The 71,425-nt window shown below is 36.9% G+C and overlaps 8 protein-coding genes across 8 annotated transcripts; 4 read left to right on the forward strand and 4 right to left on the reverse strand.

The window, feature by feature from the left end:
- Positions 1 to 5,112: 5,112 nt before the first annotated feature.
- LOC130996659 (putative pentatricopeptide repeat-containing protein At3g11460, mitochondrial) lies at positions 5,113 to 7,068 on the forward strand. Its single transcript, XM_057921956.1, is given in 2 exon segments — positions 5,113 to 6,855; positions 6,857 to 7,068. Coding segments are annotated over 2 exon segments (1,740 nt in total). The 5' UTR covers positions 5,113 to 5,275; the 3' UTR covers positions 7,017 to 7,068.
- An 18-nt stretch (positions 7,069 to 7,086) lies between these two features.
- LOC130996660 (uncharacterized) lies at positions 7,087 to 9,964 on the reverse strand. Its single transcript, XM_057921957.1, has 8 exons — positions 9,347 to 9,964; positions 9,076 to 9,251; positions 8,598 to 8,665; positions 8,396 to 8,497; positions 8,107 to 8,262; positions 7,854 to 7,973; positions 7,453 to 7,582; positions 7,087 to 7,387 (listed from the first exon to the last, which is right to left on the reverse strand). Exons 1-8 carry the CDS (start codon positions 9,442 to 9,444, stop codon positions 7,278 to 7,280), a joined length of 960 nt encoding a protein of 319 aa, XP_057777940.1. The 5' UTR covers positions 9,445 to 9,964; the 3' UTR covers positions 7,087 to 7,277.
- LOC130998444 (NDR1/HIN1-like protein 10) lies at positions 9,576 to 11,168 on the forward strand. Its single transcript, XM_057923858.1, has 2 exons — positions 9,576 to 9,654; positions 10,144 to 11,168. The coding sequence occupies exons 1-2, from the start codon at positions 9,576 to 9,578 to the stop codon at positions 11,166 to 11,168; spliced, it is 1,104 nt and encodes a 367-aa protein (XP_057779841.1).
- A 9,614-nt stretch (positions 11,169 to 20,782) lies between these two features.
- Positions 20,783 to 22,775, forward strand: LOC130996661 (uncharacterized). Its single transcript, XM_057921958.1, has 3 exons — positions 20,783 to 21,146; positions 21,542 to 21,897; positions 21,984 to 22,775. Exons 1-3 carry the CDS (start codon positions 21,128 to 21,130, stop codon positions 22,572 to 22,574), a joined length of 966 nt encoding a protein of 321 aa, XP_057777941.1. The 5' UTR covers positions 20,783 to 21,127; the 3' UTR covers positions 22,575 to 22,775.
- Positions 22,776 to 26,036: 3,261 nt separating this feature from the next.
- On the reverse strand, positions 26,037 to 26,811 carry LOC130998445 (uncharacterized). Its single transcript, XM_057923860.1, has 2 exons — positions 26,596 to 26,811; positions 26,037 to 26,500 (listed from the first exon to the last, which is right to left on the reverse strand). The coding sequence occupies exons 1-2, from the start codon at positions 26,780 to 26,782 to the stop codon at positions 26,037 to 26,039; spliced, it is 651 nt and encodes a 216-aa protein (XP_057779843.1). The 5' UTR covers positions 26,783 to 26,811.
- Positions 26,812 to 42,417: 15,606 nt separating this feature from the next.
- Positions 42,418 to 44,824, reverse strand: LOC130996662 (rho GTPase-activating protein 5-like). The gene is made up of 5 exons (XM_057921960.1): positions 44,180 to 44,824; positions 43,596 to 43,716; positions 43,382 to 43,501; positions 43,080 to 43,310; positions 42,418 to 43,006 (listed from the first exon to the last, which is right to left on the reverse strand). The coding sequence occupies exons 1-5, from the start codon at positions 44,470 to 44,472 to the stop codon at positions 42,587 to 42,589; spliced, it is 1,185 nt and encodes a 394-aa protein (XP_057777943.1). The 5' UTR covers positions 44,473 to 44,824; the 3' UTR covers positions 42,418 to 42,586.
- Positions 44,825 to 47,333: 2,509 nt separating this feature from the next.
- Positions 47,334 to 49,587, reverse strand: LOC130996663 (probable small nuclear ribonucleoprotein G). Its single transcript, XM_057921961.1, has 4 exons — positions 49,447 to 49,587; positions 49,334 to 49,356; positions 47,660 to 47,781; positions 47,334 to 47,556 (listed from the first exon to the last, which is right to left on the reverse strand). The coding sequence occupies exons 1-4, from the start codon at positions 49,479 to 49,481 to the stop codon at positions 47,494 to 47,496; spliced, it is 243 nt and encodes an 80-aa protein (XP_057777944.1). The 5' UTR covers positions 49,482 to 49,587; the 3' UTR covers positions 47,334 to 47,493.
- A 12,050-nt stretch (positions 49,588 to 61,637) lies between these two features.
- Positions 61,638 to 62,513, forward strand: LOC130996664 (protein SMALL AUXIN UP-REGULATED RNA 12). The gene is made up of 2 exons (XM_057921962.1): positions 61,638 to 62,365; positions 62,411 to 62,513. The coding sequence occupies exon 1, from the start codon at positions 61,883 to 61,885 to the stop codon at positions 62,255 to 62,257; it is 375 nt and encodes a 124-aa protein (XP_057777945.1). The 5' UTR covers positions 61,638 to 61,882; the 3' UTR covers positions 62,258 to 62,365; positions 62,411 to 62,513.
- The last annotated feature ends 8,912 nt before the right edge of the window (positions 62,514 to 71,425 follow it).

Consider the following 71,425-nt stretch of genomic DNA (forward strand, 5'->3'; position numbering starts at 1 on the left):
AATGTATTACAATATAATGTCCTATTGCATAATTTCATTTAGTAATTGATCGACGTGTTAGCGTATGACATTAATTTCTTTTTATGTTTTAATTTTTTTTATTTAGAGTTCCCTAATTATTATGATATGTTGTCCTATAGTATATTTTTAATCGGTATCGATGTGCTCAACGTATGACATTATTCTCACAATTATAGTCATTCATTTATATTTTTTAATTTTTATTTTAGTTTTACAATTATTATGATGTTTTCATTAACTTGTACTTCTATGAAATAATCAAAGAATGTAAATAATGTATTATATTATTCTAATCATTTTTAGCTATTTCTTCACATTTTATATTTTTTTATTTAATTACTTACAATTTCCCTTTAAAATTTATTATTTCAATTTCATTGTTTTTTTCTTCTAAATTTTAAATAATAATTTATAATTTTATGATATTTATCAAAGAATGTAGTCAATGTATATGACGTTATTTTCAGAATTATTGTAATTTATATATATATATATATATATATATATATGTATTTTTTAATTTATTATTATACTTATTTTGACTATATAAGATTGATTGTATTCAACTCCGCTCTTGTTTCTTTTCTTGGTTCGTTTTTTGAGCCGAGGTTTCTTAGGGGCGATGGTTAGGGCGGAGCCTCCGAGAATAAGCCTCAACTCCGCCCTCGTTTGCTTGTTTTTTTTTTCGCGTTGTTACTACGTACGGGTACTCTTTTTTCCTTCTTAAGGTTTCTCCCCCTCGGGTTTTTCCTAAGAAGGATTTAACGAGGCCCGACTCCCTCCTTTATTTGCGCCTGTGCTCTCAAAGGTCTTTTTCGTTTCTTCTTTTGGCAATAAAATTTTATTTCAGCAGTATTCAACAATATGTTGTGTATGTGATCACTATTCGGCAAGGTGACAAAGGATTAGAATAATACATGATTAAATATAACTATAATATAAAATTGATTGATTGATTTAATTTTTGAAGTGTTTTTTATTTATAATTTTTTATTTTAAATTGTCTTCAAATTATTTTATAAAATATTTTTTTATTTTTTCAGAACTTAAATTGCATAGATGTATTTATTCAAATTATTTTTCTACTATTAAATTTCAATTTATTATTTTTTATTTTTTTACTATATATAATCGAACAATGTGTGTCATTCTTCTTAATTCTATATCTATGCATATTGATATTCGGTTATTTGGAATTCAACTTTACTAATGTGTAATGTTGTTATTTCGCTATATATACCATAATTTTATATAATAGTCGAACAATGTGACTACGAGACTCTCTATAGTGTTAGTATAGGACTGTAAATGAACTAAGCTACTCGTAAGTTATTCAAAGTTTGGTTCGATAAAAGCTTGTTCTAACTTGTTAGTATGAAGTTCGTAAGTTAAACTAGTCAAGTTTGAACAAGGTAGTATTTGGCTCGATGAGTGATTTACCATTAAAATATAATTAGATATAACTCATAGACTGGCTATATTCTTTAATTATTATTATTACATTAGAAATAGAAATGAATTACTATATAATTTTGAGAAAAATATCATAAGTTGACCGGATTGATGGATTAAATCATACTTTGAATTACTATAATTATAGTCATTTATTCATATTTTCTAACTTTTATTTTAATTTCACTATATTTTTTTGTAATAGACTATAATATTAAATAATCAAAGAATGCGGCCAACTCACAGTTATAATAAATCTTTTTTTATTTTGACACTAAAGTAATGTCATATAGTATAATTTTGCGGAGTAATCAATCGATATGCTCACCGTGTGATATTATTATAACAATTTTAGCCATTCATTTGTATTTTCTAATTGTTTTATTTCAATTTCACTAATTTCTTATAATATAAAGTACTATAACATATTTGTAAGAAGTAATTGATCGATGTGCTCAACGTACGACATTATTCTCACAATTATATTCATTTCTTTATATTATATTTTAAATTCAATATTTATAATTTCTTATAATGTATACTCCAACTTAATCAATTGATTTGGTCTCTTAATCAATTGATATTGTAAATGTAAGCCATGTGGTTGTCTCTTTTTGTCGAAAAGCAAAAGTCTTAATGGCGACTTTTTCTTGGAGGGGCCGATATTTTTGACCGACTCCCACCGGCGCCGGCGCCGCTTCCCTCAGCCGGTGAAGCATAGCAAAGTGCTCGCTGCCCACGTGCCTTCCTCCCAGCAGCAACACAGGCAGACCAACAGCGCGGCGTTGTCCTCCAGCTTGCTGCAGCGTCGTCCCGCTCACGATCCAGCAGCAACAGCAGCGCGGGCGCGGCGACCGGCCAGCAGCAGCAGCGCGGCGACCGGTGCAGGCAGACCAGCAGCAGCAGCGCGGCAAATCCAGCAGCAACAGCGCGAAGAACCCAGCGTTGACTACGTTGCGCACTACGCCCAGATCGGAGTGATTGAGCCGCTTTTACTCGATGACTCATTCGGCTGCTCGGGCCACCTCGTCGGCCGGAAATCAGGATAAGGGATTCCTAAATCTTCCCTCTGTTTCTGCGAATTTTGAACACCCTCAAGCTCGATCTTCTTCCGCTCGGTCTATATCTGCCACGGTTGGTAACAGCGAGGTGAAGAATACTGAGGCCCAGGATGCCGCTGGGAAGACATCGGCCACAAATCCTTGTGTTGCCGATGGCACGGCAGTTGATAGGAATTCTGTAAATCCTAGCGTGGCAGATAACGCTAGGATTTCTTATGCTAGTGCTACTGTTAAGCGACCTGTTAAACGGCAAGATTTAGCTGCTCATGTTTTTCATGATTTGCGTCCAACGAAGGAAGGAGATCAATTCTCTCTCAAAATTCCTAAGGCTTTATATTTAAAGGAGGTCCAAGCTTTTGAGCATGCACTAACAGGACGACTTCTGTTGGGGAAAGGCGATAAGCCACGTTCAACTATGGAGTTGAAGTCGGAACTTCAACAGATTTGGGGTATAAATTCTGACTGGCAACTGATTCCGCTGGGAAAGGGATTTTACACGCTCCGTTTTACTACAGTGACTGATAAAGCTACGGCAAAGGCGAAGGTGATCTGGGAGCTGTCAAAGGGTCTTCTTCGGCTCCGAGAGTGGACTCGCAACTTTGATCCGTTCAAAGAAAACTCTCCCTTGGCGAATGTTTGGGTTCGAATTCTTTATCTTCCTATCGAGTATTGGAATCCACAAGTTCTCTCTGGAATTGGACGTTACTTGGGCCATCCTCTAAAGATCGATGGTGCTTCGGCAGGTAGAGATTTTGGACATTTCGCTCGTATTCTTGTTGAAATAGATATGTCTCACCCTCTTCCTAATACTCTTCTTATTGATATGGAGGATTTTTCTTTTCATATTGAGTTTGTTTTCGAAAATCTCCCTCTTTATTGTGGTCGTTGCAAGATTACGGGACACTCCCCCGATAGATGCCGCAAGTCGAAGTTTGGGGGGATGGGTGAGCAGAATGACACTGTGAATGACAAGGCTAAGCTTACGCAAGTTCACAATGGGCCACATTGGCAGGCGGCGATTACCTCGAATGAACAGGCTGCAAACCCGGCGCAGTCAGAGTTTGGGCAGCAGAAGGCTGCCCCTTTGAAGAAGCAACAACAGGTTGCTCATGCTAAACCTGCTGCGGCTTGGTCAAAGGTCGCCGAACAGGCGGTAAAAAAACAAATTGTTGTTCCGGTTCTTCAGAAAGAGGCTGTCGAGACGCGAAATGCATTTCAGGCTCTGGACTTGGAGAATAATGCGGAGAATTGTTTGGAAACGGGCGTGGATCCTATTTCTGGACCGTCTTTCGGGGTTCATTTATCTGAGCTGGATTTGTTGGACAAAATACTGGTTCCGATTCAGGGGGATAAAGATGTGATTAAAGATAGTGACTTGGTCATTAACGAGGAGGACTCGGATGTGGAGGAAACTTTGGAGATGGAGGCTCCGGATGGCACGGGTTTGAACACACCGCTTATTGATGACACAACTTTTGCTCTCGAACGTGACCAAACTTTGGACAAAAGCGGGGGTGTTTCGCATGAAGGTAACAAGGATTTGTCAACTCTTGGCCCGGACAATATTACTAGTCGCATTAGTCGGTTAGAGGAGCAGGTTAGTCAGGGAATGCAATTACTCTCGGACAAGACGACCAAGCGGGGACGTGGCCGCCCAAAGGGCACGGGAAAGGGCATGGGAAGTGAGCCGATGCAAGCAGTTCCGGAAGGTAGCATAAAAGGTCGCCTCCGGAATGCGGAGGATATGAGCTACAAGCCGAGGAACTTTGTGGTTGATTATAGCAATAGTGATAGCATGAATGCAATGAATAATATAGTTCATAGACGTTGGTCAGATGAGATGGACGACTATCCTGATTTATGGGATCGCTAGTGTCTTCAGGTTTCATTGTTTAACGATCTCTTTTCGAGTTTCGTGCCCTTAGTCTGCGTTTTGTGCTCTCAAGGGATTTTTTTACTTTTTCTTTTATAAAAAACCTCAATTTAATAATTGTAAATGTAAGCCATTATTATCACAAATCTAATCAACGATTATAGGTATCATATTGACAATAACTTGTACACATATAAGTGAATGAGTAAATTTAAGCATATCATAAACTAAATTAAAAATAAATGTTACAATAAATTATTTTGGGATTTTAATAACAGTGAAAACAAAATAATTAAATTAATGACAAAAATAATAAACTACATAAAAAACATGATGGGAAAATAATAAATCACATAAACAATAATAAACCACATAAGTTGAATGAGTGATGCGTATATATTGCAGTGCATATAATCCATAATTAGTTGAATGGATAGATAAGATGAAGATTACTATATTGTAATAATATAATTTTATAATCAACATTAGTTATATTAATTTATAGAAATAAAATCTTTTAATACTAAGGAAAGAGTATAAACTCAATATTATTTCCTTAATTACTGTAAAGGGTAACTATGTAAAATGTAAACTTCAATTAAAATGAATTAATTACTCAATATTTGGAAATATTGAAAAATGACAAAAATATCCAATTATGTACGCACATATTATGTGTATTTAGCATTTTCCTATATTATTTCATATTCAAATGCATAGTAAGGTTAGGACTTTCAAATCGTTAGATCTTATGAAATAACAGTACGAATCTAGAGGCAATGATTAGGAATGGGAAAACTCGTCTAAAATTTTGCAAGTAACAAAAAGTTTTTAAGTGTGCGAAAAACTCCGAAAACGACGTCACTCAATGAGTAGGCAGAGCTTGCCTTTATGCTTCAAGACAGCGCGTCCTCTGCAGCCCACTGAGACCTCCTTCTCCGCCGCCGTCGGGACCGGTGGCAAATGGAACACGCAACTGCGAGAACTCTCAAAGAATAGGCAATACAACCAAGCCCTGATTCTCTACCGCCAAATGCTGCGCTCCGGCGCCACCCCCAACGCCTTCACCTTCCCCTTCGTTCTCAAGTCCTCAGCCTCGCTGTCCGTCCATCTCTCCGGGAAACAGCTCCACTGCCACGTCGTCAAAGCCGGATGCCTGCCTGAGCCCTTCGTCCAAACGGCTCTCATGTCCATGTACTGTAAGTTCCGCTTGTTTGACAATGCGCACAAGGTGTTCGATGAAATTCCTGAGTCAGCCAGACTAACTGTTTGCTACAATGCTTTACTGTCTGGATTGATTCAGAGAGGACTCTCACACGGATTGCTTGTGTTCCACGAAATGAGGGCTAAAGGCGTGCCCTTGCACGCAGTCACCATCTTGGGGCTGGTTCCCGGCTGCACTATTCCGCTGCACTTGAATTTGGGGAGCTCATTGCATTGCTTGGTTATGAAACACGGCTTCACCTCACATCTCGATGTTGCAAACTGCTTCTTGTCTATGTACGCACGGTGTGATTCGATTGAGTCTGCAAGGAGGCTGTTTGATGAGATACCTGAGAGGAATTTGATCACTTGGAATGCGATGATATCCGGTTACTCGCAGAGTGGACTCTGCACCCAGGTTTTGGACCTTTTCCGCGATATGCAGTGCTCTGGAATTTACCCGGATGAGGTGACGCTTGTTGGTGTACTATCTTCTTGTGCCAACCTTGGCGAGCAGAGAATTGGCCGTGAGGTGGAAGAGATGATAAAGCTTCGTGGATACGGATCAAATCCATTTGTGAGGAATTCGTTGATCAGCATGTATGCTAGGTGCGGTGATCTGGTGAGGGCGCGTGCGAATTTTGATGCCATGGCCAAGAAGACTGTGGTGTCGTGGACAGCCATCATAGTTGGCTATGGGATGCATGGGCAAGGAGAGGTTGCTGTGGAGCTGTTTGATCAGATGATCGAGGAAGGCATTCGGCCGGATAAGCTCGTGTTTGTATGCGTTCTGAACGCGTGTAGTCATGCAGGGCTGACGGAGAAGGGGCTAGGCTATTTCTACTCAATGCAGGAGGTTTACAGCTTGAGTCCTCTCTCAGTACACTATGCATGCGTGGTGGATCTTTTGGGTCGAGCAGGTCGGTTGGGAGAAGCATTAAACCTAATTGAGTCGATGCCAGTGCAGCCGGAGGGTCATGTGTGGGGAGCCCTACTTGGTGCTTGCAAGATTCATAAGAATGTGGAGTTGGCGGAGTTGGCCTTCAACAAGGGTGTTGAGCTCGAGCCTGCAAATATCGGTTACTACGTGCTGCTGTCGAATATTTACTCGGAGGCGGGTGACATGGAAGGCGTGGGGAGGATTCGAGTAATGATGAGAGAAAGAGGGCTGAAAAAGGATCCTGGTTTTAGCTACGTGGAGCACGAGGGCAAGAATCATCTGTTTATGGCCGGCAATAGACGCCACCAAGGAGATGTACGTTATGTTGAGGTTGGAGAATTTAGCGAAAAAAGGTGGTGAGGGAGAGAATCCTTTGCACTATAAGGAAATTCTTGTTATTAAGAACTTGAGGATATGGATATGTGGGGAAACAGTGAGCAAGTTTGTAGTTAGATTGCTCTTGTAATGACTACTGGTGAAATTCTGCTATACAGATTTGTGTCTCTCATTCACAAGCATGCAAGAGAAGTAGTAAATGGTGTAACTGCAGCAATTTATAACATAAGATTCGTAACAATGAGTTACATTGTCAATCTGAATTGTAAACAAGTTAAAGCCGACATACATTGTACAGTCCAGCAGCCACTGCACGCGATCTTTCATCGCGTAAGCTGCTCAGAAATCGACTTGCAAGAATGAACACCACAAACAACCAAAATGCGACAGATCATTGCAAGCCACAGATCATCTTAACTGCATCTGTTCCAGAGACGTATTCATCCTCTAGAAATGGAATCGTCTTCCACACCATCAGCTTACCCGGAGCATTTCTTTTGCCTACAGACAAATAATTTTATATCAGGTGATGCTCTTTGGATTTTCTTCTACTCAAGTAGTTGTACCATCTAATGCAGAGTGCTTCTCAGTGCAAATAGCTGCATAATGTGAACCACCCAATTCCAAGAGCAAAAATTGCCAACTGGTTGTAACATTGGTTGGATCATCCACCGAATCCACAATTATTTCATATCCCTAGAACCAATATTTGATATTAATAGAAAAATAATAAATTGTATAGCATTTCAGTGACGCAGCAATTATATGAAAACATACAAATTGAAATCATATCATAACATTAAGTGTAGTAACACCACACTAGAAACAAATGAATATACTGCAATTTCTTTGGATATTTGATTTTCCTTTGCAATACATGGGTGTATTGCATAAACCTTTTCAACATCGACTAAAGCTAGTAAAAGTTTTCTTTAATGGAACATCATCAAACAATTTCAAGAGAAACCTTAGTACTTGACTCATCCAACGCTTTAAAACCTCCTTCCATTACAGCCCTAAAGCGAATGGTGAATGTTTTGAATGGTGCACCTGAAAACCCTTTTCCCAATGCTTTAACATATGCCTCCTGAAAGTGATAGCTTGTAGTGAGAAGCTTTTATGAAAGGGTCTTCTCCTACACTAACTTTCCAAGTTGAAAACAGTTTGATATATTTATAACTTTAAAAAAAATCATAGGTAATTGAATGGCAGTGCAAGACCTTGAGTGTCCATAATTTGATAAATTCCCTTTGCTGAGCTTGTGGGTCAGACACGGCAGCTAATAATTGAACTTCATATTTGGAGAAATAACGACGAGCAAATGATAAAATGTCGTGTTTAGTGCTCCGTTGCTTTTCTTCCACATCAATACCAATCTACTTGAAAGTAAAGATCACAGAGGTGTTTTAGTTAATGAAACACGGTGCAGGGGCATGAAAGGGTAACTCTATTAAGTGACTAATATCAGTAGTGTAAAAAACTCAACAAGCAAACGATTAGAGAACTGACTTGAGAATTAACAGTCACTCCACAAGCTATCAAGGAAGACGTATGAGAGAGGTTGAAATGCAAGGGAGGTGGATCCCAATCATCCATCGATGGCCAGCATACCTGCCAACATCTCCCAATCTTGAAAAGCAAAGATTTGACAATACTGATGCAGGAAAAGCCAACCCATTACAAGAAGTAACAAACAATATGTAAACTAAACCTCAGGCTTTCCGTGCATGTTTTTCCGGAACTTCAATGATCTAGGATCAACTGGTGAGTTCATCTGATCTACCAAAACCCAACAAGATAATGAGTGCCAAATTTTCAGTAATATGACAAACCCTTTTCCTTTTGCGTATATACAGTTTTTTGAACACGAATATAAATTTATTCAAGAGGCTCCCTTAAGTTTTGTGGTACATGAACATGGAAATTCCAACAGTTTTTTGTTCTTCAATCATATATGCCATCTTCTGAAACTATAGTAAGTAATAAAAACTACTCTTCAACAAATGCCATGAACAAAATATATCTAACCGCAGAAACCTAATTCTCCAAACTCCATAGACAAAGCTGAAATTAAGCAGTTTGATCAGTCAAACCTCAAATATCATGGTGCCATAATACTTATATGCAAAAACAAAAAATCAATAACCATAATTCTTCTCGAATCAAACATAAAATAAGCGCAGGCATACATTTGGCAATCGTGGTGCGAACCAATGCACGTGCCAGCAACGCGCTCTTCCTCAGCTCCTCTCCTTGCAACCGCAAAACATTCTCCCGCTCACACGGCGACAGAATATCAAAGTACTGCTTTAGCAAAGACTCACTCTTCACTTCGCTGGGCTTCACATACCACAAATGCGTCTCCCTGAAAGAAAACCCCCAAAATTTGGGCGGATCAAATTCTGACAAAATCCACACATATGAAGGGCTTGTATGGGAGAAAAAAACAAGAATACAAACATTGGAGCAGGGAGATGAACGCCATTTAAAGAATGCGAAGAACGGAAGAGTGTTCTATCGAGGCAATGCAACTTCATTCTCGAAAACCCTCTCCGCATTCGAATAAATTGGAACAATAATTGAAAAATCGAAATCAAATCATATGACTGAATTGCAAAGATGAAATAATTGTTTGAAGATTTTCTGAAATCCCGAAGCAAAAGGCGCAGTTTTGGCAAACTGGCGATGGATGTACGGCGGCGGAATCAATGAGTATAGACGGCGAACGGTGTCGTTTTCTGAAATTACAGATGGAAGGCGTGGAGATGGTGACTGCGGCGGCGGCGTAGCGACGGAGGCGGCGCTGCATGTGCAGCCTCGCCGTGCGCGCTGAGTGATAGAAAGGGGTAGACAGGGGAGCGTGAGGTGAGACGGACGAGATGCCTGTGGCGTAGGTGGTCGAGGACGGCGCCCTTCGCCGGAGGAGGAAGCGGTGGGGGATGTATGTGCGTATCTGTGAGATTGAGAGAGTGAGAGATACGAGGAGAGAGAGGAGACCGAATGACCGATTGTATATGAGAGAGAGAAAAGAGAGAGAGTTTTTAGTGTGGGCTTGATTTTACTTATCAAAGTTGGGCCATTTTTTTAAGGGTAAAGGCCCAGATTGCCCCCTGAACTACATCCCTAGAGTTTTTAGCCCCTCATTCTCGGTTAAGGCGCGTTGACCTCCCCAAAGTCTCGGAAGAAGGGTGCAGATTACCCCCTGCGTTAAACGGCTGTTACCCGCCGTTAACTTTTTTTTTTTTTTAATTTTCTAGTGGGCTCCATCCCCAACCAGCAGCAGAACTACCAATACGACGTCGAGTCCGTCCGCCGCGCCACCTGCCTCCGCCGCATCTTCACTTTCGTGATCGGCCTCATCGTCATCTTCGGCACAGTCACCTTCATCGTCTGGCTCATCCTCCACCCCCAGCTCCCCGAGTTTCGAGTCGACTCCTTGTCTATCTCCAATTTCACGCTCGGCAACGACTTGCTCATCTCCTTCACCTCCGAGATCAAGCTGACCGTCAAAAACCCTAACAAGAAGATGAAGCTCGGCTACGATCACATTGAGACCGCGATTTACTACCAATCGTATTCCCTCTCCAAGACCACCGTCGCGCCCTTCTATCAAGGCACGAAGAACGAGACCTCTCTGACGGCAAGATCCGCTGCGGCGGGGAGTTTTCTGGAGAAGGTGGCGGTGGACGAGATTACTGGCGAGAGGGGGAAGAATGATAATGTGAATTTCAATTTGAGGATGCTTTCTAGGGTTAGGTTTGAGGCCAAGGTGTGGAGGACTCGAAGGAGGTTTCTGAAGGTGTTCTGTGGGGATCTAGTTCTTGGACTGCCGACTAGTGGGAGATCGGGGGTGTTAACCGGCGGACCGAGGCAGTGCCGCGTCGAGGCCTTCCCTCTATCACTCAATCATCAAAATCGATTCCCCTCCCCATTCTCTCCACTCTCATCGCTCATCTCTCTCTGTTTCTCACCGCTCTCTCTCTCTCTCCGCCATTGCTCACTTCTCCGGCGAGAATTGCCAGCCGTCGTACCCCTCACATCCCTCCGCTCTCGCCACCGCCTTCCATCTGTCCTCCCTCTCTCTCTCGCATCTCCAATAGCAGACGGCCAAGGATGGAGCGTCTCCCCCGCTACTAGCCTCCCCCTCATCCCTCTCTCGCGTTTCCGGCAGCGGACGGCCAAGAAGGAGCCGCCGCTGCAGATCTGCTCCGATCCGTTCTTTTGCTGGTTGGGGATGGAGCCCACTAGAATTTTTGAAAAAATATTAAGTGAACGGCGTTAAAATGCCCGTTTCACCCTAGGACCTAATTGCACCCTTCTTCCGAGACTTTGGGGAGGTCAACGCGCCTTGACCGAGAATGGGGGGCTAAAAGCTCTAGGGGGTGTAGTTCAGGGGGGAATCTGCACATTCGCCCTTTATTTAAATTTGAGACATGGTCTTTAAAAGAAAAGAACAATGTTTAGTTGTTGATGAAGAAAAAAAAAACAATGCAGTTGAAGAAATAAGAAAAGAGGAAGAAGCGACGGTGACTTATTATTTATTTATTTTTGTTTGTAATCTAAAAGAGTTGTTTGTTAAATGTAATTAATTTTATAAAATATTGGATATTGGTTTGTGTAAGTTTGGGCTTCTTTTTTTTTTTAATAGATAGTTTGGACTTAATTTTTTTTATTACCAACAATAATTTACTCTTTCGACTCATTTAATCCAATTAAAGATTAAAAAATAATCATGTATGCTTACAAGTCATTTAATCCAATTAAAGATTAAAAATTATCATGTCAGATATTGATTGTTGATTCCTAAAAAGAAAACAAATAAATATTAAATTAACCATTTTGCTTATTGATTATGAACACAAAAATAAAAATATAATAATTTTAGTCATTATTATTATTTAAAATTCCCTTTCATAAATATATCTATATATGTATATATATTTAATATAAACAAAAAAATCTAAAAGTTTGAAAGATTTTTAAAATCTAAAATTAATCTTTAACAAAAGTTTAAAATTTGTTAAACCAATGAAAACCCTAAAAAACCTCCCCGACCTTAAACTTTCGTCAATGTTATTGTAGTGCTTCTCGCTCTCATCATCGCAGCTTCTTCAAGTTGAGTCACCGTCTTGGGCTATCACACCCGATCATGATTCGCCGTTGCATAGCTCCTCACTCATGCCATAATCACCCTAGATTTGTTGTTTGCAATATGATTATTTTTGGGGTTATTGGTGTTTGTGTTCATTTTCTTTTTGAGTTTTGGAGAAGAATAAAAATAAAAAGGAGCACGAAAAATTAAACAAACAAGAAGAAATTGATAGTAGAAGAAGAAGAAACGGATGGAATATTTTCACTGAACCAAGTATTACTTTTAGATTTATGCGATTCTCCCAGATTCACATATCCAATAATTCGATAATTATATTGGATTACAAATAAACTGATGTGAACAAGAGATCGCTAGATCTCTAGACCTTGAACGAAACTGAAATAAAGATAAATTGTGGAATTTTTGTCCCAAAACCCCTGAATCTAATCTACGCCGTTTCTAGAGAGCGGATCCCTAACCCCAACGTACGATTGATACAGCAACTCGGAGACGTTGAATGACACACGGCGAGGGATGATGAACCTGCCGATATGCCGATAGGTTGGATTTGCTTGGGCAAAATCCAGGAAGAACTCGAAGTTCTCAAGAGAGAATAATCTCACAAATTTCATATATCATCAAAGTTATTTTTTTCGTTCCATACAGCCGCCATATATATAGGCAAAATAAAACCCTAATTTAAATAAGGAAATAACGAAAACAAAGGAAACAAATAAACTTGCTCAGCAAGTTTTGACAACTCGGGCGAGAATGCCAGCCTAGAAGACGCCCCTCTGGAAACGCCCTGCTCTGCACGTCCGCTCCTCTGCTCTGGAAAGCCGGGATTCCTCTGGCGGGAGGATTCTTCTGGTGGAAGGATTCCTCTGGCGGAATGATTCCTCTGTCAATATAGATTCCGTTGGCGATATCAATTCCGCTGGCGAGCTTGATTCCGCTGGCGAGCTCGATTCCGCTGGCGTCCTTGGCTCTGATCTGGCGCGGGATTCAGCTCTGCTTTGGCGCGAGCTTGGCTCTGTTCGGGCTGCATCATTCCCCTCTTCTTGAAGAGGATTTGTCCTCAAATCCAATTCGTGAATGTTAATACCTGGATCAAAAACAAAATCTTCATTGGCTGCTAGAAACAATTGATGGACCTTAGCTTCTCTCTCTTGTCCATCATTCATCTTGCCGGGATCAAAAACCAGTTGATGCGGCTCTAACTCTGATTTTGCTTGAACCTTGAACGTGAAGAATGTGCTGAAAATATTGCCATGCTTCACTTTGCTTCCGAACAGCATATCGCCATGCTTCACTGCTCTTCCAAACAGCCATGGTTGCTTCCGCACAGCCCAGATTGCGTCAGCCATGGTTGCTTCAACCATCAACGCTGCATCACAAAAGACTGCACTGTTATACTTGGTGATCTGCGGCAGAAACGTTGCTGCCAAAGAAGTAGGAACAGATTCCTCAAGCAGCACGTCCTCATGTGGCTCCAACTGAGGATTAGACTCAATAACTTTGACATCAACCTCGACTTCCTCTTCACCCTTCTTCACCTGTTTCTCCACCGCCTGTTCCTTAGTGGTAACCTTCTCCGCCGCCTTTTCGTCGACATCACATCGCTGCTCCTTTTCAATGCCCTGAATTTGTGTCAAAGCCTGGGCTGCCAAGGTAGATTTCTCACGCACTTCCTCACGTGAGTCCTTCAAGTCCAACAATGTAAGATTAGACTCCTCCTCTTTGAGAACAGCAACCTGGTTATCAATGTCCACCACCACTGCCACTTCGGCGTCGGTCTCCTCCAATTTTGGCATATCAGGCTCGGTCTCCTCACCCGCAGTCACCACCTTACGATCATCTCTCATGATCATAACTGGTGTGCTCGAACGCTTACTCATACGATGTCCAAATCCCTGATACATGCACCACGTTGTAACTCGATGGCAACCATCGGAAGCTATCGGAGTGCCCAGATTGGCTGAACGCACACCCGCTGTCCGAGATCTAAAACGCTGCATCTTGTCATCACTTGGCGGCGCCTCTTTTATACGGTGATTCCATGTTGACGAGGAACCACGAGAAACTGGAAAATTTTGAGCAGATCGCTGTTGATGTTGCTCCCGGTAGTAATGATTAGGCACATGACGCTTTCGCATCACCACCTTCATCTCTTGCCATGTCTGAATAGGTGGTTCTCCGTTTCTCCTCCGACTTGTTATCATCTGATCCCACCATACAAGGGCGTAGTCTGTGAACGCCATCGCTGCCAACTTCACCTTCGTGAACTCGGGATAGTTCTGGCAATCAAATAGCAACTCGACCTTTCTCTCCCACGCAAGATATAGTTCTGGATCGCTCTTCCCTTGGAATGAAGGCATCGACATCTTTCCTCTGGAGACGAAACGCGGCCAATCGAAACCCAAATGATATGAAATTATGAACAGACCCCAACAGATAGACAAAACACTGGACAATTTCACCCAAAATGATATGAAGCTATGAACAGACTCCAACAGAACACCCTAGAAAACGTCTACCCGAACTGAAATTAGGAACAGAACACTTTTTTTTTGTTTTGTTTTTTTTTTTATTTTTTTGGCGTAACCCTTACGAAACCTGGAAAACTGATACCAACTGATATGATAAAAAAAGATCTGTAGATATGAGAAAGAGATCTCTAGATCTCTAGACCTTGATACGAGAACTGAAGTAAAGATAAAGGGTGGAATTTTTTTGTCCCAAAACCCCTGACCTAATCTACGTCGTTTCTAGAGAGCGGATCCCTAACCCCAACGTATGATTGATACAGCAACTCTGGAGACGTTGAATGACACACGACGAGGGATGATGAACTCGCCGATTCGCCGATAAGTTGGATTTGCTTGGGCAAAATCCAGGAAGAACTCGAAGTTCTCAAGAGAGAATAATCTCACAAATTTAATTGATATCTCATAAAAGTTATTCTTTTCGTTCCATACAGCCGCCATATATATAGGCAAAATAAAACCTTAATTTAAATAAGGAAATAACGAAAACAAAGGAAACAAATAAACTTGCTCAGCAAGTTTTGACAACTCGGGCGAGAATGCCAGCCTGGAAGACGCCCCTCTGGAAATGCCAGCTCTGTAAACGCCCTGCTCTGCACGTCCGCTCCTCTGCTCTGGAAAGCCGGGATTCCTCTGGCGGGAGGATTCTTCTGGTGGAAGGATTCCTCTGGCGAAAGGATTCCTCTGGCGGGACGATTCCTCTGGCGGGACGATTCCTCTGGCAGAATGATTCCTCTATCAATATAGATTCCGCTGGCGATATCAATTCCGCTGGCGAGCTCGATTCCGCTGGCGTCTTTAGCTCTGATCTGGCGCGGGATTCAGCTCTGCTTTGGCGCGAGCTTGGCTCTGTTCGGGCTGCATCATAAACATATTTAACTTAAAAATCCAATCAACTTTTTAGCAATCAAATTGTCAAACTTCATGTAATACAGCTCTTCTGGATAAAGGGGAAAAACTTTAGAATTTCTTCAGCCTTTTTACTTGGTAGAAACAGATGGAGGAAGAAGAAGAAGAAACCGAACATGAAGAAAGAAAGAAGGGAAAAAATCGAACAAAAGCAAAAAAGAAATGAAAAAAATTGAACAGAAAAAAAAATGAATAGTTAGTATTTTTTTATATTTTAATTATGTTTTGCAATTTTATATATATAATTCGAAAATCAATAAAAATTGGAAAATTAATTGGAAGGGTAGAATTGTCTCTTTTCAGTAAAATTAAGTATAATTGGTATATTTTTATTCTTATGGCTAATCTTAACTTTTTGCTAAGTAAAATGGTTATTTAGAGGTATAATATAAAAAGAATACGAGTTACTTAAAATTATATATTAATCATATAGTTCTATTAATTTTATTTCTTATTATATTATAGTTAATTTTCTTTATTATAACTATGGTTTATTTCATAATAATAATAATAATAATAATAATAATAATAATAATAATAATAATAATAATAATAATAATAATAATAATAATAATAATAATAATAATATAAATTGCATACATTAAATTAAATTAAAAGGTTTTTTGTGTGCTAAGATGTAATTTAAAAATATATATAAAGATAATAGAAAAAATATGAAAGTTGTATAATAAGGAATATAGGGAGTATTTTTTAAAATGATGGATTATAATTGCAAATAAAATATACAAATTCCTTTATTAGTGAAGGTACAGATACCTATTAATAATATGTGTTTTGAGAAAGTAGTTTTGTTTTGTTTTTATTTTTATTTTTTATTTTTTTAGAGGGTTTTAAGAAAGTAGTAATGTAAATCAAAATTCATTTACTTAATCAATATATCAATTATTTTTGTACAAGATATCTGATGATTCATCTTCACTTACTTATAATAATATTAGTAAAATAAACAATTACAAAGATATAAACCATAGAAAAAAAATGATTTGATTCAAAAAAGCAAACTATAAAATTTGAATTAAATAAAAAGGGTGCATGAATGATAATTTTTTTTTTTATAGTTTTACAACTTAATTATTTATTAGTTAAAAAGGATTGGACTCCAATTTTAGAAATAAACAAACAATTCATGAGTTAACTAAATAATTTAATGAAAAAAATAATTCATGGTTCCAAATATTTAGAGAAACATGAGAGATGAGTATAGAAAATTTAGGGTGTTTAATAATGTGGTGGGTGTCCTTTCAAAAAAAATAATATGGTGGGTGTCACTACAGAAAAATATGATTTTCTTCTAAAAATAAAGAGTTTTGTATTTGTTGTGTATAACTATTAGGCTGCGTTCTCTATGATTGTAAATTTATCATGAGAAAATGAGGGATAAACAAAATTTTACCTTTTAAATTATTCTTTTCTTTTCCTTCATTTCCTACAAAATAGAATTTGACTCTTACTTATTCCTCATTTTCACTACAAATGAGGGATAATATTATCATATAAAAAATGGAAGGATAATATTATCCCTCATTTGTAGTGAAAAGAAGGAATAAGTAATGGTCAAATCCTATTTTGTAGAAATGAGGAAAAAGAAAGGAAGAATTGAAAGAGTGAAATTTTGTTTATCCCTCATTTTACCATGATAAATTTACAACCAAAGAGAATGCAGTCTTAGAGCATAACTCCTGTCAAGTCTCTATCACCATGTGAATCGTGGCTTGGGGCGTCACCTTGATTTGACCCGCCATTGCCTTGCCCCGCTCTGTCCAATTCATTTATATAATATAAATCACACCTAAACTAACAAAAAATAATGCTTTCATCAACAACAAATTATATTTTTATTAATAAAAGATGGCACCATATATTTAAAGCATAATGCAACACGATACTTTTTTTTTCTTTTAGACAAAAATTACTACTTTTCTTAAATACAAACTATATTTTTTATAATAGCAAATGACACATTTTATAAAGTATAATTTAGTGTCATTTATAAAAATATCGTTTGTTGTTAGTAAAAATATCATTTACGTAATAGTATAACATTATATATGGAACATAGTGGGGCAGGACGACGGCGGATTGACGAGTGGAGCTCTGGTCTACACGGTGAGGGAGGTTCAACAAGAGAGTTTGTGTAACTAATTTTTAAATGTATTTTTGGTGGTTTATTGGTTTATTTAATTTTCAAATGTTAAAAATTACATGTTTTATTTTTTTAGAAGTTGATGGTGTTTAATAAATTTTATAAGGTTAGGTCAGCTTTGATTTTGGCTTTGTATGATGTGTTATTAAAATACCAAGAGATTTTGCTCAATTGTTCTGGAGATTCGTTATTTGAAATAGTGTCAAACACTTATCCACTATATACTGATGATGGTTCTTACTTACATGATAAAGCTATACTTGCTGCTACGTTGGATGTAGCTGATATGATGAATCAATACACTATCAATTTCAATAAATTAATATGATATTCAAAATTATTTAAGTTCATATAGTGAATGTAAATTTGATTAAAGTAGCACATTGTTGGATGAAATTTATCTGGCTGAGTTTTTAAATGAAATTAGGTCTTCAGATACACCTAATCATCAATTATTTTACAAAATTGAAACTCCTGTTATGTTATTAAAAAACTTATATCGTTGTAATGGAATCAAATGAATTATTATTGGCCTGCAAGTTCTCAATTATCGTTAACGCCATCAGATCTAATATTACCATTCAAGTTCCAATGTTGATCCAGTTTTCATTAGCTATGTCTTATGTAATGGTGATTAATAAAAGTTTTGGTCAATATGTATCATGGTTTACTAATTGTCGAGGTTTGAAAATTCTAATATATAGAGACGAGGATTAAAATTGTACGTATACTATGAATGCTTTTCATAGGGAAGTCTTCCAAAATGTTAGATGTAAGTATTTTAGATAAATTACAAAAAAAATCCAACCATTTAACACAATAATTTTGATGGGTCCTTTATCCGCTTAATTATTAATTATTAAAACACATGCTTTCAAATTGCACTGTAATTTTCGTGAATACAAAGAGTATTTTATTATATATATAATATGTTTTTACATCATTATATATATATATATATATATATATATAGGGGTGAGCTAGAATAAAAACACTCTTAAGTGTATAAAATATAAACATTTTTTAATGTACGAATTTTATCCAACAGGGTTACGAATTCATCCAACATGGTTACGAATTGCGAAAAATAAATTTTTGCTACCTTTGGGATTCGAACCCAGGACCACGAATTCATCCAAAAGGGTTACGAATCAACCGTAGATCTTGATGATCTAAGGGCTGAAAATCATTTATATTTTATACACTTAAGAGTGTTTTTATTCTAGCCCTCCCCTATAAATATATATATATATATATATATATATATATATATATATATATATATATCCATATAGGAAGAGGTTCTAATAAAAACCTCTGTTAAAATAAGAACTAGGAACCTAATCTTGACCTTTTAAATATTAGATCTAGTGGTTGAGATTATTTCATTGAATAAATCACGCCTAATTAGGAGGTGCCGTTTTTTTTTTACTTTTTAATAGTTGGAAGGTTAATTGAGTAATTTGTAATATATTGAATAAATTAACAACTAATAACTTATATATTTTTAAGCTATGCAACTAAATATTCTTTTGTGCAATAGATTATTTATTATGCACCCACTCACTATTAAAATGCACTTAAATTAAACAATTAAAGCAAATAAATATCCCAATAGTATTATTCACGAATTTGTGCAACAATTTTTAATATCTATGCAACAATAAAATATGTCTGTGCAATTCTTAACATCTATGCAACTGTGTATCTTGATATTATGCAATTCTTAACATTTTATGCAACTGTGCAATTCTTAATATCTATGCAACTATGCATTTTGAAATCATTCGTGCAACAACAAAAAATAAACTGTGCAACAACAAATTAAAATATTTCATAATTTTTTTCTTGTGTGCAACTATGAATATCATACAATGCAACAACCAATCATATAATTATTCATTTTAATTTTTTTTTTTTCTGTGCAACTACACAACGTGTTTATGCCACTTTTCACACAAGAAAAAATATGAAATCTTTTAATATGTTGTTGCACAGTTTATTTTTTATTGTTGCACAGATGATTTGTCATGCATATGAGGAATCCATCATATGCATAATAATTTTATAATAAAATGTGTTTTTTTTTTTTTTTTTTGAGAACCAATAAAATGTGTTTTCTATCAAGGTCAGAAAACAATAAACATTTATTTAACGTGCAGTAATTACGGAGTGGAAGTGTAGAACATTTAATCACAAATCTAAATTTACCTTTTTCTCCTTATTCCGCTTTTAATATGTCGTGTAGTTAATTAGTTATCAATTGGAAAGTTAATCTGAGCCCTCTATTTTGATGGTTTCAATGGTTTAGATTAGGTTCCTAGTTTTCATCTTAAGGTGGGTTTCTATGTTAACCCCACCCTATACATATATTTATATATTGATTATTTGTGTATACAAAATTTTATATATTTTACATCGCACGGGTACAATAAAATCTCGAGAGGTGTCGGCAATCAAGAACGCACGTCCCGCCAAATGGGGATGAACGAGACCACCAAGTCTCCCGCAAAACCAGTGAACCCAAACGAACTTAGAAGGCTCGAGGTGGAGAAACACAGCAAACGAATGCACGGGTGCTCGAGAACTCATCAGAAAGGCGAGCACCAAGAATAAGAAAATGGATCGATATCCAACAAACATAGGCAGCATGAGAACAGGTTGGAAAAGGGGTTGATATCCAATAAAATGGATATTTTATATCCATTCACAGTCAATATTCACAACAAAACACTACTACTATTTAACACATCAACTTTGTTTTGTCTCCTTTTCCATTCAATTTTAGAGGATCTCTATCTCTTTTTCTTTATATATATCTCGCAATAATTTATTAAAACTTATGTCTCAAACTACACTGTAATTTTTGTGAATGAAAAGATTATTTTATTATGTATGTATATATATATATATACATATATATTGTATTTATCTTTTTATATTATTTATATGTTTATGTATTAATTATTCATATATGCAAAGTTTTATATATTTACATACCGTGCGAAGCACGGGTATAACAATAGTTAAAACATAAAATTTGGCCATTTTTAATGATTTGGACGTTTTTACCCTTAGTGAGGCGGACCGAGTAGGATCAGGCACGGGTCTCGTGCCGGGTCGGGTTAGACACTTATGGTAATATTAGTGCCATAAGGGCTCGTTTGGTTTTCAGTTTAGGATTAGTCAGGATAAAAATTATTCAGATAATTAGCGTGGATTAGGATGGATTACTAATATTGAATGGGTGTTTGATATCATGGCTAATTAATCCTGAAATGTGTTTGGTATCCATATGAATAGGTTGGATAAACAATTAAAATACCAAAATTATCCTCATTCATTTTTTAAAATCCCTAGCGTATCCTTCCACATAGCCCACTTCCCATTATCAAAACAACCACTTCATTCTCGGCCGTTTCACCACCCAGCCAAGAAGAGGAAGAGTCTATTACCGATTTCAGCCGAGAAGAAGCAGATTCGACAGCCTCCATTGAAGCCGTTTCAAGGTCGACGTCTCTGGCGAAAAAATGAGCCAAGCAACAACAGGTTTTCCATCTTATCCGACGCTTCGTTTCTTTGTTGAGATACAATAAAATCTTGCCATATTTATCAGGATTGGGGTTGAGATAAACGTATTATCTGCATTCATGTATAATGGCCATTGGTTTTGGGACACAAAAATGTTCAAATCTGTCATATGCGTGTAGTTTGAATGAACATCTACTATGAATGAAGCTATGTGTCCCAACGAACATCTACTGCTGTCACATGAATGAAGATATATGCTTTTAGCCTTTTCATATCAAGATTGAATCATCTGTTTTATGGAGTTTCATGTTAGCATTTTATCGACAACTGCCGGCAGTTCATAAAAGTGTTCATAAATGCAAGTTGCGAGTGCTCAATACTTGAACAAAATTGAAATTTTTTTGGTGTTGTAGCCACCGACGGCAGTACACGTTCTGGCAAGGGTAACAAGACGGACCAAAAGCGCCGTTCTTGGTCCACTGACGAAGAACAGGTTTTGATTGCATCGTTGAAGGAGCTCGTTGCACAAGGCTGGAAATCCGACAACGGATTTCGTGGCGGCTATCTGAATAAGCTAGAGGAGTCTATGAGGAAGGTGTTCCCGACCACTGACTTGAGAGGAATGCCACATATCAACTCCAAAGTGACGACGTGGAAGAAGATGTACTATTCACTTTGGAACATTCTCAAAGTGAGCGGAGTTGGCTTCAATGTTAACGGGAAGCATATGATTGACTGTGACAACGAGCAGTGGCAAAACTTTGTGGCTGTAAGTACGGTTAACCCCACTACATTTATCTCGATTGTTGGCTTCGCGCGTGCTTGTCTTATGACTATTTTCCCATTGTTTTCCAGGCCGATAAGAGCGTGGGTAATTTCCGTTACAAAAGTTGGCCTTACCTCGAGGATTGGAAGCTTATCTTTGGCAAAGATAGGGCAACGGGCGATGAGGCCGAGGACCTAATGGAGGCGGCACATGATATGTACCGGAAGATAGACCTTAGCCAACTCAATGATGGTGGCGACTACCACGTCTCGCTTGAGGACATATTTGAGAATGACATTTCATGTGACAATGTAAGCCAAACCCGCAATCGGGAAGAGAGCAAACCCGTTGAACAGGAGGCTCCAACATCAAGCAAGAAACGGCGCCGTAGTGTAGGTTTCGATGACAAGTTCTTCGAGGCATTACATGAGGTTGGTCGGGGCACGGAATCGAGACTTGAGACTATATCAAGCCGAATGGGGTACGATTTTGATGTATCAAAGGCGCGCAAAGAAGTGTTTGCCAAGTTGAGTGGTATACCCGGGCTATCACAGACCGATAAGTTTGAGATATACAACATGCTTGCTAAGGAAGTGGAGCTCCTCGACGTCTTTTCTAGTCTCCCTGAAGGTGCGAATGAAGACTATGTGTTGTTCCTTCTTGCTTCGAAGCACAACTGATTCTAGAGCGTTAGGTAACAATGGAGGCATTTCTTTTGTTTGTCTTGAGGTATACGCACCTGTTTCACTCGTATTTTGGAGCTTGAATGCTTGACATTATTTGAAATTTCCACCGTTTTTTCTCGACTATTTGTTTTGCTTTTGAATTGGTTGACATTGTTCTAAGTTCTTATTGTTATGGGAATTTGGATTATGATATATTCCTTTGAGGTTTGTTCTTGTTCTTATGATTTGTTGTTTCATCGTGATATTGCTTCGGTGAAATCAAATGCATCTACTTTTGCTTGATATCTAAAGTTTGGAAAAATTAAGCTCGAAAGTTATGGCGAAGCTGAGCTTCAATTTTGTCTTATTCTTCACTGTTTAGCTTTTTTCTTTGATAGTTTTTTTTGTTAAACTTAATTCTTTCCCTTCTGCATTCTATTTTAATTCAAAGACCTGAGCATAATACTGGCTACATCTAATTCAAAGAATGGTACCGATTAATTTTTGAGATTATTTATTACCACAACACATCAATGCCCTTATAATCAATTTCGCTTCTATATGATTCGCAACAAAATATATGGTGCATAATATAATGTTAAAAGGTGTATTATGGCCACAATTTAAAATGCATTTACGAGTAAAAGATGTGTTATTTGGTGCAATTATAGAATAAAAATAGTAAAACCAAAAGTGCAGAATGCCAAAACTTATTTACTATCAAAACTTAATTCACATGCATCTAATTATGCGTGTCTGTAAGCTAAAAAAAAAAATAGTGAAGCAACTAAATTTTGTTCTAATCAGTTGAGGAACTATAAAATATCCTATACTAACTGCTCGAAAAAGAATTATTAATAAATGGAATAAAAAGCACTAACTAAACTAAATAAATATTTAATTTTGTTTGTGTTTACATAATTCATGAATAGAAATTGTTGGAGCCAATTGGTAATGTGAAAAATGAAACAAACGTAGCCATTAAACCAAGAAATAAAAACAAGGAAATTGAAACTTGCAATACGAGAAGGAACAACCAATTACTAAATGAGAAATGTAATAGCGCGAGCATGATCTACTTGAATGAAGAAGACGAGGCGCAAGAACTTCCACCGTCGTTCTTCTTTGCGGGAGGATTGTTTGGCCGTCTAAATTTGTTTTTAAGTGCCTTCCATGAATAGGCGGACGGCGCGACACTAGAACAAGCATCATCCACGAATAGCTTTCTAGCGACTGGTTTGGGTACCGGTGAAGTGACCTCGTCATCGCTTGAGTGAGCTTGCTTGTTAACGGTTGTCGAGTCGTCGATGACGATGAGTGTATGGGAAAGCTCGTTCTTCACGTCATGAATCCCAAAAAGGCAGCATAAAAGTAAGAATTCCGGCTCACCAACATAGTAGTAAGCTCGCGCCAAGGGATTTTCCTAATAAGTAATATCAATCAAGCAAAGTAACACCATAAGAAAACTGTAAATTATTTAAGTCCATGACATATACAACAACTATACCTTAAACAAGCGTAGCCACACTTCGTCGACGGCATGAACAAAATTATTTGCTTGATCGTATTGCGTATCCTTAACGTTACACAACCATTTGAAGCATACGTACCGATCGTGTAGAAAGGCAACCCGCCCCTCAACCTCATTGAATGAGACGTCCGCGTGTAGTTGAGAGTTTAGCTTCAACATCGCATCAATAAGAGCATGTGGCGATAGGTGGGGTGGGGTTGGCCGACATTCTTCAATTTTTTCAATTAAAGAGACGAGGAGGAGTTTATCCTTGCTTTTATCCCACTTGCAAGGATAGAAATAAAGTGCTTGTGAGCCTATTGGCGAGAACGTCATGTTGGGGGAGAAGTGAAAAAGAGTTGGAACAAGCTCTATTCGAATTTTAGAGACAAAAAATAGAATGAGCTTGCTTTGATTCACCCCACTATTTATAGATGGTCATCCTATACTAATGTGTGGGTGTCATTAATGAAAGGATGTTGGAAGTTAATGGTTGTTGACCTTGCATGATAAGAACAACCAATTGTGTTTTAATTCTTTCTACTATTATCGAGATTGTCATAAAACTTGACAACAAATTCCATTGAAAATATAATGTTTGACTACCTAAAACATTTAATCAACTTTTGTTTGAAACCATTCTCGGTATTTCCCCTTCACCCCACGAAAATTTGACCATGCATTAGACACCCCATTTATTGTTGCATAGGGAACTCAACATACATCTTTCTATTGCATGGAATGACAAATCATATTCCCAATTTCTAAAAATCGAATATTGATGCCACAATGTAAAATGTAAAATCTTAAATTAAAAACCTTCACGAATAATAAACCGTGAATCTAATTTCGAATAAAACAGCGCCCAAAAGAGAGACAAGCTACGAGATACCAACATACGTTCCTCACATAAATTTTCCAATGAAAATACCTAAAATTAGAACAAAGATAGTGAAGCAAACAGCAGCCTTGAAGAAGTCGAAAATTCCACGCTGCGCGGCAATACCGAAGCACGTTCCCGGCAACTCTAAACCGCTGACATCGTTGGGTGAAACAGGTGGTGGCAAAAAACCTTGGCTGAATCCTTGGCTTCGAGAAGAACCGGGCGTCCGAAGCACTTCTTGTCCTAGCTGATGGTACTCGTCATACCAATAGAATCCCTTTTCATGGTTTTTGCCCATTGGACATTTGTAGTAGAAACGACCGGGGTTCCTTGAGCCGTAGCCGGCACACTTCAAATTCATGTATCCGTTGCCACAACTACACCGAGGAGTTGACGGCGATACCTCGGAAGCAGCTTCCATCCTATTTGTTTGATAAAAAAAAATCTCATTACAATATAAACCAAAGGGTAATAGTTATATCAAAGTTTGAGATTTACAAACGCATCAAAGGCAGCCAATCATAAATCCACATCAGTTTAAGCTCATAACGGAGGCAGCCAATGACATGATCACTCCAAAAAATAGAAAACTCGAGCCAAAGGCAGTAAATAACAGGAGCAACCAACGAAATGATCCAGTAAATAGAAAAAATTATCAAACTCGAGTAAAGCATTCTAAAAAATTTAAAACTCATGACGGAGGCAGTAAACCAAAGGATCCTAACACCATTTTAGCTCATGACGGTGCAGCCAATGAGATGATAACAAAGCCACAATAATTTAAGATCAAGAACTAGACAGGCAATCTCATGATTAGTACAAAGGCAACAATCACATCATCCCAAATTAAAAAAATATATATAGCATAATGCTAAGGCAGCCAATCTTATGATCACAAACTCATAAAAATTTAAACTCACATAAAGGATAGAAAATCACAAGCTCAAAAGAATATTAAAATTTCAAGCTCAATACATTGTCATAAAATTTGTTTGTTGATACACCATTCCAACATAGACTCTACTAATATAAAGAACTAAACATGGTTCATATAGTAATTATAATTAAAAAAGAGATATGAAACCTAATTGTTATTCATATATTGTAACCACATTGCCTCGGCTAAGGCATTCCTCGCCGCGTTCCATTGGGGGGAACTATCAACTTCATCTACAAATTCATCGGATGTCCCATCTAATGTTGCATCATTGTCTTGGGGCATGGCATCTAGTTGTTGTTCAATAGGATCTACTGGCATTTCCATCCGAATGAAATTGTTAAGTAAAAATGCTGCCATTATAAGTCGATTTTGCACTCGAATTGGATAAAAAGATGGCGATCTTAGTATACCCCATCTCATCTTCAAGATCCCAAAGGCTCTCTCTATGGCGTTCCTTGCTTTACTATGTCTCAAGTTAAAAAGCTCCTTTTTATTTTGTGGGCGTGCATTGTTTGGTCCCCACTCTTTTAAATGGTACCTAACGCCCTTGAACGGCGTTAGGAAACCATCACTATTCGCGTAACCATTGTCACACAAGTAGTACTTCCCTATCAAGATAACAATGAAGTATAAAATTCAATTAATTATCATGTTAACAAATAAACGTGGCTAAGTATTGAAATTAGTAGAAAGAATTATATACCCTTTAGGACCTTAAGGCCATGAGGTCTACTAATTGCATCTCGTAAGATTCTAGAGTCCGCAGCCGAACCTTCCCAACCGGCTAAAACATAACTGAAATTCAACTTCCGATCGCATACACCTAACACATTCGTTGATATCTGCCCTTTCCTTGTTCTATATCGAGGTTTGTCCACGTTACCAACCATGACACTGACATACGTGCCGTCTAATGCCCCTAAACAGCCTTATTCACAAGTCACACATCAAATTAGTATACAACAGCAAGGGCACTAAATACTGATTAAATAAAAATAATATTGATTCACATTATCAATACCTTAAACCACTGCCATCGTGGATCATTGCAATCCGTGGGAACATCCTCTGGCTTGGATAAGAACATATCATGTAGCCGTATAATAGCCCCTAAAACGGCGTGTATGTAGTGCGATATTGTTTGACCGGATCTCCAAAAGTCGAACCGAACAACTCTATTTTTTTATGGTGGGCTAAAACTGAAAGGAACATTGCTACTTGTTCCTCAACAGTAACGAATCGCCCGTTAACCAACCCCCCCCCATTCTCGCAAAATAACACAAAGCCTAGCAAACGTCCTACGGTCCATTCGAAGGTTGGATATGCAGTCAACATCACTAAGACCAAATAAGCAGCTCAAATGTTTTTCTTGGTCAGGCAATTTACGGATTATCTCATATTTTAGGGCTCCAGACTCACGCCTTCTTTTGCCTAGCCTAGTCTTATGATAATAGACAAATAACAACACCACTTTGATCACATGAACTCGTAGTATTTCTTGCAGCAAAACAAATTGCATATCACGCATACGAATGTCTTCCTTTCTAGGCATATTGTGAATTCAATGGCAGAAATAGCAGGTATCTAAAGAGCCTAATAGCAAAGAAATATTTGGCCATTAATAAGCTCAAAGTGCATTAACAAATATAGTATCACATAAAAAATAAAATTCAGATAGAGATTCGTATGAACCCAATAATAATCATCAGACCAAACCCTTATAAACCATAAACGCAGACCCCTTATAAATCATATATCATAAATAATACCAGCGATTTACAAACGCAGCCAAGGCAGCCTATCAAAATTGACAAATCCACATAAAAAATTCCTTATAAAAGCCCTCGAATTATATTAACCTTCTAATGATAAACAGACCCTAGATCCACGAAGCACAGGCTGTCATATAATCAACAAAACACAACATGAAAGAGGTAAAATCATATTTCAAACCAAGAAATACCAAAACAGGTACCAGCAAAACATATCATCAACAGGTACCAGCAAAACATTTCCTAAGGACAAGAGATCAATCGTTCCAGCAAAACAGGTACCAGCAAAACATCCCAATAAACAAGCAAAAGAAAACCATTCAATAATTCAGAAAACAAACCCCCATCCTCTTCAAAGAATTTTAGTGAATACAAGAATTCTCGATCCTCAAGATGGTAGAATTTTCAGAAATGGATAATAGCAAGCACAGATCAATCGTTCTTCACCACGAAGTATAGCTGTGTAAAGTGAATATTGATTCCTTATATTGATTCCATCAAGCAAATCCTTATCAATAAAAAAATACAGTCAATAAAATTTGGCCTCCAGAACTCACCTTTGGGGTTATCAGGTTTGTGAAGATGTTCCTCTTTATGTTTCCCTACATTTTGTGGTCACAAACAAACAGAATTTGAATTAATTCCAAGGATTATTAAAATGATGCTTCGATTAAAATCGAATGACACAATTAACGCAAATGGATGCAAGCATGCAATCTTTTTTCAGCAGCATAATCTTCAAAGCTGAGTTTTTTAATTACAATAGATGAGTTATCAATCTTTTAAAATACAATAATTCGAGAATTGGGTGAGAATCACTTTCTGAACCCTTATGCATCAATTTTTCATTTTAACCATCGACGAATCGTGCACTCAGTTTGGCGAAAAAGTACAACAACAATCGAAAAACAACAGACGAACAAAAAATTGGGGTTGAAGAGCTAGGCCTGACCTGTTCCGGAAGATGACATTGATTCACCGATGTTGCTGTCCCGCTGTGTCCAGATTTCCGATGGGATTCCGTCAATTGCCTTTGAAATTTTTCGCCCCCAAAACTTTAGTCGCAAATGGTATGGGAAACGATGGAGGCGGTGAGAAGCTAGGGTAGAATTCTCATCGAAATTCGCGAGAAGGGTAGCAAAAAATTAATCTAGATCCGCAGGATAAAAGTTATCGGATGGGGGAGGAGGTATTATTAGACGGGGTTATTCTTGCAAATTAAGACCGGCCCCTTTATTAAACCTGGGCCATCCGCATAAGCCTAATAGGATACCAAACACAACATAAATCTGGAATAAATTAACTTATACAGGTTATAACCCAATATCAAACAGGCCCTAAGTGCCAAGATTTTACTTTGATTTTATTTTGGATTTCCGTTGGCACTTTTGGCAGTGCCAAAAGTGCCAACGGAAATCCAAAATAAAACCAAGTAAAATGGTCCTTTGGCACTTATGGCACTAATAGTGCCATACGTGCAACAGAAACAACAGTAATAGAATCAAGAAATCATAAATGGATCATCTAAACCCTAAATGGATCATCTAAACCCTAAATGGATAATCTAAACCCTACGGGGAAGTGTTTAAAATGGTTCTTTTGGCACTTATGGCACTATTAGTGCCAACGAAAATCCAAAATAAAACCAAATAATAAAATGATGCGTATGACACTTATGGCACTATTAGTGCCATAAATATCATACGCGCTGCGGGCGCTGGCTTTTCCCCGCGAACGCGCAACTTACCGATAAGCTTCTAGCGGCTGCGCAGTCATCCAGCGGTCGCGCAATCACCCCAGCGGCCGAGTAAAAAGGGCAAATTAGGCATACCACCAAATTAATGGCCATATTTTGATGTTTTAAGATTAGGGGCCAAAAATTGATTTTCAATCTTCATTATGACCATTTGACTACATTGTTTCTAAAAAAAAATCACGCCATATTAAATTCCAACCACTCATTTCATATAATTGTGAAACCTTTTCTCTTCCATATAAAATCAGCAATCATAGAATGACTAATGTTTGTTTTGTAGTAGTTTGTGTCATTTTCTCTAATAAGTTTAATCGTATTTTCTTGCAAAAGTTGTGTGGTGTAGTGGTAATTTTATGTATAAATTGAGCTTACTGTGAAATTACGATGCTTTAGGTGTGGAAGAAAATATATTGACATTAAAGCGTTTAAAGATCTTGAAGTAAGCTCATAATGATGCAAAAGAGAGTGTGCAAGTCTTGCTAGTCGTGGCGCACAATGAACGACGATGACTAATTGAACAGAAAATGCAGCGCGCCTCGACGTACAGTAATCCAGGCTGACTGTCAGAAGAAAAATGGAACAGAATGCTCAGTCATCCACGGCTCACTGTCAACCGGGCTACTGGGACGGTTTCCAACTTAATGGTGACGGGATTTTGGCCCTAAAGAGCAGTTTTTAACAATTCAAACACGAACCTTTCACCTTCAACTTGTATCTTTTCACCTTTATAAAGCAAGAAGACTTGGGAAAACACATTAGTTTATTATTATTTCAATTTCTCTACGCTTTTAGACAGTGGCGGAGCCAGGAATTAATTTGGGAGGGGGCTGAATTTACACGTGGTTACCGCCCCTGAGAATTTTTTTTTGAACATTCCGTATATTTAAGGCATTATTTTATTAAAAGACAAGCATAATAGTAATAATAAAGAACAACATTTTCATAGATTATATAATTTAAATATATAACAAATTAGTTTCAATACATTACAATTTTTTTGGGACATTCTGTATTTTTAAAGCATTTTTTATTAAAAGACGAGCATAATAGTAATTATAAAGAACAACATTTTCATATACTATACAGTTTCAATATATTACAAATTAATTTCAATACATTACAAACTTTTTTTTTGTCATTTCGTACATTTTAGACATTTTTTATTAATAGACAAGCATAATAACAATAATAACGAACAATATTTTCATAAATGATATATTTTCAATAAATTACAAGCTAGAATCAATAATAATATAAGACAAGCATAGTAATAATAGCAAACAATTTTTTTTTGGGCATTCCATTCATTTTAGGCATTTTCTATTAAAAGACAAGCATAATAGTGATAATAATGTATAATATTTTTATAGATTATATAGTTTTAAATAACACAATTATCCTTAAATTAATTATAAATGGAAAAATATAACAAGCTAGTCAACTTTTGTAAAACAAATTTCTATTATAATATATATATATATATATATATATATATATATATTAAAAAACTCAAAATTTGGGAGGGGCTTCAGACCCCCCCCCCCCCTAGCCCCCTGGCTACGCCCCTGCTTTTAGAACGAATTTTCACTCTAATTAGTAAGAATTACTTTATTTTCTTTCTTTGCTTTAATTCCATGGATTAGTTCTTCTCCTTTTAAGCTCGGAGCATGCCTTTTCTCTCTCTAGAATATCTGTAGAGAGAGGTGAGAGGATCGTCTGCTTTTCTTGACTGTAAAGGTGGCTGCTTTTCTCTTTTCTTCGTTTTGACTACAAATTTTAAGCGGCGAGTCCGCTCCCGCCGCGGCCGCTGAAGACTCCGCCGCTGCTGATGCGGCGCCGCTGAAGAAGATCTCACCAGCTCACCGGACGCAGATCTGCTCACCGGCCCACCCGAGTGGAAGCTCGATCTGCTCACCGGACGGCCCCGTCTAGTGAGACCCGTCAGCCAGCCATCGCCGCGCTCGGAGCAACCTAGCCAGCCAGCTTCTGCTGCTGCTCCACTCCGGGCCGTGGCCTTGCTCAACTGTCGTTCGCCTCCTCCCCTCTTCCTCACGCGACTCCGGCAGCAGTCGGCCAAGGAGGGGCCGCCGCGTCACTTGCCTCAAACGCATCTGCACCGCGCCGCCCCACCCTTCCGGCTCACCCTTCCGGCGAATGGCCACCAGTTCGCCGATCATCGGTCCAGATAAGGGGGGTCTTAACCTTCCACCGGTTTCTTCCAACTTTGATGTTCGAACTAAACCTGATCTCTCCCATGGTATGCGTCTGCCTCCCAGGGGGTCGGGTACTGATTCCGACGCGGTTGCCGTCGGAATGCGATCTACTGGTAATTCATCAAATCTGACAGATAAGTAACCCACCCAAATTCTCACTTATTCCGACATCGTTAGCATCTCCCCCAAGAATGACGATAGAGTTTCTTATGCGGAGGCTACTGGCAAGAAGCCGGTGAAAATACAAGATTTGGCTGCTCACATATTTCATGATCTGCGGCCTACTAAGGAGGGCGATCAGTTCTCCCTCAAAATACCGAAGGATCTATATCTTAAGGAGATTAAGGCCTTTGAATTTGCTTTGACAGGACGTTTGTTTCTTCAGAAAGGAGACAAACCGAGATCAACTATGGAACTAAAGTGGGAACTTCAGAGATTATGGAGTTTAGCCTCTGATTGGCAACTAATTCCTTTGGGAAAAGGTTATTTCACTCTCCGATTTACTACGGCTGAAGATAAGGCTACAGCAAAGGGAAAGGCAGTTTGGGAGCTCTCAAAAGGGCTCCTCCGACTCCGTGAATGGACTCGAAATTTTGATCCTTTCAAAGAGAATTCCCCTTTGGCGGACGTTTGGGTTCGCATACACTATCTGCCGATAGAATACTGGAACCCACAGGTTATTTCTGGAATTGGAAGATATTTGGGTCACCCCTTAAAGATCGATGGAGCGTCGGCACGACGTGACTTCGGACAATTCGCTAGAATCCTTGTGGAAATCGATATGTCGCAAAATCTACCTTCTACTCTTTTAATTGATGGTGAGGATACATCATTCCATGTTGAATTTGTCTTTGAAAATTTGCCTCTTTACTGTCGTCGTTGCAAAATAACTGGGCATTCTCAAGAAACATGTCGAAAAAAGCGACGTGTGGAGCCGGTAGCTATTCAGGAAAATCTGACGGCTGCTCCTAACAATCAGTCTGGTGTGGTGACTCATAAACAATGGCACATTGTGGAGCAGGGCAAGAAGGTTGTTGTCCCAATCGTGCAAACAACGGGGGAACAGCAGAACACTTCTAGTTTTGGCCATTTGGCGACGGGGATGCAGCAGCATGATTTCCAGAATGAAGGCCATGAGATTGCTGGCAGTAACCCAGTTCTGGATTCCAAGAGGGTTGACGATTATGGCTCTGAGGAGATAGCGTTATACGAGCCGGAAGCAGCGGTGTTGGTTTCGGTTGATCAGGAGCTTCATAAGACGACTGGTAGTGAGGACGAGGTGGACGAGGAAATTGAGATGGAGACGCCGGCTGGGGATCCGACTGAGATTGTTACGGCTGCTGCTGATTTGGATGAAGCTCGCCATTCTGAGCAAGCTGGAGAGTTGGTTTGTCAGGCTAAAAAATTGGATGGTGATTTGGGTGGGCAAAGCAAAGACTCGCACACTACTGCTCCAGAAGATATTGATAGTCGTATCAGTCGGTTAGAGGCGCAGGTTAGCCAAGGAATGCAAATGCTTGTTGAGCAAGCACCGCCTAAGCGACGGGGACGTCCTCCAAAAGGTATGGAACGTCCGCGCGTTCCATAGAATCAGGAAGATAGCATAAAAAGCCGCCTCAGAAATGCGGAGGAAATGGGTCAGAAGCCGAGGGACTTCGTCATTGATCATAGCGGAAGTGCTAGTTTGCGTGTTATGAATAATATCGCCACAGGCCGTTGGTCGGACGAAATGGAGGTGGACGATTTTTTGAATGGTTTTTAAATCGCTTTTTGCTTTGTTTCATGTTTGACGAGCTCCTTTCCGAGTCTCGTACCTCTAGTCTGCATTACTGTGCTTTCAAAGGCTTTTTTTTCTTTTTCTTTTTATAAAAAACCTCAATTTAATATAAAGTTCTTCTCCTTTTAATTTCTACAACATTATGAACTAATTTCCTATTCTAAGGTTTGGGATATTCGAATTGACGAGTTAAAATTGTTTGTGATTGATTTGTGCTTGTTGATTAAATTATTTTTGTTATGATTATCAATTGACCATTGATTAATCTCTGTAAACGATGAATGATATCGAGACATGAATTTATCGTTGGATCATGGTTTAATCGACGTTGGATTTGATCGGAAACGTGTAATCTAATTGATTTGTTAGTTCTAATTAATTATTTTGCATAGTCTCAAAGATGAATACGAGAGTTATTGCATTGAGTTCCTATGTGAATGCGTTGTTAGGATTGATAAATTGTGCTCATCTTTTGCTAACGTGGTAACTCTCGGGGCGAATATTCCTGGACCTTAGACTCGTTTTTCTCTTGTTATTTGAGTTAAAGTTATTCTTGTCTTTACTTTGAACTTATTTCTTTTTCGCTTGAAACAAACCTTGAACAATTTGATTAGGATGTTTAAGATGTATTTATTTTTCTGTGTGTGACATATATTTCATTAGCACTGTTAAGTTTTTTTCGTGGATAAGACTTGGGCAACTTATCACTCTATGATTGACCATTTGCAAGCAATCTAGAAATACACTTTAAGTTGAACAATGTTATTCAGCCTAAATTAAAATAAAAAAGAAAGAACGTCGCTTGAGTAAGTTTGTAGGTTGCTCTTGTCCAATTTACCATATATTAGTACACCCATTTAGACCTACTTATTTGGATATGGGTGTTAGATTAAGGATCGGTGATGACTTAAAGGTAAAGGTTTTTGGAGATCCTTGGGTTCGAAAAGATGAGAGTTTCTTTGTGTCGATCACATATCTGTCTGACATGAATAACGTGCGGGTCTCTGAGTTAATCATTCCTGGTACAAAAAGAAAGGATGTTGAGCTGTTGGAGGACATCTTCTCTGAAAATGATGTTAAAGATATACTCTCTCCGTCCCATAAAGCAAGATCAAGTTTTCTTTTTGGTCTGTCCCACGAAACAAGACCAGTTTATAAAAATAGCAAAAAAATTGCTCTTTATTCATTTTTTTACTTTTTCACCTACCACACTTAATACACAAAATACCAATTTCTTAATCCATGTGCCGAAAAGAACTAGGTCTTTCTTGATGGGACGGAGGGAGTATTAGGTATTATGTTCCCTGCCTCTTCCAACCAGGACAGACTTATTTAGCATTTATAAAAAAACTGAGAGCTATACTCAAATTGGCTTATAAGTTGGCCTGCTCCATCACGGTCGACCAAGCTTTTGGAGCAGCTGGAAGGTGGAACAACATTTGGGACCTTAAGGTACCCCCAAAGTTAAGATTATTCTGTGGAGAATCGCGCACAATAATATTTCATAAAAATAGCTTGCATTCCTTTATTAATTGCCCGTTGCGGAGGAGTGTTAAAGAGTAGGGGGTTTGAGGACTTTCGTGACTTGTTTTTTTTATCACAGCGAATCACTCCATGAGAATAAAGTCAAGACTGTGATGTTGCTATGTCAAATTTGGAAAGAAAAAAATTCTCTAGTGCGGAAGGAGAAGGTTCCTGTGCCTCAAGGAATCATCATTTGTTGCTGCAAAATCTTTGAGGTTCCATGGTCTGCTAAGGTGAGACCTTGGGAATCAAGGAAGCTCTTTCATGACTTAAAAGAGTTAGGTCTTGGCAAGGCTCTGTTGGAGACAGATTGCAAGTTGGCATGTGATGTGGTTTGCTCACTTGAAGTTGATAATGTCGGAGCTTCGAGTGTTAGAAGTAATTCATGTAATTACCACAGAATCTATGATGATAAACTGAAAATAATTAAACCGGAATCACTAACCTGAAGCCATTACGAATTCTGTATGAAGATTTGATCTTCCAGGAATACTGTATCTTCTCTTAGCGTATTTCTTTTGATGGGAAAAAGAATACAGAACGGTACAGTTTCCCGGGGACCAGACCCCATATTTATAACTTCTCAAGTTATCTATATTTATTATTTGGTCCCTCAACAAATAATAAATATAACATTTAATATATACATAATATGATAATATTTATTTACATTAATTATATATATATTTGTCCACTAATTGGATTAATTAAGAATTTAATCCAACAATCTCCCACTTGGGCAACATATATAACATAATAAATGTAAGACTTTATGAGCTCTTAATATGCTATCATAAAATGTATATTCTTTAACAATCTCGTCCATCAACTATATACATATAGGATCAAAGCAGTTTTCGTCATAAAAATCATGACTTAACTCATCAATGGTCACATATACAAATATAGTTAAATGACACAGATCAATGGTCAAACGAAAATAACACGCAATGTTAATCAAACATGTATATTTTCGACTGGTCCTCTTTAATCTAAAGTGAGGTCACGAATAGAGTGAAATACTGAATACTATATTTCTGCAGAAAATACTTAAATACATAAGTATCTGAAACCAATATAAAACAAATGGAATACAAACTCCCACTAAACTATAATATCATCAAATGACACAACACCCATACGAGCAACATGCTCATGAAAGACCTTGGGCGGTAAGCCTTTTGTGAACGGATCCGCAATCATGGAGTTTGTCCCAATATGCTCTATAGATATTTGTTTATTTTGCACTCTTTCTTTAACAACAAGGAACTTTATGTCGATGTGTTTTGACTTTGACGAGCTCTTGTTGTTGTTGGAATACAGTACTGCTGATTTATTGTCACAGAATAGCTTGAGTGGTCTTTCAACATTCTCCAAAACGCGCAGCCCAGTGACAAAATTTCGCAACCATATTCCATGGTTTGATGCCTCATAGCATGCTACAAACTCTGCCTCCATGGTTGAAGAAGCTACTAGTGTCTGTTTGACACTTTTCCAAGATATAGCTCCTCCAGCCAATAGATAAACATAGCCTGATGTAGATTTATGACTATCTTGGCATCCAGCAAAATCAGAATCCGAATATCCTACGACCTCCAAATTATCTGATTTTCTATATGTGAGCATGTAATCTTTTGTTCTCTGAAGATACCTTAAAACCCTTTTGGCTGCTCTCCAATGTTCCATACCAGGGTTGCTTAAATATCTTCCTAACATCCCAACAATGTACGAAATATCCGGACGCGTACATACTTGAGCATACATAAGACTTCCAACTACTGATGCATATGGAATCTTCTGCATTTCTTGAATTTCAAGGTTACCTTTTGGGCATTGTTTTAGACTGAACTTGTCTCCTTTAGAAATAGGGGTATCACCTGGTTTACAATCTTGCATGCCGAACCTTTTGAGTATTTTATTGATATAGCCCTTTTGTGATAATCCGAGGATACCTCGAGAACGATCACGATGTATCTCAATACCCAAAACAAAAGAGGCTTCTCCAAGATCTTTCATCTCAAATTTGTTTGATAGAAATCTCTTGGTTTCGTGCAATAAGCCCATGTCATTAGTGGCAAGCAATATGTCATCGACATATAGAACCAGAAATATACACTTACTCCCACTGAACTTGTGATACACACAATCATCGGCAACGTTCGTCTCAAAACCAAATGAGATAATTACCTGATGAAATTTGTGGTACCATTGACGAGAAGCTTGTTTGAGTCCATAGATGGATTTCTCTAATTTGCAAACCATTTTCTTTGGGTCTCCCACCTCAAAGTGTTCTGGTTGCCACATATAAATTGTTTCTTCAATGTCTCCATTGAGAAACGCAGTCTTTACATCCATCTGATGTAACTCAAGATCAAGATGAGCAACAAGCGCCATAATTATCCTAAAAGAGTCTTTCGATGAAACAGGAGAGAAAGTCTCATTAAAATCGATGCCTTCTTTCTGAGTATAGCCTTTGGCTACAAGGCGTGCCCTATACCTCTCCACATTACCATTTGCATTCCTTTTGGTTTTAAATAGCCATTTACGACCAATTGGTTCAACACCTTCAGATAATGGGACGATTCTCCAAACGGTATTATATTGCATAGCATCAAACTCTTCTTTCATGGCATCCATCCAATTTTGAGAGTTAGGACTTTTCAAGGCTTGATGAGAGTTGATAGGATCATCTTCCATCATTCCATTGTCCTCATGTTCAAGAAGAAATACAATGTAATCATCCGAAATTGCATTTCTCCTTTCTCTCGTGGATCTCCTTAATGACACTTGTTCTTGAGGTTGTTGAGGTTGCACTTCTGGAATGGAGATTTCAACATTGTCTTGTTGAGGTTCTGGATTCACTTCTTGATCAATGGTAGGTGCGGACACCTGAACATCGTCAAAAGTGATAGTAAGAACTGAAGTAGAACTCAATTCCTCCTCAAAGACAATATCTCTAACCTTATTTCTCCCCCCAAACTCAACATCCTCAAAGAACACCGCAGTTCCCGTCTCAAAAATATTTCTAGATGTGGGATCATAAAACTTATAGCCCCTAGATCTCTCAGAGTAACCAATAAAATAGCTGCTAACTGTTTTGGAGTCCAATTTCTTTTCATGTGGCCTATAAGGCTTTGCCTCAGCAGGACATCCCCAAATATGAAAATGCTTTAGACTAGGCTTTCGACCAGTCCAAAGTTCATAAGGTGTTTTAGCTGCTACTTTAGTTGGTACTCGATTCAGAATGTAAGCTGCTGTCTTTAATGCTTCTCCCCAGAGGGACTCGGGTAAGGTAGAATGAGCAATCATGCTCCTCACCATATCCTTAAGAGTCCTATTTCGTCTTTCAGATACACCATTCATGCTAGGCGACCCTGGCATTGTGTATTGTGGGACGATACCACATTCCTCTAGGAATTTAGCAAATGGTCCTGGACGTTGTTCACCTGATCCATCATACCTACCGTAGTATTCACCACCACGATCAGATCTGACGATCTTAATTCTTTTGTTGAGTTGATTCTCAACTTCAGCTTTATAAGCTTTGAACACGTCCAAAGATTGAGATTTCTCATGAATTAGATATAGGTAGCCATAACGTGAATAGTCGTCTGTGAATGTAATGAAATATTGTTGACCATTCCAAGATGCTGTAGGGAATGGCCCACAAATATCAGTATGAATTAATTCTAAGACGTCTGTAGTTCTGTTGGCACCTAATCTTTTAATTTTGGTCTGTTTTCCCTTTATGCAATCTACACAGACATTAAAGTCTGTGAAGTCAAGCGATTCCAAAATGCCATCATGCACAAGACGTTCAACTCTACCTCTTGAGATATGACCTAAACGTTTGTGCCATAATGATGCAGAATTTTCTTTATTTAATTTGCGTTTAGTACCACGTGATTCCACGTGCAAGGTTTCATTATATGATGCAATTGTTCCCAACAAATAAAGGTTGTCATAGGCACTTAAATAACCAGTTCCAACAACATTTGAATTCAAAGACAAAGTAAACAGATTGTTTCCAAATGAACAACAATATCCTGATTTGTCCAATAAACAAACAGAGACCAAATTCCGTCTAAAAGACGGTACAACAAATGTGTCTTTCAAATCCAAATAAAAACCAGTTTCTAATAACAACCTAAAATGTCCAATTGCTTCCACTTCCACCGAATTTCCATCGCCCATAAAGATGTGTCTTTCATCATCACTTGGCTTCTGGTGGCTTAGACAACCCTGCATAGAAATACTTATGTGAGTAGTAGCACCAGTATCTATCCACCAAGTATTTCTAGGTACTGAAGTTAAATTAGCCTCAGAACAGACCAAAGCAAGAATGTCACCTTTCTTTGCACGCCAAGCGCGATATTTGGGACATTCTTTCTTCATGTGGTCAAACTTGTTACAAAAGAAACAAGCTTTTGGAGCTTGTTGCCGTATCTTTTGAGTCGGACCCTTAGCAGCTTCATTTGTATACTTTCTTTTCTTGCCCTTATCTTTGGAGGTACTAGTGTAGTGAGCACTTTCGGTCTTATCACGCTTCAACCTTTCTTCCTCTTGCACACAATGAGAAATGAGCTCGTTTAGAGACCATTTCTCCTTTTGACAGTTGTAACTAATTTTAAATTGGTTAAACTGTGGTGGAAGCGAAACCAAGACCATAAGAACGAGCAATTCCTCAGAAAGCTCAATCTTAAGTGCCTTGAGTTTTGAAGCAAGATGAAACATCTCCATAATGTACTCCCTTACATTTCCTTGACCCTTATACTTCATAGACATCAAAGAAGTCAGAAGTGACGTCATTTCAACCTTATCATTTTTTGCAAAACGTTGTTCAATTTCGTCAAGGAAATCTTTAGCACTAGTAATCTCCTCAGAATCTGGACCCCTAAAGGCATCCGGAATGCTGTGTTTCATGATCATTAGACTCATGCGGTTAGAACGGTCCCACCTCTCAAAATCCCTTTTATCATCAGGGGCGCTGTCTGCAGTGAGAGGTGCAGGTTGTTCCGCCCTAAGTGCAAGGTCTAATTCCATACAGCCAAGCACTATCATCAAGTGCCTTTTCCCTTCCTTGAAATTAGTCCCATTAAGCATGGGCACAGAATTGATGTTAGAAGATATTGTGGCAGCGGAAGACGAAGTAGCTGAATATAAAACAAAAGAAATAAGAACAAGTTCACATCAATATCCATAATTGGATAGTAAATTCAAAATAATGGTTAATCCCATCTCAAGATACCAAACACAACACTAATATCATATCTTTGGATAGTAATATTAATTGTAAACGGTACTCTTGTTGCAGTAATCAAACATTGACAATAAGGTATGTCGAACAACGAATTAATCTTTGGATTAATATGTTGCCCACATATAATACATATAATTGTCACACATTTATTACCACAAGTGTGTATATAATTCTGCCAAGCATCAATTAACCTTTGGGTCAATTTATAAACGCATGAATTATAAACTCACAACTATACCAAATGTATTAAATAAATTGATCTACATAAAAGGGGTCACTTTGGCGACATTTTACTTCAATCAATTTATTTAATATACAACAAACAATAGATATTATTATTGGGAGACGATCCTTAAGACGTATTAAAATCTATCCCATAGGGAGAAGATCCTTAAGAAATTAATACATCTATCCCAATAAAATATCCAATAAAAAAAATATTCATAAAAAAAAATTATCCACGATAATCATAGTAAAGAACTGATTTTGTATTCATGGATTCCAATCGCATAAAATCCCAGAATAATAAAGAAAATAGCATAATATTTTATTAACATATTATCTTTAATTAATCACAGTGCCCAAACAAATTTGAATTGGCATATCAATTAACCAATTAACATTCTGCACAATTATGATAACTTCAAAGTTATCAGCAATACCGCAAATTGTAATTCACAATGGTCGGCGCAAATTAAATATGCAGCCGTCGTTTATAAATTAGTAAACTATAATTTCACCTTTTTCAATACCCCAATTCATATGATGCAAATCTTCAAACAAAGCAATCATTTCGGCAATTAAATATGTAAGTTTCATCATTCTGGGCGATTGAATATCACAAGAATTGACGTCAGTTCACGAGAATTCACATATCAAATTTAGTTAATCAACTTTGTTTAAATAGTTGAATAAACCAAATCAGTTTTATTTCACATTACCGACACGGAAATCTTCAGATTTTATAAAAAAATCCAATTTCCGTTAACATTCAAAATTCAGAAAATCATCGATAGAGTGGCTCTGATACCACTTGTTAGAAGTAATTCATGTAATTACCACAGAATCTATGATGATAAACTGAAAATAATTAAACCGGAATCACTAACCTGAAGCCATTACGAATTCTGTATGAAGATTTGATCTTCCAGGAATACTGTATCTTCTCTTAGCGTATTTCTTTTGATGGGAAAAAGAATACAGAACGGTACAGTTTCCCGGGGACCAGACCCCATATTTATAACTTCTCAAGTTATCTATATTTATTATTTGGTCCCTCAACAAATAATAAATATAACATTTAATATATACATAATATGATAATATTTATTTACATTAATTATATATATATTTGTCCACTAATTGGATTAATTAAGAATTTAATCCAACATCGAGTTCTTGCTACTTGTTGTCTGACAGACTTGAGATCGATGCAGATTTGAAGATAAAGCATGTTAGAACTTAGAAGGAATCAAAATATCATAGCTCATTGCTTAGCTAGAGAGCTGCAAGAGATGTGGATGAACTGCATGTTTGGAAAGAATCCCCGCCGTTTCACTACAAGAATTGTGGCTCTAACGATCAAAAATTTGGTCGTTATTCCCCCGTAAACGGTCGTTAATAGCATTAACGACCGTATTGATGGTCTTCGTTTGCATCGTCGTTCCAGGGTCAACGATCGTTTATTTCGGTCGTTATATTTAACGATCATTTTTTTTAAGATTTAACGAGTCTTTACACATTTGATTTGGTCGGGAACTTATGACATTACGGAAAAGATAACGATTGTATTTACTGTCGTTATCTAACGACCGAATGAAACGGTCGTAAAATCAATAAATATGTAATGACCGAATGTGTACGGTTGTTAACTTTAATCGGTGTCAGATTTTTTGAAAAATCAACAATCTTGTGGAACGGTTGTGGATTCGATCGTTAACTTTCAACGACCGTGTGGAACGGTCGTTAATTAATATAAATACATAAATAATATATTTCGATCGTCGTTTAAATATTTTCGGTTGTTAGGCCAGTCTTTTTAGCAACCATTTTTTTCGGTCGTTGATTTCAATCGTTGGAGGAGTGTTTTCTTGTAGTGTTTGTGGAGGGTCATCTGTTCTTGTTCTCAACAAAATCTTGCCGGTTTTCCATAAAAAACAAAAAACAAAATCCAAATGAGAGAATAATTAGTAGAAAAAGAAAGTCCAATGTGAAGATTAGAAGTTGTAAATCACATCACATTCTCAACTTAAAAATAATAGTATTAAATTACACATTCCAATCGAGGCTGGTTTTCCGAAGAAAAACAGCAATCTGTACATACCAAATTCCGAATTCACAAGCACGTAAAGGCAAAGGAATAATAGTAGATTAATGAAAATTGCAAACAAGTTCATCGCCATGAATTGGCACGCCTAATGACGCTCACTTCACCGATGTCGTAAATCTCTGATTGAGAGGCAGAGCTGCCTTTCTTGGATCCTTTCTTCACTTCATTCCAACTCCTCGATTTCGACCTCGGAATTATCGACTCATTTCTTCCACCTTCAACAACATGTCTCATGCTATGGCATTTCCCATCTGCTGCTGCTACTAAGATGTTGGTGTCAATGCAACTCAGAAATCCAGTTTCTTTGGCTTCTTCTTCCTCTTGGCGTATCTCACATTCTCGTTTCTTGGAGTTGGTGTGATCGCGATCATCATCCACATCCACCACACAATCCTCCCTCTGCCTCAAGGTTTTGACGATCAGAGTCTTGAGGAAATTCATTACTTGGACAGCGTACATGAGTGCTGTGAGGGGATCAGACATCTACAACAAGGATTCACTTCATCAGCAACCCACCACAAACTCATTCATAACTAATTCATTCATTGAGTTGTACCTGAGTCATATTGGGGGCGAAAACCATGGCGATGTTGCGTGCATTCATCTTGTTGAGATGCTCAAACTGAGCAACGTCGGTCATGAGGTTGATGGCCCAATCCAAGAGGGCTGCTTCCGTGGGCGGGAGGAGGGAGACGAGCTGAGCACACTCCTCCTCCGTCTGCGCCTGCATCACCTGCTCCGCCTCCAGAGAGTCCAACACCCCTTTCGGCAGCTCTCTGAACCAGGCCTATTATATATATACAATCAAGTTTGATCATGAATTGATTCACTGTGAAGAGACTATAGCTTGGCTACTACCTTAATGAGACCTGCTAAACAGTGAACATCAATGTCATCTGGGATCAATCCATTGTTTAGTTGCTCCCTCACATACTCTTCCTGCCCATTTTCTGGATTGATTCTGAAGATACCTTCAGACTGCAAAACATTTTTAACCAACTTCACATACACTACACACATTTGTGTGATCATAACACAAAGTGCAAGTCATGATCATGATCATGTATACTACCTGGAGGCCTCTCTGCGAGTACAAGCGTCGTTGCATCATGAGTAGGATGGTAGGCACACAGTTACCTCTGCCATCGAAAGAGAGCTGCATCGACTCCGTTGAAACTCCAAACACTCTCGTACTACTCCACCACAAAATTATATATTCATCAGCTATTAACTTACCAACCAAGAAACACAATCACCACATGATTTCCATCCCATCTCTTTTACACCATCAACTTAACTCATTATTCCTCTTTAGATATCGTCTTTCATATAAATTAACACCACACACACAACTTTTCAAAAAGCAAGATATCATGAAAAGAGATTGAAACACAAATTACTATTGAAGATAACATTCTGCAGAAAAGTTCAAAACTTTTTGCTAGCTAGTACATATACTTACACATTTGGCCGTTGCACTCAAAATACACATTCAAGAGAATTAGCTGTTACTTTGGTTATGCAAAAGCAAGTAATCTAAATATGGCTATAGCCATGCACAAGTAACATAGTTATTCTAAGGTAAACAACATGTTGGTTGAAGAAAGCATTACAACAAGATTGTAAAAGAAGAAGATTGATGCAGAAAATGCTGACCTGGCACTAGGAGGCCTTCTAGGAACTTCAGGTTCAAACTCAACAGGAAGGCCAAGAAAGCCATTAAACCTATCAAAGGTAACATGAGCAACATGCCTAACATTGGTAGGGCAGCCAATCTCCATTATGGCCTGTTCTTGAACCCCAGACCTGCTTCTGCAACCCACCAAAGATTTCCTAAACACAGTCAAGAAAACAGCCAAAACAGGCACCTGATCCCCTTCGCCTATGCCATCAACAGAGATGGAGGTGGATGGCAGTTGTTGGGGCGGGGAACGTAGTATCTCTGTCATACTTCCTCCTTTAAAGCGAGCGTGTTGTGTGTGTTTCAAGATTTTGAGGGAGGGGGGGTTTTCATGGAGGGAAAAATATTGAATAGGGAAGTGTTTGGTAGTTGGGGTGGATTAATTAGTCTCTTGTTTTTGTGTAAAAACTGCAGCTTAATGATTACGGGGTTGGTGGTGGATGGGTGGATTAATGGTGTAAGAACAAGACAATTATTTTTTGAGAGAGAGAGAGAATTGTTGAGTAGAGTTTGATTCAAGTAAAGTTTTTGTGGAAGGTGGGACTTGTACATCATCATTTATGTAATTTTCCTCATGCTTTATCTGCACTTTATTTTTTATGCCATAACGTATATATTTTTGTGATATTAAAGTATGGAGCCATGAACAATGTTTTTTGTAAAAAATATATTACACTAATGAAACGAAACACGAATTGAAAGAGAATTTATAAAAATGTAATCTGAAACCTAAACCTAAGTAATGGCACTCCTGTATTTATATAAATAGTCTAATTAATGAGTTGTCCTTTTTGAAGTCAAGTTCATTTATTACGATTAGCATTTGGTCTCATGTTTTGAAATTGTCTGGTATTTACTAGCTAGCCTCATAATGTTTGAAGGGCAAGTAGCACTTTTTATATGGGAAAAGTGCATTTTTTAAAAAATTACTATTGTTTAAAATTGTAGGAGGTACAATACAATTCCAAAGTATAATTTATCAGCAAAATGCTGAAAAATGACAGGCTATCTTAGTTGGATCCACTTTGTTCACAGGAATCATTGCAAGTCCATATCCGAGGTAACTTCTTACTAATATTTGTCTTTACTTAGTGCTCTAGAATTTAGGTACTCTCCTCCTACATTTAACTAATTAAGGATCTTCTCCATATTATTCAAATATGGTTTTATTTAAAATGCACTCTAACTACTTCCACCAGCTTATAATAATTACTGACACTGGATCAAGATACAGTTGGCATCAAGATGCAAAAGAGAAAAAAAAAAAAAAAAATCGGCAGGTTCCTATAACATTTTATTCCTGAAGTTAATCGCGTGTTTTGAGATAATAAAGGGCCTCGCATCGCATAATTGATTTTGAATTCTCGTGTCAGTGCATTAAATATTTGTGGCGATATAATATTATTGGTATAAACATTATATACACTAATATAATAGAAATGTGAGACATGAATATTAATAAATAATTAGAATAAACTCATGATAAGCTTTGTAAAGCATGGTTGAAAGCATCCGATGATTAAGCGTGATGTTAAATATTGCCCCGTGAATTTGGATTAACCAACTTGCATACTTTTATTTTCAGACACCGGCATCATAATAATTAATTAGCTTCTTTATTGTGGTAAACTAAAATGTTTAACGCATGCCTCATTTTTAACAAGCTAGATCATTTTATGCACATCTCATATAATAGTTATATATGGATGATATCACATATCAAGAAAGGTCAAAAACCTTCCAACCAAATTTCCATAAGAAAAAAATTGGTAGAGACGCAATAAAAAAATTTGTACGATGAATTGATAGAGGATTTGGTTTGCATTCATCGACAATCCCACGACTCATAAATGAAAATAAAAAATTTCAACGGTGCAGGGTGTGTGTCATTTGTGTATATTGTATCGATGTCTTGAGGAAGATAATAATAATGTCTTGGATTGAAATAAATGTTGTAGTATATCATTATGAAAATTCAAAATTGTATAAGCTCTAGGCCCTAGGAGTGTAGGGCAGAAGATGAAATTTAATTGCTGCGCTATGTATTTATGAACAAATTTCATGAAACAATGATAGTCTGCGAGCGGAGACAGTTGATCAACATGATTGCAGTATTTGGGGGTAGGTTATGATGTGAATTCATGCATCAAGAGCCGTGACTCCTCCCACTATGAGAATCAAGGCCCATGAAAGAAAAAAACAAGAATGGAGTGGTTGCACATTTTCATAAGAGAGGCAGAAATCAGAAATGGGATTTTCTTTTTCCCTCATTGTTATACCAAACATGTGTTTTGCTCCACAAATTTTGGCATGTATCATACGTCCTTGGAATCATCTCACTTTGTTTCGAAATTTCATATTCCTGTCTTCATTATTATATTATAGTATTTCACAGAAAAACGTGATGACCAAATAATGTAGTTGAAGGAGCGGAGCACTCCCCTTTATTTTATTTTATTTTGCTCTAGATAACATAATGAACTAAAAAAGTAGTGGTATCGAAATGAAGAATCGAAAAAGGGATGCCATTCGCAACGGTCACCATGAAGAGATTACAGAAAGCATAAAAAAAAAAAGCAAAAGCGATAACAAATTTTGGTTTTTTGGGGCCGAAAAGGAAGGAGAGGTTTTCCAACAGAAGAGACGCTCCTTACATTTTTTATACGAAAAAAAATAAAGTAACACTTTGCGACGCAAATAAAAATACAGTATATTATTGGACGCTTAAAAAAAGAAAAAATAAAGAGGACAGGGGAAATATACAAATTAAATTTCTTATATGAGCCAAAATAAAATTATGTCCCAAACAAATGCTATTTCACCATTTATTTCTTAAAAACAGTGAAATTTGTTTTATATATTTTATATATAGATATATCAGTTTTTGTAATTTTATTTAAATATTTTTATTATTATAAGAATTTTTAATGCAAGTAAAGAGAAGGGAATTATATTGATTGAATTTAGAAGTTTTTAATTTACTTATTAATTATATTTAGTATTTATATTTATTTTCAAAAAATGTATCATTTAAAATAAAGAATTCCAACCTATGCTTTATAAGTCGCAATATTTCCATAGAAAATACGACAGAAGATTAATTATGCTAAACAGCAGGCAACCATAGACTGAAAATAAAGGCACAAACTTGCAACAAATCAAAATACACCGTTGAATACAAATAATCTGGCAAGTAAGGAATTAGAGTTTGAAATCACTACAGTCACAGCATTCCATATGAGCTGCCACTACAGATCAGATTGGATGCATACACAAGCAATATACAAGTTTATTGTGCTCTACTAACCGGCTCAAGAGCTTCGACAGTAACCACGCTGTTACCTCTAATTACCTGCAATAGAAACAAACAACAACATTTGTAAGCTTCATTGACCATCATGATGTTGAAAAGCATACAAAAATTCTCAACCACCAGGGGTTCGACAAAGACTCACCACCATGCCGATGTCAGTTTTCTCATTTCCATTCACCTCGACAGTATTGTCCACCACCAGGTTCATGAACTGATCGAAACCACGCAGAGTTCCGACCACCATGCGGTTGGCGTTAAGCTTTACTGGAAAGTACAGTATCAGAGTATGGATACATTTATAGACTACAGCGAAAGTGAAAACAAAGAACTGCAATGCAGGCAACCTACAGAAAACATCCAATTTCAATGACCTTGAATATCAAAGCATTTCTTAAACAACTAACATGAGGGGATGGTTCTAGATCGAGTTTGTCTAAAGCAGCCCTGATGCAAATATAGTTAAGATGGATCCTGCATACTTCACCCGTCAGCCTAAGGCAACTGATTTTTTATTAAAGACTTACCATCATTGAATTGATGAACCCCGAAATACTACTTAGATATGTAGTCAATACCATGTTAAACATACATATATAACATTTTCATACACATGCATTAGATGCTTAAATGACTAACTTACAGTTAAAGTAAACTACTACGAAAGTGTTGAATACAATACTAAAATCTATGCTAATGTGTTTCCATAATATTGTCTGTATGTGAATTTTAATCAGAAGGCATGGATAGTGTCAACACATTTTAACCAGTCAAGCTGATGGAAAATTTCAAATCCAAACACCAATATTCTGCAGAGTGCTAAGGTTAAGAACTCTAATTTATAGGTTACAAGAACTACAAAGACTATCACACTTGCATAAGAAAGCACATATTTCCAAAGGTGATTGGTGTTTTGTAACCCAAGGCCATAAGAATTTTGGTTGCAGCCTATCCTTACCTTACCTAAGAACTGCACTCAAAGTATATCATATAGTTAAAAGATCAAATGCTTCCTGTGTCAAAAGTGTTACTTAGAATTCCCAATCATGTAAATATATCATTCTTTATATATGGAATATTAGATAGGATAATACATGCCCCTAATAGGAGAAATAAATTAGTGCAATAGTACTATTGGTCGTGGCTCGAACTTCTAAGCAACATTTTTGAACATCTAACACAGGCAAGTTATAACAGCGCAACGTAGAACCAATTACAACTAATTATGAGCATTTTCATTTGTTTTTAGTTTGTTGAAGAAAAAATAAAAAGATCTTGCCCAGCTGACTTAGATTCAAGCTTCATCGTAGAACTAAATCACAATATATATACAGAACACAAATTACTGAACAACAACCTCAGCGGAACATTATATATATATATATATATATATATATATATATATATATATATAGGGGTGGGCTACCGTGAGAGCATATCTTAAAATAAGAAATAAGAGCAATTTTTAATGTATGAATTTTATGTAGAACATTTATGAATTCGTTGTATAAAGGTATGAATTGTGAAAAATAAATTTTTGCTATCTTTGGGATTCGAACTCAGGACCATAAATCCATCAAACAGGATTACGAATCAACCGCAGGTCTTGATGATCTAAGGGCTGAAAATGATTCTTATTTTATATCTTAAAAATGCTCTTATTTTAGCCCTTTATATATATGAAAAACAAGATAAACGCAAGAAAATTGAACAGCTAAAGCATCATTATTTTCGGATAGGGACAAAAGCGAAAACGATAACAAAACAGCAGATGCCGTTATTCACATGAAATAATTAAGAGGGATAAATGAGTACTCACTCTGTAGCTTCTTGTCCATGTACCTGCCAATATGAAGAAAAAAAAGTTAAAAATATCTGGTTTGAATCGCGCAATAAACAAGGATTAACTGATAAAAACAGGGAAAAGCTTACTTCTTGAGATCCGGCGGCTGTCCCGATCTGCTCATGGCTAGTTCCTAGAGAGGATTCCGGTCAGGGTTTAGGCGTTTAGCGCTAGTCAAAAACCCTAGAAATTGAGGGGCAAACAATTATGAAAAAGGTTTGGACTGGTGTTATACGGAGGAAGCATATTGGGCTGCTGCCAATATTAGGCCCAACAATACATTTGCAAATATTTAAAATCAATTTGGGGCCATTACAGAAGTCCTTACAAATATTTAAAATCATTATTGGGCCATTTACAAATATTTAAAAACAATATAGTATTAGGTTCAATGTGATGGTGAATGCATAAAAGAATTAGTGTTTATTTGGTTCAAGTAAAGGTAGGGGTGGAAAATCGGGTACCCGCGGGTACCCTACCCGCAAAATGCGGGTACCCGCGGGACGAAAACTGCCGAAAACGGCACCCTCACCCGACCCTCTTCCCCGATGCGGGTACCCGAATACCCGCAGCGGATACCCGCTGCGGGTATGAGGGTACCCTCACAGTCCCGCGATTTTTTTTTTAATTGTAATTTTGCGAGTTTTTGGTCCCGTTGGAGGGTATTTCGTCCCGTGAGAGGGTATTTTGTCCCACATTTCACAAAAAAAATTGAAAATATCATTTCTATTTCATCGATTATCCATAAAACCTGTGACGAATAAAATTCCTAATATTATTAAATAAAATTATTTAATTTTATTTTTAAATTTTGGTTAATTGGTTTAATTCCTAATATTTATTGGTTTAATTCCTAATATTATTAAATAAAATTCCTAATATTATTGGTTTAATTCAAAATATTTATTTGTTTAATTCCTAATATTTATTGGTTTAATTCCTAATATTATTAAATAAAATTCCTAATATTTATTGGTTTAATTCCTAATAAAATTGGTTTAATTACTAATATTTAATTTTGGTTAATTGGTTTAATTCCTAATATTTATTGGTTTAATTCCTAATAAAATTGGTTTAATTCCTAATATTTAATTTTGGTTAATTGGTTTAATTCCTAATATTATTAAATAAAATTATTTAATTTTATTTTTTAAATATTTATTGCGGGTATGCGGGTACCCGCGGGTACCCTCTACCCGCGATTTTTGAGGATGCGATACCCGCACCCGACCCTCCACCCGAATTTTGCGGGTATCGGGTACCCGATACCCGCGCGGGTATCGGGACGGGTGAGGGTATACCCGATACCCGCAACCCGATTTTCCACCCCTAAGTAAAGGAATGTAAAGGGAATGGAATCAAATAAAAGAGTGGAATGATAACAATAATCATTACTTATATTGTATTATGAATAATCATTACTTATATTGAGTGTTTAGTTTAACAATGAAAATGAATCATTAGTAAGATATTATATTTCTTTTGTTTCCCCTCTATTTTGAGGGGTAGCAATTGGGTGATTGGGTTAAGTAATGGTTAACTCATTACTCAAACCAAACAATAAGGAATGGATTCAACTAATTGAATATCTTTCCAACCTCTAAAAACACCCAACCAAATGTGAGCTTAATAGATTGGTTGATGATGATGGTAGTAAGTGTAAGATGTATTTTCTCTAATCAATACTGTTCAAATCATCTAGATGGCTAGAGTGTTGTGTTTTTCTATAATTAGTATAATGATGTTACCTCTTTTTAGGTGTTTCTTTTATGACATTTTGATCTTTTATTTCTGATCATTTCATTAATCTAGCCTCTTTTTACAATGGATGAGAAACTGCAAATTTCTTTATCAATTACATTTATGGACAAAAATTCAATTATACGCAAACACGTTTTACCTTCTGAAGTGTTTATCAATATGATTTTGGCATTTTACTTATGTAGTGAAAACTAAAATAAATATATCTAACACTCGTTGCATTTAAATGAAAATAAAACCTTATATATAAGATCCCAATGAACATAATTTTGAAGGAAAGTCTTCGATTCTATGTGTAGTGTTGATATTACTGCAATTCATCATTTTCCTTCTGATCTTATGTTATGTTTCATGTTTTCTAATATATGCACAAAGGCCAAAATTTAGAGATTTGAAAGATTGATGGTGGATAAATAAGTTGACATTATATGTGACTTTTGTGTTAATGAAGTTGAAATACGACTTGTTTGATAGTAAGTTATGAAATGAGCTTATCTTTTTCAAATTTATTTTTTGGTTCTTCAAAGTTCAAACGGTCATTAAATTCAGACACTATTTTTTATTTTTAAAAAAACATAGCATTATCTTATTGTTTTGATGAGAAAGTCTCACTCTTACATTTTTTAAAGTAATCTTACTTGTGCGAACTTGTTAACAGGTTTTAGTAATTCCTTTTTCTTCATATCGACTGTGAATTAAAAAAAGGTTTTGATGGGAAGTGTGTGCTATTAATTAATATGGATCAAATTGATGTGCTAGCATCATATCACTCCTTAATTATGAGAACAAGTTATGCTTTTTTTTTCGTGAAAGAATATTTAAATAATTTCAAAGCTATTGTATCGGTGATTCGAGTATGAAACCTTTGATCCCAAACATTAACCATACTGTCATTAGACTAACAAACGCAAATAAGTGATCAATATGCAAGTTCTATTAGTGATAACTGGTATTCAGTCTGAGAATGCAATTCCTTATAATTCATATAATTGTTAATCAATAATATAGAAAATGAATAAATCATACAAGGAAAATGATGGAGCATATGCATATCTAACCACACAAACATATTGATATAACCCGAGAAACACGAATAGAGGAACTATATACGTAATTAATCCCCAACTTATATTGACTAAATTGTATGCATTGTGCACGTGAAAGTGTCACTACACATGTACAAACTGTTGGAATTTAAGAAATATATAAAGGAAAATTTGGCTAAATTTGGAGGATAGAGAATAAATGTGTAGTGTGTGAGAGGACGTGTGTGTGTGTAAGTGATATGAGTGTGAATAAAACAAATTAAAGTGGGAGGATTTGTGAATGTGTGTGGACGTATGTTTTGTAAAAGAAAGTTTTAGCAATAGTAACCACTTTGTTTTTTCTTCACATCACTAACAATACAAATGCACACATATATATAGTGGCATAGGTCGGTGATATAGCTCACCATTTTTGACTTTTTAAAGCTAATTTTCTCTTCTAGATTTCTCTACAATTTTCCTAATTTCACACATGCATGCAGCTTTCTTTTACTTAGATTTCCACTGTCTCGATTTTTCTAGATAATTCCTATAATTTATTTCAAATCAAGTTTAATTCTAACACTCCCCCTTAAACTTGATTTGTCATCCCGAGTAAAATTCTAAACTTCGCAAAATCCTCGAACTTGAGCGGCTTGGTAAAAATATCGGCAACTTGATCTTGTGATTTCACATACTCCACTTGGACCTCCTTCTTTGCGATGCATTCTCTGATGTAGTGGAAGCGGGTGTCAATATGCTTACTTCGATTATGAAACACCGGATTCTTTGAGAGCGCGATTGCTGACTTATTATCCACGCAAATCGTTGTTGGCTCCTTTTGTGGCCACCCAAGCTCTTCCAGTAAACTTCGTAGCCAAACTGCATGACAAACACTGGATGTGGCAGCCACATATTCAGCTTCACATGTTGATAGCGTGACTATGGGTTGCTTCTTTGACATCCAGGTGAAAGCAGTGTCTCCCATGAAAAATACGAAACCGCTTGTACTCTTGCGATCGTCATTGTCTCCGGCCCAGTCGCTATCACTATACCCAACAAGCTTATAATCATCAGTACTTGAATAGAACAGGCCATAGTTGAGCGTACCTTTGAGATATCGTAGTATTCTCTTCGCCGCCTTAAAATGCGTAGTGGTTGGATTCTCCATATAGCGACTCACGAGTCCTGTCGCATAAAGAATGTCTGGCCTTGTGCAAGTTAAGTACCGTAAACTTCCAACCAAGCTCTTGAACAATGTCGGATCCACCTTTTCTCCTCCATCATTCTTGGATAATTTTATCCCGCATTCCACTGGCGTGTTGATTGCTTTGCAGTTCTCCATCTTGAACTTCTTGAGAATTTCCTTGGCATATCCTTCTTGTGTGATGAAGATCCCATCTTCGAGTTGCTTGACTTCCACGCCGAGGTAGTACGCCATCAACCCAATGTCGGTCATCTCAAACTCCTTTGACATGGCCTTCTTGAACTCCTCAATCATCTTTGGATTATTTCCTGTGAAGATCAAATCATCTACATACAAGCACACAATTAATATATCCTCTCCATTGACTTTAACGTAGAGGGCATGCTCGTGAGGGCATTTGGTGAAGCCATTCTCCTCCAAGTACTTATCGATCCTGCTATTCCATGCCCTTGGTGCTTGCTTTAGTCCGTATAGGGCCTTCTTCAACTTCAAGACTTTATCTTCTTGCCCTTTTACCTCGTAGCCCATTGGCTGCTTGATATAGACTTCTTTGTCTATATACCCATTCAAGAAGGCTGATTTGACATCCATTTGATAAATCTTCCATCTATTTTGGGCTGCAAGAGAGAGTATTAGTCTAATAGTTTCTAAGCGAGCGACGGGAGCAAATACCTCATCATAATCGATTCCAGCTCTTTGACTATATCCTTTCACGACGAGCCTCGCTTTATATCTTTCCACTTCACCTTTGGAATTCTTCTTAACTTTATACACCCACTTGACTCCAATGGCCTTGTGCCCTTTTGGTAATGTCACGAGCTCCCATGTATCATTCTTCTTTATGGCTTTGATCTCTTCATCCATCGCGACTCGCCAATTTTCACTATCTGCTGCTTCTTCAAAGCTAACAGGCTCACAATCAGCAAATAGGCAAAATAAGGTAAGATCTTCTAACCTTTCAGTATCCTCATATATCTCGCCCAAACTCCTTGCTCGTGGTGTGGCTCTTTCATTTAAGAAAGATGGTGGCGAGTCTTCAGTGACTGGCACTGGTGAAGCTGGTGGAGTCACTGGCTCTTGTTGGACTTCTCCAACTTGCTCTTCTGCTCTTTGTTCTTCTAACTGTGGGATGAAGGTGAAGTCACCGTTGGAGCTGAAATCCCAGACTCCTTCTTCGTCGAACTCCACGTCTCGACTTATCACTGTTTTCTTGGTCTCTGGGTTATATAACTTATAGCCTTTGGAGTTAGAGTCGTACCCGATAAAGATGAATGCTTCACTTTTATCATCGAGCTTCTTCCTTCTCTCATCTGGTACATGCACGTAGGCTTTGCTTCCAAATACCTTTAGGTGGGAAATTCCTGGCTTTCTCCCGCTCCAGGCTTCTTGTGGAGTCATTCCCCACACGCTCCTTGTCGGTGATCGGTTGGATAGGTACACCGCGCACGCCACTGCTTCGGCCCAAAACTCTTTAGGCAGATTCTTCGTCTTTAGCATGCTCCTCGCCATCTCCATGATTGTCCTATTTTTTCTTTCCGCCACTCCATTTTGTTGGGGGGATCTCGGAACTGTCAGGGGCCGCCGAATTCCATTTACTTCGCAGAATTCTAGAAACTCCCTTGACGTGAATTCTCCGCCTCGATCGGACCTCAGGGCCTTGATTTGTCGTCCGCTCTCCTTCTCGACGGCAGCTTTGAATTTCTTGAATGCTTCAAATACTTCTGACTTCTGCTTCAAGAAATATACCCACGTTTTTCTAGAAAAATCATCAATGAATAGCAGAAAATAATTATTTTTACCCAGGGAGCTTGGATTTATTGGCCCACACACGTCAGCATGAATCAACTCCAGTGGCTTTTGAGCTCTTGAGCTTGACTCCTTTGGAAACGGCTTTCTGAACTGCTTCCCGAGTAGACAACCTTCGCAGAGTTGATCGGGATGTTTGATGGATGGTAGGCCTCTCACCATCTCTTTTTTAGACAATAACTCCAAACCACCAAAATTTAAGTGCCCAAACCGAAGATGCCACAACCAAGACTTATCTTGGTAACATGCTTTCAGGCATTTTGCCACATCATTTCTAATATTTAATAGAAACATTCTATTTTTCGACATTGGCACCTTGGCAATAAGATTATTTTTGTCATCTCTTATTGAAAGGTTATAATCTCTCATGTGAATATCATAACCTTTCTCTAAGAGTTGTCCCAAACTCAAGATATTATTTTTCATATTGGGCACGTAATAAACATTGGAAATAAATTCATGATTTCCATTCTTCAAGCGGATTAAAATTTTTCCTTTTCCTTTAACTGGAATTTTAGATTCATCACCAAAGGAGACGTTGCCACTTACTGATTCATCGAGCTCCACGAACATGTTTCTCTTCCCGCACATGTGATTGCTAGCACCAGTGTCGAGGTACCACGTGTCATCTTGTCTTCCAACTTCTCCTTTATATGCCAGAAGCACACTACCAATATCTTGATTTGTACTTTCGGCGTAATTGGCCTTCTCTTCAATCCTTACTTTTTCACTTCTGCACTCGGAAGCATAGTGCCCAAATTTATGGCAATTATAACACTTTATTGAGGATTTATCGTACCTCGACTGCAGGTTGCTCCTCCCCCGACCATTTGTAAACTCAATTCTTTCACCACTGTTGACGAAGCCTCTTTGTCCTCGTCCACGTCCACGTCCACGGCCTCGGCCTCTGGCTCGATCTTGTCCTTGGCCACGTCCTCTCCCGAACTGTCCATGGCCATTGCTCGGACCTTCTTCTTTCTCTTTCGGGCTTACTTGCAACTTTAAAAGTTGCTCTGAAATTTCTTGCTTCTTCTTTTGCTTCTCCTCGTATGCTTGCAACGACCCCAACAAGAGATCGATTGTCACCTCCTCCAAATTTTTAGTTTCTTCGATCGTCACCACAATGTGCTCAAACTTTGGGGTTAGTGACCGCAATATTTTCTCCATAATTCTAACATCCTCCAATTTTTCACCATTTCTTTTCATTTGATTAGACACCGCCAAGACTCTTGAAAAATAATCCGAAATTGATTCGGACTCTTTCATATGTAATGACTCAAACTCTCCTCTTAAAGTTTGAAGTCGTACCTTTTTTACTTGCTCCGCTCCTTTGCACGCGTTCTGGAGCTTCTCCCATGCTTCTTTGGCGGTGCTCGCGTTTGAGATTTTCTCGAAATCGTCGTCCCCTAGCGCCTGATAAATAAGACAGAGAGCCTTCTTGTCTCTCTTTCTCGCGTCTCGCAATCTATCCTTTTGTTGTTGGGATAGTGCGGCCTCGTCCTGCGGCTCCTCGTAGCCATTCTCCACGATCTCCCAAACGTCGTGGGCTCCCAATAGCGCCTTCATCTTGATGCTCCAATTGTCGAAGTTGCTCTTGTTGAGCATGGGGACTTGAAACGATTGTAAATTCGCCATACCACAAGTAGAATCTTGTGGCTCTGATACCACTTTGTTGGAATTTAAGAAATATATAAAGGAAAATTTGGCTAAATTTGGAGGATAGAGAATAAATGTGTAGTGTGTGAGAGGACGTGTGTGTGTGTAAGTGATATGAGTGTGAATAAAACAAATTAAAGTGGGAGGATTTGTGAATGTGTGTGGACGTATGTTTTGTAAAAGAAAGTTTTAGCAATAGTAACCACTTTGTTTTTTCTTCACATCACTAACAATACAAATGCACACATATATATAGTGGCATAGGTCGGTGATATAGCTCACCATTTTTGACTTTTTAAAGCTAATTTTCTCTTCTAGATTTCTCTACAATTTTCCTAATTTCACACATGCATGCAGCTTTCTTTTACTTAGATTTCCACTGTCTCGATTTTTCTAGATAATTCCTATAATTTATTTCAAATCAAGTTTAATTCTAACACAAACATCAATCTAGGAATTGTATCACATATTTATGGTAATTAACATTATGAAGAAAAAAGTGACATGACTACACATGTATGGTATATTATAGTTTAACGGTATATTGAGATCAACTGCCTCGAATTTGAATTCATTGTAGCATGATCTTTAAATTTAATGCTATAATTATCAAAAAGAAAAAAAAGTAACATGCACAGGCACCATTGAAGTTGGGTTACCATCACTTTATTTATATTTCACTAATATTGTGTAGCACATTATCTAGTATAGTATATTAGATTAATGACGAAACTTAATTATAGAATTTTGTGGACATTGTTAATAATCTTCATTAATTGAATTAATAATCAAATTTTACCAATATATATATATATATATATATAAATATATATATATATATATGGTTAGCTTCTAGTGAGAATGCTATTTTTTGTGAAAAATGAGAATAATGAATAAGCTAATATATAGTGTTGAATAAGACAGTATAAAGTGCTGAATAACAATATTCAGTTAATTAATAAAAAAAATTCTACCTCCAAAAATTCGAACTCATGTAAAATTTGCCCCCTCTAAATAAATATCAGTCATTGACCATTCAAAATTCATTCTCATTTCTTACCACATTTGTCCATTCTCATTGAAACCATTTCGTATATATATGCGCACGCGTGAATCTATACAAACTACGAAGGTTAGATTATTTATTTATAAATAGAGAATATCAAAATTCTTGGGGGTGCAAGTTCTCTTTACTTTGGACCATACAAAATGGCGAAGGTTGACTTTGACCTCGAAAGTAACCGAACCAAGTCAACCGTATCTACATATAATTGGATTTTTGAGTACGCACCATTTATTTAATTTTATATTGTTAATTTTTATTTTTATTTTTATTTTGTGTGAATTGTACTCCAATTTCTTGGCTACCTAGTTGGCAAGCATTCCAATATCAAGTACAAAAGGCAAAAGGCAAAACGCAATAATCAATATTTATAGTGCCGTCTTTGTTTACTCATTTTCCGTTGATCTTCATTGGCTCATCACCACACTACTGCCTAAAACTTTAAGTTGCTAGTTGACTAAATTTATTCGCCATGTATTTCTGTCTCTAGAAATGATCATCTGTTTGCATATAGCATTAGGCATATATAATAGCTCACTCATATATTAATGCCATTAAAATACTATGACGTGATTAGACTAATTTTTTTAATACGTGATGCATTGATAAATACATTAATATGATTGTTAGCTTTTATGTTAATGTATATTTGTATATCCTCTACAGATCCCCTTTAACTTGGGAAGTATTAGTTAACATAAATCGTATTCTGCCTAGAGGAATTGTCTCTAGTTGTGAAACATAATTAATAGTACCACATTTGGAGTGATTCCGTAAACTTGTTAAAATAAATATTGAAAGAAGTTCATCTAATCTTAATCATAGTAGTGGAACCAAATCAAAGAGCCTAAACTGAAAATCTTGGTGATGAGACCATCTTTAGTTATGGACCATCAAAAATGATACAGCCCCACCAATCATACATCTAATTAGTCTTACAACTTGTTGGGTGCACCTTAATGGAATTGGTAACTATCTTTTAAATATACTCCACAAATCTTCAAAATTTATGTCATCAGTAATATCGCGTATATAAATTATTATATTTTAAACCCACAACCATGAATATATTTTAATTTTAACAAAATAAATTTTTAGCTTTTCTAAGAGTTGTTTTACTAGATAATTATCAACAAAACAAAGTTGGTAAGACCAACCATTTACAGATATTAATTTGTAGGCTCCCGTTTTTCAATTAATCTATTCATACATAATATGTATATGTACATTGAATTAAATTCGTTCCGCTTTTCGTGATCAATCCTGATTATCAATTTTTATGACTAATTTACCCTTCTATAGGTTGACGGTTGAATTGAAATTGAGTTTAGAGGTTTTTATTTCCTTTTTAATAAATAATTGTTTTGATTCTCATATAATCTCCAACAGTAACAATATATATGCAGCAAATTTTTGGCATTAGAAATAATCGTGCCAAACTTATTTTCATTTTTTCTTTTTACTAAAAAGCAAATATTCGTACGAACTAAATCAAATTTTGATAAACTAAATACAAACTATGTTTAAGCATAGCTAAATAATTTTCTCAATCATCCAAAACTCAAAACACTTTCATAAAAAAATATATATTCCACATCTCAGCATAACTCATTGATTTTATTTCTTTTTCTTTTCCTTCAAAAAGAAATCATTATTCTTAAAAATAAATGTGTCTATCCATTTTTAAGTAATCAAAACACAGAATTTTTTTAGCACAATTTTATAATTTTCTCAATCATCTGAGACCAAATCCTCTTTTAAATCCATTATCGAATTGCAGGGTGTGTTTCTTTAAATTAGCATTTCGCCCTCGTGCAGTGCACGAGAAATATTATTTATGTATTTCTATATATAATAGATACTAACTTAATTATTATATAGAAAAAATTATAAATACAATAAAAATATAATTTTATTATAATATATAATAAAATATTATAATCACTTAATTTAAGTACATTTATGAACATTAAGTATAATTAGTTATTTTTTTCAACTATTTGTACATGTAATTAAAATATTTAAACATGTATATATATTAGAATAGATATACAAATCAAGCCATTAAACTCAAGATAAAACACAATTATATGTATATTTGAGCTGAATACAGAAAGAAATAAAAAAATAAAGAAGAATTCACAATAATAAATATTATAAAAATAAAAAATATTAAAAAATAAGCTAAAAGAAAAAATAAAGCTAAAAATAAAAAATAATTGAAAATTTAACTTATTAAATAAAAAAGAGGAGAGGGGATATTTTCTTTAAGGTTTTATAATAAACAAATATAGTCTTCGCATTTTAAATTTAATATTTACATAAAATATACTCCCTCCGTCCACGAAATAAACTCTCATTTCATGCTAGGCATAGAGACTAAGAAAGCTAATAAAGATATTGTGAGCGGGATAAAAGGGTAGTGATAATGACGTTTGATTAGTAAAAAGGCATTGTCACTCTATTAAATAGACATAGTTTTCTTAAACTTTAAAATTTTATCGAGATCTTTAAGTTGATATACATATCAAATATTTGAGGATGAAGCGCAATCTGTTGGTAAGACGCTTCTCCTTCAACCAATAGATCGAGGTTCGAGTCACATAGAGGGTTAAAGTATGAGTGTGTTTTTCCTTTCTTTGAGTAATAACAATTTTTTTAAAAAAAATGCATATCGAATATTTTATAAATAGCCAAATTTCACAATTATAGGAGAAAAATAAAATAATAGAAAATAAGAAGATAAAGAAAAATAAAAAATTATTTGTTACATATAAACCTTCAATTTTATTCAATCACAAAATTTTCATTCGACCTTAAAATTTATTCAGAATTGATTTCGAATTGAATGTTTTCCTTTAGTATATTATTGATTTTAGACTTTCTTAATTGTTTTCTTTTCTTATTTTCTAGATAGGGCACATGAGTTTTTTCATTTTTATTTAATTATGTTTTGAAAAAATATGTAATAGTAGATGTCTTGAACGAAATATCATAAAATAACTTTTAACATGATATGTAACAAGTTTTTTATTTTTTATTTATAACGAAGAAGTTATGACAATTCAGAGTTTAACATATTAAAATATTATAATTTTGAGTAATAATGTTTTCCTTGAAACTAGAAACCTCATATAAACATTTTTAATTTTCCTGTTTTTCTCAATTTTAATATTTTAATTTTTAAAATTATGTATTTATATTTTATGAAAAAATTATTAATAAGATATTATGTAATTATATAGAATAATAGCATATTATATATTATAATAAAAATGCGATGGAGTTGAATAAAAATGCGATGGAGTTGAATATCGATAGTTCTTCTATTAGTGGAACAATGGAATTAGTTATTTTTAATTTATAAAAATAAAATATTTTATTATTAAGGAAAGATTATGGATTCAAATTTTGATTTTGAATTGGAAAGTTATTATTCATCCCATAATTATAGTGAAGGATAATTATGTAAATAGAATTTCAATTAAAAGTGATTAATTTCTTTATTTTTGAAAATATTGCAAATTGACAAAAATATCCATTTATGTATATACATAATATGTATATTTAGCACTACTCCCCGTTTTTACAGTTGCCGCCTTAAATAATGATTGGTGCGATTCTAGTTTCCATAAATAACTTTCCATAGTGGGAGAAAAATGATAAAAATTAGATCATCCAATTATGAACCTTCAGCCTCAAAAAAAATTTATGAACCTTCAACAAGTCGAAAAAAAAAAAATTTATGAACCTTGAAATGTGCCTACACACATAGTAAGCTAACCCTAATTGTAAGTAATTGTTAATTAGTAGGTCAAAGTAAATGAAATAAAAAAAATCCACGTCATAAATACCACAATCATGGTCTCTTAATCAAAAAAGTCAAATAGATGACAAAAAAAACACTACAAAAGCCATCTCTCCCACCACACCCTTTCCCTCAATGCAACAGTCCATAATTCAACTTCCTCTCCATCCGAATTGCTATATTCCTTCCATTACACAAAATGTTGGGTAAGAAACTTGGGTCGATGAAGAAACTTGGTTCAATGAAGAAATTAGCCAAGAAGGTGAAGGCCATCGGCAGCAACGATGCCGACTACTTGCTCGGGGATGACGGCGGCGCCACCGCCCCCACGCCCACCGGAACATTCCCGGTGTACGTGGGCGAGTGCCGGCAGAGATTCGTGGTGCCAACCAGCTATCTCTCACACCCTCTCTTCAAGATCATGTTGGAGAAAGCGTATAATGAGTTCGGATTCGACCAAAGAAATGGGCTGGTTGTACCATGCAGCGTTGCCGCATTTCAAGAAGTCATCAATGCGGTTGAATGCTGCAATTGCAAATTTGATTTTGGTGAGTTGGTGCAGGAGTTTATTTAGGCTCAGCCTGCATTAGTTACTTGTACATTACTCTTCTATATATATAGGAATACGTAGACAAAAATTCTAGATTCGTATCAAGTGTTTTAGCATAAGCACAAAATGTTTGTACGAATAAAAATTCAAAACCGACAATATATATAGCTTGTGTAGGTAACTCCATGTTTTGGGACTTGGTGGAAAATATACTGCAATAATTTTCAGTGTATATATGTCATAGAAGAAAGTTAGTATTTGACAGTCTTATTACGGAACATACAATCAACCTTTTTCAAGATCAAGTGCAAAACAAGTGAGATTATTTATACCTAATTGCTGGTAGATCTACCTGCTACAGCTAATATCGTGACATGGATTGGATGGTAGAAAGATTCTATACCAAAAAAAAAAAAAAAGAAATTGTGAAAAAGGCAAGCCGAAAAACTCAAAGAATTTGGGCACCGAAATGATTTGGTGTTATTTTTGTGAAATTGAGACAGATGCATATACTTGAAATTAATCTAATGTACTCGTATTAAAGGGTACGCCAATTCTTGGGTGCGACCGTCGCACAGGTGTGCGACCGGTCGACCCGGCTCCAAACCCGCCCTCCTGATCCGGAACCCTGACCTGCGTGGGTTTGACTCATACTCCTAATTATTACATTTGTTTATAATAATTGTTACTTTTAATAAACATTGATATGTATAATATTTTATATTGAATGAAGGTAAATATTTATATTAATAAAAGTATATATTTGTGCGACCAAATGTATATCTTATGCTTATTAAAAGTAAATACTCCTATTAGGGCTTAGTGTTCAGGCTTAGGGTTTAGTTTACAGGGTTTAGGGTTTAGTGTTCAGGCTTAGGGAATTAGTTTACAGGGTTTAGGGTTTAGTTTATAGAATTTAGGGTTTAGAAAATATAATACTTTATATTAAATGAAGGTAAATACCTATATTTATATAAGTATACATTTGTGCGAACAAATGTATATTTCATGCTTATTAAAAGTAATAATTATTATAAACAAATGTAATAATTTAGGATTCAGAATTTCGAATTTGGGCACGGGTCGGGGCGGACCCGTCGCACTGGAGTGCGACCGCCGCATGCAAGACCGGCCCTAAAGGGTAATAAGATCTTCCTTAATTCTATATATACACAACCTAAAGGAGATAAATAATGTACGTACCCCGGCCCCATTTTCAATCCTCTTTTATTTTCCTTTCTTTTCTTCCTTTTTATTATTGTAGTATTTATTTATCTGGAATCGGGAGTTCAAAAATTATTCAGTCCAAGATTTCTAATTACTTGGTCAACATCAGCCTCGATAATGTCAACGGAAATCATACAGCACATATATATAGTATAACAATTAATGCAAGACCTTAAAAACCACACACCACTTGCAAGAAAAATATAACAAAGATGCTTTCCTATGTCTTAAGGTGGCCAACCTCTCTATTTCTCCAAGTGGACCAAACCCTCGATCCAATATTATGTAAGACGCAATCTGATGCCGTTCAATACTCAAAATTTTCATACATCATTATAAAGTTAAAATGACCTCTGAGTAATACATCAAGACACAATTAATTAATATATATATATATATATATATATATATAGGGAGAGGTTCAAATAAAAACCAATAAATAAAATAAAAACGGATAACCATTTTCAGTCATTCAATTATCAAGATCTACGGTGGACGCATCATCTTATTGGATGAATGCATCACTTGGGTTCAAATTCTGAAGGGAGTATTTTTTTGTAATTAAGTGCATTCATTTTTAGGGTTATTAGCCTGTAAATCCACGAACTTTTTATATTTTCTGAAATTTAACATGACTTTTATTTTTAGCCCACAAATACACGAACTTAGTATTTTTTCTGATTTTTGACATCGACAAGAAAAAATTTTAATTTGCTATTAACGTGAAGGCTGGTATACCATGTCATTCACTCTCTGATCAAAATAATGAATCAAATTACTCTATTCAAGTGCATATTTCGTTGTCCACGTCATGTATTCCGGCCTCCACCTCAACAATAAATAGAGTTTTTTCATGTAGATGTCAAAAATCAGAAAAAATGCTAAATTCGTGTATTTGTGGGCTAAAAATAAAAGTCATGTTAAATTTCAAAAAATATAAAAAAGTTCGTGTATTTACAGGCTAATAACCCTTAATTTTAACAGCGAATGCATTATTTTTTGCAGTGGATGCATTAGATTTGATGGTTCTCACGTTCTCACAAATAATATAGTTCTCTCTAAAACCACACCCTATATATATGTGTGTGTGTGTGTGTGTGTGTTGATTATTATAAGAAATGCATTTATCGTGAGAACATGAAAACACTGCATTAAACGTATAATGTTATTGCATTCGTAGTGAAATTTACTGCATTAAAAAAAAATCGCTCCTTCCATATCACCCATATTTTACCGCGTTCGTAGTGCAGATCTTCATAATCTAAGGGCTAAAAGTGATTCATATTTTATATTTTAAAAAGGGTTTTTATTCATCCATATCACCCTAAACAAAATGAGGACGAAAAACCATTTTCTATCATTCGATCGTGAAGATCTACGATGGATGCTTGATGAATGAATGCAACGTGCCAACGCCTAGGTTGAATTTTGGAGGGAAGAAAAATTTAATTTTTTCTGAGTACTGTTGATTTTACGACGAATGCAATAATTTTACGCATTGGTACAATGTTATAAATCTTCAAAAGAAAATATGATTTTCACAATATAATCAACCCTATAGAGAGAGAGAGTGGAAAACCCTAATCGCCACAAAAAACTGGCAGACATGTTCAAGATAAAGAGAAAATAAAATAAAATGAAGGAAAAATTGGTCCACGCGTTCGGATCGTGATGGCCTTCTCTATTTTCAATGGATGCATTATGCATGCATTTGATTTATAGGATAATAAGCACATGCACATCAACATGCATATTGCTATTATCACTTGATTTTGGTTTCACATATTTAATTAAATAGAATTTAACCTCTCATGAATGCGTATAGCTGCAATTGAAATGTCAACCTAATTTGACAAACACATCAAAATCACTTCAATTTCAATATGTGGGCCTTTTCATGTCATGATCACTTTGCTTTATCCCCACTTAGTGAAGTACCAATAGGCAACGAATAATAAATATTGGTGGATAAGATGATTCTATCAACTCACATAGATTTCGACCTTTGGACTTTGATTTTCCACTACCATTCAAAAAGTCCCAAAACAGTTAAGTATTTTAAACAATCAACAAGAAGCCCACCACCCTAAGCTCTCTATTGCCCAACATTGTAAAACGTATCATCACCCCAACGCTAAAGCCCAAATCACGAACACTCTATAGCCCAACATAATTTAAAATCCGATAAGTCTATTATCCATATAAATATTCAAAAGGGTGTTGTTTCAACTATTCACATGTAATTCCCCCCAAAAAGATGATTTTTGCCACCCAAATCAATTAAGCATCCATACAATACAACTATCTTTACAAGGCGGTTAACGAGGAGGTCAATACGTTAATGGTTAAATTGTGGTGTAAAGGCGTCCCAAGCAAGGTTTTTTTCTTTTTACAGAAAGCTTTTCGCAATAGAGTCCCAACTAGAGACAATTTGGTCAAAAGGGGATTGTTGTTGATGATAGGGACAAACCGTGTGATTGTGCTCTCGCCATGTGGAAGATATTGACCATGCATCTTATATGTGTTCTTGTAGCCTATCGTATGATATTTGGCGAAAGTGTTTCAGTTGACTTGAGATTGAAGCGGTGGGCTGCAACATTCTTAGGAATCATTTCGAACAATTTGTTTGTCTTCGAAACCTATACACTATATTTCAATTAATTAAATAACTAGTTAATTTAGTCACACTATCATTTTATAGACTAAATACACTATTTGATATATACTCCCTCCGGTGACGAGAAATGGGCACATTTTTTGCCTTTTTTTTTTTTTAATAAAATGGGTGGTGATTTTGATATAGTAGAGAAAATGTCCCACCATTGTATTAAATAAGTGGTTGAAATTGAATTAAGAATTTTTTTAAAGGGTATTTGTAAGATTAAAAAATAAGGAAAAGATGTGGGCCCATGTACTAAAAGGGACAGTATATATCCTATTTTTTGTGGACGTCAAAAATAGTAATTGTGCCCCATTTTTTATGGACGAAGGGAGTATTATTCAATTATTATTTAGTTGCTTCATTTATTTATTTATGACATAATTAATTATTATTTATATAAGATTTCATTATATATATATATATATATTATTTCGTATATTTATTTTTCTGGATCTATTTATGAGTTATAACTTGTTGTGCTAAAAAATAACAGGTTTAACAGAAAGCTAAAAGAACACGAATATAGTTGGGAACTTTGGAATTTTGTATTAACTTTGGAAATTTGCGTGTGTGTAAGGTGTAGAATGTGAGTACGTAGCAACGTGAATATAGTTGGGAACTTTTGAATTTTGTATTAACTTTGGGAATTTGAGTGTGCGTAAGGTGTAGAATGTGAGCAGCGTAGATGATAGAACGTAAATAGTGTGTACTGTTGGTCTTGTGTGCGGGTGGCCGCTTACCATGCGGTCCACCCGGACACATTCTATATGTCTTATTTAAAACAAAAAAAGTTGTTTGGTGTAGTGGTAGCTAGTGGTGCCAAGGGCTAACCGGAACCGGCGGTTCGGCCCTGAACCGGCCCGACGGTCAACGGTTCCGGTCCAGACCGTTGACCGCCGGGCTGGTTCAGGGTCGAACCGCCGGTAGCGCCGGGCCGGTTAAGGTTCAAGCTGCAGGAGGCCCATGGCCCGCCAGTTCGGCCCTGAACCGCCAGGCCCTGGCGCGGCAGGCGAGGCAGGCTGTCAGGGGGCAGGGCGCGCAGGGGGCAGGTGTTGGGTGCAGCAGGCTAGGAGGCTAGGGCCGCTAGGCTTGACCGGCTCTTTAGCCAAAAATTCAAAAATTTCAATTTTTTTTTATTTTTTTTTTCAAATTCGAAATTATAATTCTAATTTTTCCCCACCCAATTTTATCTAATTCGCATTTTCCCCCACCCAATTTTATCTATAAATACCCCCCTTCTTCCACCTTCAAACTCACCCCATTGTATTAACAATTCTACACTCTCTTCTCTTCTACTTCTAATTCTCCTCCATTCTTTGCTATTGCTATTGCTCTTGCTCTATAATTATTTAGATATTCTCTTGCTTAATTGCTTTACTTTATTGTTCTTGCTTTACATTATATTACTACTAGTACTACTATTAAGTACTAAATACTATACTATACTATATATTTCAATTACACTATCACTACACTCACTTGCTCCTTTAATTTATTGTTCTTGCTTTACATTATATTACTACTAGTACTACTATTAAATACTAAATACTATACTATACTATACTATATATTTCAATTACACTATCAATACACTCACTTGCTCCTTTAATTTATTGTTCTTGCTTTACATTATATTACTACTAGTACTACTATTAAGTACTAAATACTACTCCCTCCGTCCATGAAAGAACTTCCTAAGATGGAGTGACACGAGTTTTAAGAAAAAATATTGTTGAGTGTATTGAGAGTGAATAAAAGGTAGTTGAGTGTATTGAGAGTGGTGAAAAAGTGTTATAATTAATATTGGGAGATGTGAAAAGTGAAAAGTAAGAGGATTATAAGTGGTGGGGCCCGGAACCGCCGGTTCGGGCCCGGAACCGGCGGTTCCTGAACCGGCAACACCACTAGTGGTAGCACTGCATTATCATTGTTGCAAGGTCAAAGGTTCAAAACCCCTTTTCCCCATTTTTTTGATTTTTCGTATTTTTTCCTTTTTCTTTTATTCTTTTTGTGCCCATTTTTTTGATTTTCCATTTTTTTCTTTTTTTACGATTTTTTTGCTTTTCCATTTTTTTATTCTTTTCTTGTTTTTTTTTTGCGATGTTTTTGCTTTTTTGTTTCTTTTTTTTTTTGCTTTTTTAGTTTCTTTTTTTTTTGGTTTTTTTTCTTTCTGAATAGCGAAAGTCACTAAGATGGCGCGGAAAACCCTAACCCTAGCCCTACCGCAACTCCCCTTGCGCCACTGATTTCTACCGTTCGATGACTCTCAACGGTGGCCCCTTAGCCCCTCGGGAGTGGGCGGCCTGAATCTACCCTCTCTCACCAATAATTTCTCTCCTCGTTCGAAAGTTATTCAAGAAGGCACCATGACGATGACTACTACAACGAACAACTCTGCGTCAAATCTTCAACATGGGGCGCCGATGCCCGACGTTATTGTTACTTCCAACAGCACACAGAAAAAAGATGGAGGAAACCCTGCTCGTGGAAAGAAAGTTGTTGATGGCTCCACTCTGGAAGATGTTCATAATGGAAGATCTTACGCTGATATGGTTACCAACCGTGCTCCGAGACGTCCAGATTTGCCTGCCCATCATTACCATGCTCTGCGACCCACAAAGGAAGGAGACCAATTCACTTTTAAAATCCCCAAGGAGTTACTTCTCAAAGAGATTGCTCAATTCTCTCACGCTTTAACGGGAAGGCTGCTCTTGAAAAAGGGTGAAAAACCTAAAACAGCCATGACGGTTAAGAAAGAGCTGCAAGGTTTATGGGGTATTGAAGCCTCATGGAAACTGATCCCTTCGGGCAAGGGGTATTACACGATGGTCTTTAATACTGCGGAAGATAAGCTATGTGCTAAAGCTCAAACGCTTTGGGAAGTTTTTGGAGGACACCTGCGGATTCGAGAATGGACGAAAAATTTCGATCCTTTTAAAGAACATTCCTCGTTGGCGAATGTCTGGGTGAGGATACACTATCTGCCTATTGAATACTGGAATGTCGAAGTTCTCACTGGCATAGCAAGATTTGTGGGACATCCCTTAAGGGTTGATGGGACTTCAGTTCAGAGAGATTTCGGCCAATTTGCTCGAATACTTATTGAAATAGATATGTCTAAACCTCTCCCCAATACTCTTCTTGTTGATGGAGATGGTGTTTCTTTTCATGTTGAATTTACCTATGAATATCTGCCTCTTTTTTGTTCCAGATGCAAAATTATAGGACACGCCCTGGATAAGTGTCGGAAAGGAAAATCTATTGATGGCGAGGGCCGGAAGAACGCTGGAAATCAACCACCGAATAAGCAAGAGAGGCTCACTAATCTGAGTAAGCAATGGCAGCAAGTTCCTGAGAAGAATCTCCTCCCGTCTGACGCTGGTCATGAGGATAGCTAGGTTGACATGAGAAATGGATCTCTGATACGACATGAGCCAAATCCGCAGGATACTAGGCATGCGATGGACTCTCTGCATGCTTCCCCACAGCGAAGCAAGGCTGATCAGCAGGCTAATAATCGTCCCAGTCCGGGGGTGACGGTTGGGAGATTGAACTCTGTGGAGTTTGTTTATGGTAGTTGTGGCTCGTCCAAGGACATGAGCAATCATTTTAATGTGCTGAATGATCTCGCCTTAGACGGTAAAGAAGCTGGTGTCATGACTGGGCCTGACCTTCTGAATTCCATCTTAAAACCTGTTCAAACTTCTGTCTACGACTCGCCCACCGACTCTGATGAGGAAGAGCATGTGGATGAGGATATTGTTGTGGAAGATAGAGATCTTAGCAAATAGACAAGACAATGTGAATAAGGAGTCCATTGCTTTGGAAAACGCCCTAAAGGCTCAACGTTTAGAGCAGATTCTTGCCATTGCCAAGGCCCCGATTCAGGCAGAGACTCAGCCAGCAAAAAAATGTGGAAGGCCTACTAAACAGGAACAAGCGATTAAGGCCACGAACCATATCACTAAGAAAGCCCAGGACAGCATAAAGAGCCGGTTAAGACATTCCACAAACACTGAGCAAAAACCTCATAACTTCGTTATTGATGATAATTCTAAGGAATGCATTGCTGCCATGGATAATGTGGCTAAAGAAAGCTGGGCGGCTGAAGTGGAACGAAGCGAGGCTTCTTCCGCTCATCTGAATCATTCTTCATGAATTTTCTTACCTGGAACATCCGAGGGATGACGGATGAATCCAAGCGTCTGCTCAAGGAGCACTGTAGCTCATTTTCTCCCATTATTTTGGGGCTTATAGAATCCAAAAAAGCCTTCCATAAAGTCCGCCATTCTTTCTGGACTTCTCTGAATTTAATTCCTGTGCATCAAAACTGTCGTGCCCCCCGATGCTCTAACATTTGGGTTTTGTCTCACCCCTCTGTCATCTCGACTACGGTTTTTTCCTCGGATCAAGTGGTTGTGGTGGACTGCATTTGGCAGTCGATTAATTTCCGTGTGGCTATTATCCATGGTGCGAATGATCAAATCTCTCGCCGTACTCTTTGGCGAGATCTTCTCCGTTTTGTTTCGGGTAACACAGTGTTTATTGGAGACTTCAATACGGTAAAGGGGGCTCATGAGAGAATTAGCCATTTAATCCCTCATCGTGGCTCTTGCTTGGATTTATGCTCTTTTATTGATGATACTCAGTTCATCGAATCTCCAACGGATGGCTTACGTTTTACTTGGTCGGGTCGTCGTTTCTTACCCCATCATGTAGAATCGGTGTTGGATAGAGCAATTTTTTCTCAGAGCTTTGCTGATTTGTGGGACTCGATTGTCACTTCCGCTCTTCCCCGCCTCACTTCTGACCACTCTCCTTTGGTTATGCAGTGTCGTCGGGCTGCTCCTCCTAGTAAGCGGCAGTTTCGTTTCCTTAATATGTGGGTTCAGCATTCTTCCTTCGGCGAGATGGTCGAGAACTCTTGGTCGAGATCGGTTGACGTCCTCTGCCCTATTGTCCGTGTTATGTTAAAGCTTAAAAGATTGCGAGCTGATATTAGAGTCTGGAACAAGGAGGTGTTTGGTAATGTCGATATTGCTATGAATCATTGGCAACATCAGCTGTTGGCCACTCAAAAGCAAATCGCTGATTCAGGTTGTACGGATGATTTATTTAATGAAGAAGTGCGTCTCCAAGCTGAGCTCAACGTGGCTCTCTCCAGGAAAAGTAATCTCTTGCAACAAAAAAGTCGGGCAACTTGGCTATCGGATGGTGATAGAAACACCGCTTTCTTTCACAGACTCACCAAGTTTAAAAAGCGCAATAATACCTTCACGAGACTGAATATTAATGGTGTTGAT

Source organism: Salvia miltiorrhiza, chromosome 8 (assembly GCF_028751815.1).
Source record: "Salvia miltiorrhiza cultivar Shanhuang (shh) chromosome 8, IMPLAD_Smil_shh, whole genome shotgun sequence".
Taxonomy (NCBI): Eukaryota; Viridiplantae; Streptophyta; class Magnoliopsida; order Lamiales; family Lamiaceae; genus Salvia; species Salvia miltiorrhiza.

What these genes read in the sequence shown, in the direction of transcription:
- LOC130996662 (XM_057921960.1), bottom strand. Translation starts at nt 44,472, where the DNA reads ATGACAGAGATACTACGTTCCCCGCCCCAACAACTGCCATCCACCTCC. An exon ending in ACTCGCAGAGAGGCCTCCAG is followed by an intron (nt 43,502 to 43,595) that starts GTAGTATACATG and finishes AATGTTTTGCAG; the next exon opens with TCTGAAGGTATCTTCAGAAT. An exon ending in GTTTAGCAGGTCTCATTAAG is followed by an intron (nt 43,311 to 43,381) that starts GTAGTAGCCAAG and finishes TATATATAATAG; the next exon opens with GCCTGGTTCAGAGAGCTGCC.
- LOC130996661 (XM_057921958.1), top strand. An exon ending in AGTGGCAAAACTTTGTGGCT is followed by an intron (nt 21,898 to 21,983) that starts GTAAGTACGGTT and finishes ATTGTTTTCCAG; the next exon opens with GCCGATAAGAGCGTGGGTAA.
- LOC130996664 (XM_057921962.1), top strand. Translation starts at nt 61,883, where the DNA reads ATGTTGGGTAAGAAACTTGGGTCGATGAAGAAACTTGGTTCAATGAAG.
- LOC130996663 (XM_057921961.1), bottom strand. Translation starts at nt 49,481, where the DNA reads ATGAGCAGATCGGGACAGCCGCCGGATCTCAAGAA. An exon ending in CATGGACAAGAAGCTACAGA is followed by an intron (nt 47,782 to 49,333) that starts GTGAGTACTCAT and finishes TGTACTTTCCAG; the next exon opens with TAAAGCTTAACGCCAACCGC. An exon ending in AAACTGACATCGGCATGGTG is followed by an intron (nt 47,557 to 47,659) that starts GTGAGTCTTTGT and finishes TTTCTATTGCAG; the next exon opens with GTAATTAGAGGTAACAGCGT.
- LOC130996660 (XM_057921957.1), bottom strand. Translation starts at nt 9,444, where the DNA reads ATGCGGAGAGGGTTTTCGAGAATGAAGTTGCATTGCCTCGATAGAACA. An exon ending in GTTCATCTCCCTGCTCCAAT is followed by an intron (nt 9,252 to 9,346) that starts GTTTGTATTCTT and finishes GTTTTCTTTCAG; the next exon opens with GGAGACGCATTTGTGGTATG. An exon ending in GAGTGACTGTTAATTCTCAA is followed by an intron (nt 8,263 to 8,395) that starts GTCAGTTCTCTA and finishes ACTTTCAAGTAG; the next exon opens with ATTGGTATTGATGTGGAAGA.
- LOC130998445 (XM_057923860.1), bottom strand. Translation starts at nt 26,782, where the DNA reads ATGGTTGGTAACGTGGACAAACCTCGATATAGAACAAGGAAAGGGCAG. An exon ending in TGGCCTTAAGGTCCTAAAGG is followed by an intron (nt 26,501 to 26,595) that starts GTATATAATTCT and finishes TTATCTTGATAG; the next exon opens with GGAAGTACTACTTGTGTGAC.
- LOC130998444 (XM_057923858.1), top strand. Translation starts at nt 9,576, where the DNA reads ATGTACGGCGGCGGAATCAATGAGTATAGACGGCGAACGGTGTCGTTT. An exon ending in AGATGGAAGGCGTGGAGATG is followed by an intron (nt 9,655 to 10,143) that starts GTGACTGCGGCG and finishes TTAATTTTCTAG; the next exon opens with TGGGCTCCATCCCCAACCAG.